The sequence below is a fragment of the Oncorhynchus keta genome, chromosome 19 (genome assembly GCF_023373465.1).
Source record: "Oncorhynchus keta strain PuntledgeMale-10-30-2019 chromosome 19, Oket_V2, whole genome shotgun sequence".
Taxonomy (NCBI): Eukaryota; Metazoa; Chordata; class Actinopteri; order Salmoniformes; family Salmonidae; genus Oncorhynchus; species Oncorhynchus keta.
In genome coordinates, this window is record NC_068439.1 from 43,599,813 (window position 1) to 43,663,071 (window position 63,259).

The following is a 63,259-nucleotide window of genomic DNA, read 5'->3' on the forward strand; positions in this document are numbered from 1 at the left end:
CACACAGGACTTTGGAGGCTGGGCACATGCCTGCAGAGAGTTGCACCACGTTCTTACCTGGTGGATGTTGGTGGCTCCCTCTATCGTCGCAATCGGGTGGATCTGCGTGTAGCAGAGCAGACAAACCAGAACACGCCATACACTCACCTAGATGAGCTGGATCACAGTCCCGGCCTAAGGGTAAGGGGTGCAGAATTGAGACATGGGCCAACTGAAGGTGAGGCTTCTACCCCACCAAGCTCTCCAGCTCGTGCGGGTGGGTCGGCTGTGCAAGCCACGGGACAGGCTTACTCTGTAAGCAAGGGACTGTTAACTTGCCCTCGGTTAATTAAAATCTATATTTGTTCTTAAATAATTAAATTGAAATTAAAAAAGGAAGATGACAACTGAAGTAAAAAAGAAAATGTAATGTTTTTTCTATTGTTATGACCTGACTGTTAAGAATTTAATGTTATGCCTTTATGTTTGCACTTTCTATTGAAAAGGATGATGTTACTGAGCCTAGTTGATAGGTAATCGACTAGCCGGACTGTTCCCCGGACTCCAGTTGTAGGGATTCGTACAATGCACAAACAAGGCTATTGAACCTGACATTGGTGTCTGTCGTTATTCCTTTATCTAAAATATCATACTGAAACAGTGGCCTCCCACACCCTCATAACCCACTTGGGGGTGGGCCTGTGCCAGGTGGAGGAGCCGTGAGATTAGGAGCTTTTGGAGGAGCTGCAGGAGGTGCTGGAGCGGAAAACAGAAAGCAACCAGCCAAGACAAGAACCAGAGCAAAGGAGCAGAGAGAAAAAGAGGAGAGAGAACGTGAAGAAGAGGAGCTAGAGGATCATAGAAAAGAGAGGAATTGGAAGACAAAAGCAGAAAACAGAGGATGGAGCAAAATGTGACACTGAAGCCGAACACAGAGTAAAAGTAGAAAGAATGATGCATGTGAACAGGAAGAATTTACAATTCAAGAAGAAGAGGAAAGAGAAGCAACGAGGACAGCAACGAAGGAAAAATAATTAAAGACAAGAAGGATAAAAAGAAAACCCCCAAAAAGAAGCCTGGAGGAATGTTACCAATAATACGCTACACGAAACCCAAGGGAGGTGGGATGTTGGAAATGGAGGGAATATGGGATTTTGACGAAGTAAAAGCGATTGTGGGCGATGTCACTGAACCAACAAAAGATGCTGTGAGTTTTAAGGAAGAGGTAAAAGCAATCATCTCCACGCACAACCCCACCATCAGAAAAATTGAAGAAATATTCCGCCGCTGTTTGAAATTTAAATGGAAGGACTATAAACACATGTGGGACCGCGATGTACTAGTGGTTAAGTAGCATTTTTTCCACCTGTGGGTTATGGGGATATTGTTTCTGTGTAGTTGCCTGTTAGCACTGCATTGTCGTCATGGTTCGTTTATTCTTTATTGTTTTGTCTTTGAAGTTTCTCTTCTTTAATAAATTATGTGGAACTCAATGTACGCTGCGCCTTGGTCCGTCTATATCTATACTAACGATCGTGACACATCAAGCTCATCACCTTGCACATTCACCATACTGTGACGTTCTTAATGTATTTAATCTGTAGTTTAATGAACTGCATGCTTTCCGGAGTCGTCGTGGAAGGACCACTCCGGAGAGGGGGAGCGGGAGTAGACGTGACAAATATTTGACAAAGGCCTTTCCACCGCCTTTTCTCGCATAATTAATTTTAACGATACAAAAATATAACACCATGTCAAACTAACAAATTGACTGTCCTATTATGTGTTTGATATCAGTTTTCCAACTGTGCCCCAGCATGGGAATTCCTACGGACCCCGACATATCAGCTGCCAGAAACAGAATATCCCGCAGTAAGACTGCATGCCTATTTCCCCACTAGTAGTGGATATAAGTATCTGATCTTGTATGTAGTGTGAGAAGTGAATTGATAGATCAATGGATGGATGTGCCATGAGTGTCTCATTCCAATGATAACATGCTATTAAGGCACTATTTACAAGTCTGTTAAATAAATATATATATTTTAAAATGGCCTACAGTACGGTATGTGGCTCATTTGGCCTTTAGTTCTACTACCGAAGTGTGTTAGTGAATGTGCATTTCTATTGGTTAGCACTGAGTCTGATAGACAGATATGTGTTAATACCACCGAAGACAGACAGTGTGGCATGCATCATTTGTTGTGTGCACATGAAGTTCATCTTGAGGCTTTAGTCTGATGTTTGGACTGTTAGGTTCATGAAGCAATACAAATGCATTTGAACAATCTATCCTATTTTATCTTGTGAAATAATATATATTTAGACAATAGGGCTTTGTTTCAATGAGCTATTTAATTTGTATATATATTTTACGTGTTCTTAAATGCCGCCAACAGAAATTCTTTATTCGAAATTCAACGTTGTATCTTGATTGTGTGTAGGAAAGGAAGAGGTTGGGATGGTCGAGAAGGCAAAAATATGCAAGCAAAAATGACACTGAAAATAACCCAAGGATTACATAAACTACATCACAACCCCTAATTTACCCAGCAGTCGGGTCAAGTGCTCAAACCAAGGTGCTGGGTTAGAAGCACAACCCAAACCCACTGGGTTGAATTAACCCAATGCTTTGTTTTGTCCAACATTGACCAAACAGACCGTCTGCCACAAGGTTCCCAGAAATGTTTGCCAGAAGTTTACAAGTTGATGCAGAAAATATGAGCTTGCCGCAAATTTGTGGCAAATTGGCAAAAGGTTTGACAGAAACCTGTTTTTTTTGGTAAATTTACGAGTCAACCCACACATAACTATAGTATGTGTGTGGAGTGGGGATTCATTGCAGAGTAAATTACTTCAGCACACACATCCTGCCAACTATATCCTGCAAGTACTGCTTGACTAGATATAAGTTGACCCAGATGTTTGACTTGGCCCAGCGGTGGATAAATTGCCTTAAAATAAGTTTGCGTGCGTGTCTGTGAGAATAAAAAGGTAAAAAATAGGCGTGCAAACTTCAGTGTATCAGTGAACTAAAATACAAACACAACATGCAAAGTGTTGGTCCCATGTTTCATGAGCTGAAATAACAGATCCCAGAAATGTTCCATATGCTTAAAAAACATATTTATTTCAAATTGTTTGCATCAATTTGTTTACATCCCTGTTAGTGAGCATTTCTAATTGGCCAAGATAATCCATCCATCTGATAGGTGTGGCATATCAAGAAGCATGATTATTACACAGGTGCACCTTATGCTGGGGACAAAAAAAGGCCACTCTAAAATGTGCATATCTTCTGAGACCAGCCACCTAGACAGCTGATGAATCTGAGGAGTATTTCTGTCTGTAATAAAGCCCTTTTGTGGGGAAAAACAAATCTGACTGGCTGGGCCTGGCTCCCCAGTGGGTGGGCCTGGCTGCCTATGCCCTCCGAGGCCCACCCATGGCTGCCTAGTCATGTGAAATCGATAGATTAGGGCCTAATGAATTTAATTAAATTGACCGATTTCCTTATGTGAACTATAACTCAGTAAAATCGTTGAAATTGTTGCATGTTGCGTTTATATTTTATGTTCAGTATATATTGTCTGGGAAGCTGTAGTATACACTGAATATACCAAACATTAGAAACACCTAAGTCGAGTAGGTGAGTCTTAAATAGCCGCCTGTCATTTTTAAAAGCCGGGCATCGGCACACATTTCAGCAAATAAATGCCTGTTTCAAATAAAAGCTGTGTTAATTGTTTACTGTTATGGATTTGTTATTATGTTTATACTGGTCATACTGGTCACAATAAACAGTGGGGGAGTCTTTTCAAGATTTTATTGAGCATAAGCTGTGTGCGTTAAGGCTCAAATAGAAGTCTGTCTCTAATAAGCGCTGGTTGTGTTCAATGATAGAAGCAAATAAATAGCAAATATTAAACGTTTTACGGTAAATCTCTTGGGGACACAGAACGATTACCTAACTATTTACAAACCAGAACAATTGAACCAGCACCTCATAAAAAATATTGATCAAATACACATTTGACCTTGACCAGTGAGTGACCTTTCACTCAGCTGCCTGTCTTTATGAGACAAACATGTCTGGGCCAGCCTGGGTAAAGTAAGAAGAAGTGGGACACAGATGCTGGTCGTGTCACTGGGGAAGCAGACACCACAGGCAGATAAGAAGGATGGGGACACTTCGGTTACCATAGGGCCAGGTCAAGCAACCACAAGATCTCAAACTGCCTCATCCATCAGAGTCACAGTCAGACGGTCCTGTCTGTCACGCAAGCCTGAGGAGCTGGAGGGCCTAAGGCAAAGGGGGGCCAGAAGGCAAAGATAATATCAAACACAGACAAAATAGATATTGTGTATCTCGTATATTCATCAAACTGCAGTCCAACTGCCGCTCTAGACTAGGACCACATCCTACTGTATATCTAACACTTATCTTACTGTATCACTCAGGTAGAACTTAAAAAGGCCCACCTTGAACACTTTTAAGTGGTCCATCTTGATAGAACACCTTGATGCCTCTTAAGGCCTTTTGACCAGGACAATTTAGGACCCTAACTTCTGTATTGAATTTTTGGTTGCTTTACCTTCTCTTTTAAGTTAAACTGAATGAAGTAGATGTAGGATTTTCTAAGAATTTGACCTCTGTTGCTCAGTTGGTGGAGCATGGCTCTTGCAACGGCAGGATAGTGGGTTTGATTTCCGGGACCGCCCATACCTATAAAATAATTTTTTATGCACGCATGACTAAGTTGCTTTGGATAAAAGTATCAGCTAAATGGCATTTATTATGAGATGGCAGACAATTGAGGTACCGGACAATTGAGGTACAAATACTGTACTGTATACCAGTGGTGTAAAGAGAGAGCTGAAGTAAAAATACTTTAAAGTACTATGTTTTTTTTTTGTATCTGTACTTTACTTAACTATTTACATGTACTTTTACTTCACTACATTCCTAAAAAATGATGTACAGTACCAGAATCTTAAATATAACATATAAAGTGCAAACACTTTTTTGGTTACTACTTCATTCCATATGTGCTATTTCATAGTTTTGATGTCTTCCCTATTAATCTAAAATGTAGAAAATAGTACAAATAAAGAAAAACCCTGGAATGAGTAGGTGTGTCCAAACTTTTGACTGGTACTGTACTTTTTACTCCATACATTTTCATTGACACCCAAAAGTACTCGTGACATTTGGAATGCTTAGCAGGACAGGAAAATGGTCCAATTCACACACTTACTAACAGAACATCCCTGGTCTCCCCTACTGCCTCTGATCTGGCGGACTCACTAAACACACATGCTTTGTTTGCAAATGATGTCTGAATTTTGGAGTGTGCCCCTGGATATCCGTCAATTTTAAAAACAAGAAAATTGTGCCGTCTGGTTTACAATAAGGAATTTGAAACTATTTATACTTTTACTTTTGATACTGAAGTATATTTTAGCAATTACATTTACTTATACTTAAATATATTTTAAACCAAATACTTTTAGACTTTTACACAAGTTGAATTTTACTGGGTGACCTTGACCTACTTGAGTCATTTTCTATTAAGGTATCTTTACTTTTACTCAAGTATGACAGTTGGGTACTTTTTCCTGTGGATCCTGTTGATAGGCAGATTATCAGACTCAGATATCACAGTAATGGAGTGATAAGGGAGAGGGGGAGAAACAGACATTCTAGGATTGAGGGCTGGAGAGATGGATGGTGTCATTTCTTTCCTTCACGTTAAGTGTCTCTGATACCACTGGGTGTAATAATGACACTCTTACACTTTGCCATTTTTTGTGATGCATTTACCTCAAGAGTACACAAAGTAACCTGCGTGCCTTTGCTGTTACCGTGTAGCTAAACTGTTTGTCCCAGGCCCCACTGTCACGTTCTGACCATAGTTCTGTTATTTTATTCTTTGTTTTAGTATGGTCAGGGCGTGAGTTGGGGTGTGCAGTCTATGTTTGTTTTTCTATATTGGTTTTTGTGTTCGGCCTAGTATGGTTCTCAATCAGAGACAGGTGTCGTTAGTTGCACGTTATTTTGTTTTGTTCCAGTGTTCTGTTGTTTTTATTAAACATTATCGACACTTGCCACGCTGCGTTTTGGTCCTCCGATCCTTCTCGCTACTCTTCCTCAGAAAAGGAGGACGAGATCCGTTACACCTACACCCGATCCTCACTCTGCTGAGTCAACTCTACATCCAATCTCTCCCCAGACCCTTTCCCTTTATACTCGGAACAACACATTTAAATATGGCAATAAAAACTTCTTGAAAACTGACAGATTTAAAGCACTCTGAATTTCCAGCCCACCTGATACTGACAAAGTAATACCATTTTTAACAACATTGACAGCAGCATTAATGAGGCAAGGGTAAACAAAGGCCTACAGAGAGTTGGTGTGGGCAATACAATACAGTCGCTGACTATAGGCAAATTGGCCATGGTCAGGGTTTTACAGTGACAGACCACAAAAATCTAACCAGTCAAATCAGTGCTCAATCAACAATCAACAATTCTATTAATGATGTAGAGATCATTTGAGGTAAAAACCAGCATACATGTGGGTACTTGATGACCAGGATGTGGAGCCTGTGGTTTAATGTAATAATCAAGGGATATTCAACCCCATAGGGGGACATTAGCCTAACCCATGGCACATTGCATTATGAATCACTCAATAGTTCACAGTGCAGGTAGAACACATAGTCACACAATTGTCACAGTTTACATTACAGTAGATAAGACGAGGAAAATTGGGTGAAGGGAAGATATTTCTCCTCTATATAAAAAATAAGGCTAAGAGCAACGACTTAAATGTTTACTGTGAGTGTAGACATGAAGTAGTCTTTGTCCTAGACAGCAGTTGTGGTTCTCCACAGGGATATGTCCAGTTGGTGCAGTGAGCCAGCACATCCACCAGAGGGTAAGGGAGTCCCTTTACTGTTTTTCTTATCAAACAGTACAAGCTTGATCCCTTTGCAGCTTGATCAATTTCATGACAAATTATGATGAATGATCTTGTATTCTCTACACAGCTTTGAATTGAGAGTAGAATGTAGTCTGAATTTCTAACTGGCCGGGCTTGACTAATTTGATAATTCATTTCTGTCCCGTTTGTACAGTCAAGGCATGGGTTGAGTTTCTCCCAAGCTCACATGCAAAACAGTAGCCTGGGCATTTTGAATTAATTGCATATGACAGGTGAGGGAATGATAGTACAGAGTGAGCAATTGCTCCTGGACCCAGGTCTCTGAACTTGTCTGCCTTCTGTTTATCCAGGAGAAAATAAGACTGAAAAGAAACTGGCAATGATATGGAGTAAAATAATATGAAAGAGGGAGGGGCAAAAGAGTGAATGGATAATAGATGAAGAGACACGTTTAGAGTTTTTGTAGGCCGGCATTTTGTTGGACATGTTCGTTAAGGATGATATCAGGCAGATACAGAGACATGGGGTTGTCGGGGTACACCGGAGTATGGTAGGGGGTGGAGTCAGTGAGGGCATGCAAGGGGTGTAGCAGGGTCATGTGCTCGGCCTCATTGAAAGGCAGCCGCTGAGTGAGGTAGAGGTGCACCCCCTCTGGAATGCTGGGTAACACACAGCTGCTCTGGTCCAGCGTGTAGCCATTCTCCTTAGTCTGGGTTACGATGATGTGAACACAGCCCTGGCTTGTCCCGAGACAGAAGGATTTAAAAAAGGTAGAACGGTGAAAAATGATTAATCAAATAAAACTTTATTTGTCATATATGCCGAATACAACATGTTTAGACCTTAACCAACAGTGCAGTTCAAGAAAGACAATAACAAGGCTATATACAAGGGGTACCGGTACTGAGTCAATGTGCAGGGGTACAGGTTAGTAGAGGCAATTTATTCATGTAGGTAGGGGTGAAGTGACTATGCATAGATAATAAACAGTGAGTAGCAGCAGTCTACAAAACCAATGGAGGTGGGGGGGGGGGGCATTTGATCAATTGTTCAGCAGTCTTATGACTTAGGGGGTAGCAGCTGTTGAGGAGCCTTTTGGTCCTAGATTCCAGTACCGCTTACCATGCGGCAGCAGAGAAAATAGTCTTTGACTTGAGTGACTGGAGTATCTTACAATTTTGGGGATTTCCTCTGACATCGCCTAGTATATAGCTCCTGGATGGAAGGAAGCTTGACCCAGCACCTTATGGTCAGATGCCGAGCAGTTCTCATACCAGGTGGTAATGCAACCGCCGGTCAGGATGCTCTCGATGGTGCAGCTGTAGAACTTTCTGGGAGGATCTGGGGACCCATGCCAAATATTTTCAGTCTCCTGAGGGGGAAAAGGTGTTGTTGTGCCCTCTTGATGACTGTCTTGGTATGTTTGGATCATGATAGTTCCTTGGTGATGTGGACACCAAGGAACTTGAAACTCCCGACCTGCTCCACTACAGCCCATGTAACTGTTAATGTGGGCCTGTTCGGCCTGCCTTTTCCTGTAGTCCACGATCAGCTCCTTTGTCTTGCTCACATTGTTGGAGAGTTTGTTCTCTGACCTCCTCCCTATAGGCTGTCTCATTGTTGTCGGTGATCAGGCCCACTGTTGTGTCGTCAGCAAACTTAATGATGGAGTTGGAGTTGTGTTTGGCCACGCAGCCGTAGGTAAACAGGGAGTACAGGAGGGGACTAAGTACACACCCCTGAGGGGCCCCAGTGTTGAGGATCAGCATGGCAGGGCGTGTTGTTGCCTACCCTTACCACCTGGGGACGGCCTGTCAGGAAGTCCAGGATCCAGTTGCAGAGGGAGGTGTTTAGTCCCAGGGTCCATAGCTTAGTAAGGAGCTTTGTGGGCTACGCTGAGCTGTAGTCAACGAACAGCATTCTCACATACAGTGAGGCAAAAAAGTATTTAGTCAGCCACCAATTGTGCAAGTTCTCCCACTTAAAAATATGAGAGAGGCCTGTAATTTTCATCATAGGTACACTTCAATTATGACAGACAAAATGAGAAAAAGAATCCAGAAAATCACATTGTAGGATTTTTTATGAATTTATTTGCAAATTATGGTGGAAAATAAGTATTTGGTCATCTACAAAAAAGCAGGATTTCTGGCTCTCACAGACCTGTAACTTCTTCTTTAAGAGGCTCCTCTGTCCTCCACTCGTTACCTGTATTAATGGCACCTGTTTGAACTTGTTATCAGTATAAAAGACACCTATCCACAACCTCAAACAGTCACACTCCAAACTCCACTATGGCCAAGACCAAAGAGCTGTCAAAGGACACCAGAAACAAAATTGTAGACCTGCACCAGGCTGGGAAGACTGAATCTGCAATAGGTAAGCAGCTTGGTTTGAAGAAATCAACTGTGGGAGCAATTATTAGGAAATGGAAGACATACAAGATCACTGATAATCTCCCTCGATCTGGGACTCCACGCAAGATCTCACCCTGTGGGGTCAAAATGATCACAAGAACTGTGAGCAAAAATCCCAGAACCACACGGGGGGACCTAGTGAATGACCTGCAGAGAGCTGGGACCAAAGTAACAAAGCCTACTATCAGTAACACACTACGCCGCCAGTGACTCAAATCCTGCAGTGCCAGACGTGTCCCCCTGCTTAAGCCAGTACATGTTCAGGCCCGTCTGAAGTTTGCTAGAGAGCATTTGGATGATCCAGAAGAAGATTGGGAGAATGTCATATGGTCAGATGAAACCAAAATAGAACTTTTTGGTAAAAACTCAACTCGTCGTGTTTGGAGGACAAAGAATGCTGAGTTGCATCCAAAGAACACCATACCTACTGTGAAGCATGGGGGTGGAAACATCATGCTTTGGGGCTGTTTTTCTGCAAAGGGACCAGGACAACTGATCTGTGTAAAGGAAAGAATGAATGGGGCCATGTATCGTGAGATTTTGAGTGAAAACCTCCTTCCATCAGCAAGGGCATTGAAGATGAAACGTGGCTGGGTCTTTCAGCATGACAATGATCCCAAACACACCACCCGGGCAACGAAGGAGTGGCTTCGTAAGAAGCATTTCAAGGTCCTGGAGAAAATATGATTTTCTGTTTTTTTTCCCGCATTTTGTCTGTCATAGTTGAAGTGTACCTATGATGAAAATTACAGGCCTCTCTCATCTTTTTAAGTGGGAGAACTAGCACAATTGGTGGCTGACTAAATACTTTTTTGCCCCACTGTAGATGTTCTTTTTGTCCAGGTGGGAAAGGGCAGTGTGGAGTGCGATTGAGATTGCGTCATCTGTGGATCTGTTGGGGCGGTATGCGAATTGGAGTGCGTCTAGGGTATCCGGGAGGATGCTGTTGATGTGAGCCATGACCAGTCTTTCAAAGCACTTCATGGCTACCACACAGTCATCCAGAATAGCTGGTGCTCTCATGCTTCAGAGTTGCTTACCTCGAAGCGAGCATAAAATACATTTAGCTCGTCTGGTCACTGGGCAGCTCGCATCTGGGTTTCCCTTTGTAGTCCGTAATAGTTTTCAAGCCCTGCCACATCCGACGAGGGTCAGAGCCGGTATAGTAGGATTCAATCTTCATCCTGTATTTGCTTGTTTGGTGATTCATCTGAGGGCATAGCAGGATTATAAGCATAAGAAAGTGTCCTTTTACACTAAGGTTACATATTATGAATTGTGTGGAATAGCAAGCCAAATTAGCATAAAGAGGTCCTATGCAAGGCAATGTACTTTTCTTTTTCTTTTTTTCACATTATGTATGGTATCAGCTCTAAAGAGAATGAACAGGTGTACTAGTGATGAGTATACTCACCTGAGAGCAATGGAGTGTTTGCTGGTTCCTGATACACTGTTCCTCACCAGGAAACTGGTCTCTTTGCAGGACTGGAGCTGAGACTCTGCCTCCTGACGTGTTACACATCCATGGTACCAGTTAGAGCAACCGAGGAACAGAGGCAAGGGGTCTGAAATTAGAGGACTGGAGGATAGTCTCATGAGTACATGAAGCTAACAAAGTACAAAGACCTTACAAAATAGTAGATGAAGTGGTTCACTAATATCAACAGAATATCTGAAAAACAATTGGTAAATTTGCAAGGAATAGGGGAGAGTGGGGTAAGTTGAGCCAAAGGTTTGGTTGAGCTCAATGACTGTATATATGAATGGACAAAGCCATCAATCAAGTGACACCATTCATTCCAATGTGAAGACTGAAATACAGCATATGAATTTGGTTAAGATGGCGTCTCATGGAGACATAACATGAGCACTTTAAGCTACTCCAAGAAGTAATGTTACAGGCTAGCTCAGTGCTGCCCCTTTCTCATTGAGTAACTCAAGTTGAAGGCCGACCGGGGTACTGCAGGCTGCCATGAGCAACTAAATGATCCTAATTAAAACTTCTTCTGTGTGCATTTTTTAAACATGGGCTCCCTGCCTGTGCCATTAAACCCCTACAACTCATCCAGAACGCCGCAGCCCGTCTGGTGTTCAACCTTCCCAAGTTCTCTCACGTCACCCCGCTCCTCCGCTCTCTCCACTGGCTTCCAGTTGAAGCTCGCATCCGCTACAAGACCATGGTGCTTGCCTACGGAGCTGTGAGGGGAACGGCACCTCAGTACCTCCAGGCTCTGATCAGGCCCTACACCCAAACAAGGGCACTGCGTTCATCCACCTCTGGCCTGCTCGCCTCCCTACCACTGAGGAAGTACAGTTCCCGCTCAGCCCAGTCAAAACTGTTCGCTGCTCTGGCCCCCAATGGTGGAACAAACTCCCCACGACGCCAGGACAGCGGAGTCAATCACCACCTTCCGGAGACACCTGAAACCCCACCTCCTTTAAGGAATACCTAGGATAGGATAAAGTAATCCTTCTCACCCCCCTTAAAAGATTTAGATGCACTATTGTAAAGTGGCTGTTCCACTGGATGTCATAAGGTGAATGCACCAATTTGTAAGTCGCTCTGGATAAGAGCGTCTGCTAAATGACTTAAATGTAATGTAAATGTACATCTGGTTTATTAGAAGCAATTATTGGTACCATGATTGTCTTCAAATTTTTTTTAGAAGATTGACCACGAAGATTGCAATTTTTCCATTCACTATGTTTGGGGAATCCTGTTTTCTGGCAGCAATGCCTGCAGTACCTCGGCATTGCTTAACTTTTTGTGTCACCAGTTGTTTCTAGGAAAACATACACAAAATGTATCATGTGACCAAATATTTAGGAAGAGGTCATCATTTCATGTAGTCTTTGAAGGAAGAAGCGACATGGAAAAAAATGGTTAAGTAAGTCATCCCAAAAAATATTTTCACAAAGTAGAAAGAATTGTCTTATAAGTTTGATGATGCTTGTATCTAAACCAAAATATATAGTTTAAAGATTGTTTTATACATCACTTGGGGTCTCTATAAGCTACAATATCAAGTTTTAAACCTATCATTAAAGTACATAATTGTAGTTGTGTGTGCTAATATAGTCAAAATGCCTTGGGGTAAGTTTAGCCAATGGCCACTATACCCCATACAAATTATGATTACATTCTGTTATGTTTATGCATAATACGTATAGCATTTTTGCAATGTGTCATGCATATGAACTGAAAACTGTTATCTCCCATTGAGGTTCATGAGAGAGGAGTCAAGGAAGTGAGAGAAGGGATGAAGTCCATTTGAGCAGTAATAAGGGATGACATTTCTTTTACTGAATGACACTGAAGAGATACAATGACAAAGAAGAAAATTGGCATGTACCTGTGCGAAAGAAAAGCTATGATAGAGTTGCAGAGGCACAGAAGGTCTTATCTGATGACATGAAGTCTGAACTTGCTAAAGATATCAAGAATCTCGCAGACCAGTTTCCTTAGTAGCCTAAAATGCAGAGAATTTGCCTACGAATTGGCACATCGAAACAACATCCCTGTCTCAGACAAATGGTCAAGAAATGGAAGGGTAAGTGATATTGAACAGAGAGATTATGTCTGAGGCATACATTAAAGTTATACAATATACCGCAACCCCATTCCATTAATTAAACTTTAATATTGCAGCACTATCACTCACTGTCACAGGACACCATCACCCACTTATCCCAAAGCAGCTCAATTTACCTTGCGCCTATGCTCAACTTACCCCGGGGCAAGTTGTGCCAAGAGACCACTTTTTTTGGACAAGCTATGTTTTCCTAACTGTTATGTTTACATTAATTCTGATTATTTCCAGGGATACACAACATCTTGAAATACAGTACCAGTCAAAAGTTTGGACACAACTACTCATTCAAGGATTTTTCTTTATTTTTACTATTTTCTACATTGTAGAATAATAGTGAAGACATCAAAACTATGAAATAACACATATGGAATCATGCAGTAACCAAAAAACAAATCAAAATATTTGTTGTATTTGAGATTCTTCAGTAGCCACCCTTTGTCTTGATGACAGCTTTGCACACTCTTGGCACACCTCAGGAGTGATGTTGGGCGTGTAGGAGAGGGAGGGCGAGAGGGTGGGAGAGGATTTCAGGATCTTCTTGTTTGGTAGGTCATGTCTCTTGTCTAGACTATAGTACCAGGCAGAGCCTTGACAATCTGTTCCTTCTTCCACTCCCAGGGCAGCTTGTACTCACCAGGGGGCCCGGGGGTCTAACTCTGGCCTGGTGACCAGCGTCTTCATGCTCCCTTCATCATGAAGACTCTGGCCATGCTCCCTTCTGGCCATGCTCCCTTCTGGCCATGCTCCCTTCTGGCCATGCTCCCTTCTGGCCATGCTCCCTTCGTCGCCCTCATAGGACACATTGTAGATCTTCAGTAGGTCCTTGGAACCTCTCCGTCTGATCTCTGTGAAAAAAAGCAGTGACTCCTGTTAAGGCTTCTGCCTGCTTCGATGGTGCCGAGCCAAACTCCCTTAAAAGACCTTCACTTGGCCTCCCGGGTGGCACAGTGGTCTAAGGCTCTGCATCGCAGTGCTAGTTGTGCCACCAGAGATTCTGGGTTCGAGCCCAGGCTCTGTCACAGCCGGCTGCAACCGGGAGGCCCATGGGGCGGTGCACAATTGTCCCAGCGTCGTCCGGGTTAGGGAGGGTTTGGCTGGCATATCCTTGTCTCATCGCGCACTAGCGACTCCTGTGGCGGGCTGGGTGCAGTGCACGCTGACCAGGTCGCCAGGTGTACGGTGTTTCCTCCGACACATTGGTGCGGCTGGCTTCTGGGTTGGATGTGCATTGTTTCAAGAAGCAGTGCGGCTTGGTTGGGTTGTGTTTCGGAGGACGCATGGCTCTCGACCTTTGGCTTTCCCGAGTTTGTACGGGAGTTGCAGTGATGAGACAAGACTGTAACTACTAGCAATTGGATACCACAAAGGGGTAAAATAAAAGACCTTCACTTAAAAACATTTAAAAAGCAGCAATAGTTTGTATGGGAGTTGCAGTGATGAGACAAGACTGTAACTACTAGCAATTACTAGCAATTGGATACCACAAAGGGGTAAAATAAAAGACCTTCACTTAAAGAAATTGAAAAAGCAGCAATAGTACTGTTTGTCCATCTTGAGACATCGTAGCCAGTATATACTTAGTCAGAAGGTAGCCTAGTGGTTAGAGCATTGGGCCAGTAACCTGAAAGGTTGCTAGATCGAATCCCCGTAAAAATCTGTCATTCTGCCGCTGAACAAGGCAGTTAACCCACTGTTCCTAGGCTGTCATTGTAAATAAGAATTTGTTCTTAACTGACCTAGTTCAATAAAAGTTCAGAATAAAAAAAAATAAGGGGTCATTCTGGTAACTTCTGCTCCGAACTTCGGGTTGACTAGAGAAAAAATGTTTTGTGCACCAACAACTGAAAGAAAACCTCGCCTGAGACCAAGACGAACAAAAACATTGTCATAATATATGCATAAACTGTTCCCAGCTGTTTCAGATAAGCATGTGGGAATACACCAGAATGATAGATGGCAGAGTGCCTCTGACCAGAATATTGGCCACCATTTTCTGTTAATTGTCAGACGATTCTACATGTTGAATCAGTCCAAAGAGACACCCTTTACCGGCACCCAGCAGATGGTGGATGTAACACACTGCAGCGATAGGACGGCCACCTGCTGCTTTTAGTCATTCATCATCGCGGTGTGTCTGACCCACCATTTCAGGCAACAGTTATAGCTACCATTCCCAGACAACTGATCCTAGGCCCGCATAGTCCTCAAGAATGGTCACCTGAAGCAAAGGAGCATAGCAAAATGAATAGGCATGATGATTACTACAAGATTCTGGGCTGGTTTCCTGGACACAGATTAAGCCTAGTCCTAGATTTAAAAACGATTTCAATGGAGATTCTCGATTGAGCGTGCTTTTAAGTCCAAGACTAGTCTTAATCTGTGCCCCACAAAGTAGAATTATGATTCACTAGAGGGAAATCCTCTGAAATATTCACAGCGTTTCCAAGACTCCAAGACATAGCAGGAATGGTATGTGGCTCTTCGACTGCCTTGCCTTGAAACTGTAAGGATGATTGTTTTATTTTGTTGTTTTATTTTCTACAACAGTCTGATTAGGACTGTGATATATTACATGACGATAGTGCCACACCATAATCTTTACTGTTGGGTCTTGACTTATTCCATCTTGTCTGCAGATTGAGCAAGATTTTAGTCTGATGTTTGGTGATGCAACCTCTGCAAAGCTCCTGGAGAAGTGTCCTACTCTCTACAAGCAGAAAGTCATTGACCAAAACCGTGGCCTCACACAGACAGGCAACCTGCAAGACCTGGTTCAAAATGCTGGATCCGCAACAGAAGTGGAAAATGGTATGCTGGAATAAAAGTATTATACTAATGGAAGGGAGCATTGTTTTTGAACACAAAATGGAATGATGTAACTTTCAGTGAAAATTTCTACTGTCACGTTTTATCAAGGTGGGTGGAATCAGGCGCGGAGAGCAGGTTTCAGATATTTGACAGTTTATTCTCCAGCGCACAAAAAACATGGTCAACCCAACACACAGGGTGAATAATCCAACACAGGATCAAAAATAGACCGGAGAATAAAACACAAGCACTACACCAAATGACATGAATACAAAAACAATCCCGCACAAAACAAGGGCGGGACAACCTACTACATAGGACGTTAATTAAACTAAAATACACACAGGTGAAACTAATAAGACAAAACCAATAGACAAACGAAAAAGGGATCGGTAGTGGCTAGTAGGACGGTGACGACGACCTCCGAGCACCGCCCGAACAGGCAGGAGAGCCAACTTCGGCGGAAGTCGTGACAGTACCCCCCCTCTGACACGCGGCCCCCGCAGCGCGCCGCCACCGTCCTCGAGGACGACCCGGAGAACGAGGTGCTGGGCGATCCGGGTGGAGGCGGTGGAAATCTCTCAGGTGAGAAGGGTCCAAAATGTCCCCCACTGGAACCCAGCATCTCTCCTCCGGACCGTGACCCTCCCAGTCCACAAGGTACTGTAGGCCCCCCACCCGGCGTCTCGAATCCAGAATGCCCCGAACTGTGTACGCCGGGGACCCCTCGATGTCCAGAGGGGGCGGAGGGACCTCAGGCACCTCACCTTCTTGCAGGGGACCAGCCACCACCGGCCTGAGGAGAGACACATGAAACGAGGGGTTAATACGGTAATACCTAGGAAGTTGTAACCTGTAACACACCTCGTTTATTCTCCTCGGGACTTTGAACGGCCCCACACACTGCGGCCCCAGCTTCCGACAGGGCAGGCGGAGGGGCAGGTTTTGGGTCGAGAGCCAGACCCTGTCCCCCGGTGCAAACACGGGGGCCTCACTGCGGTGCTGGTCAGCGCTCCTCTTCTGCCGTTCTCCCGCTAACCGTAGTGAGTCCTGAACGGCTTTCCAGGTGTCCTTGGAGCGCTGTACCCATTCCTCCACCGCAGGAGCCTCGGTCTGGCTCTGATGCCATGGGGCCAGGACCGGCTGGTAACCTAACACACACTCAAAAGGGGACACGTTAGTTGAGGAGTGGCGTAGGGAGTTCTGAGCTAGTTCAGCCCAGGGAACATACCTTGCCCACTCACCAGGCCGGTCCCGGCAATAGGACTGCAGAAACCTGCCCACATCCTGGTTTACGCGCTCCACCTGCCCATTACTCTCGGGGTGAAAACCTGAGGTTAAGCTGACCGAGACCCCCAGTCTCTCCATAAACACCCTCCACACTCTGGATGTGAATTGGGGACCCCGATCAGAAACTATGTCCTCAGGCACCCCATAGTGCCGGAAGACATGGGTAAACAAGGCCTCCGCAGTCTGCAGGGCCGTAGGGAGACCGGGCAACAGGATGAGACGACAGGACTTAGAAAACCGATCCACAACGACCAGGATCGTAGTACTTCCCTGGGACGGGGGAAGGTCGGTAAGAAAGTCCACCGATAAGTGTGTCCACGGCCGTTGTGAAACGGGGAGGGATTGTATTTTCCCTCTAGGCAGGTGCCGAGGAGCCTTGCTCTGAGCACACACTGAGCAGGAGGAGACATAAAATCTCACGTCTTTAGCCAGCGTGGGCCACCAGTATCTCCCTCTCAGACTCCGCACTGTCCTCTCGATGCCAGGATGACCCGAGGAGGGGAGAGTATGAGCCCACCGGATCAGCTTGTCCCGAGCCTCGGACGTATCATCCACGCTCCACTATGAACGCTAAAGAGGGGGGCCGGATGCGCCAACACGGGTGCATTGGTGAACAGCTCCTTCAAACGACTGAAGGCTCTGCCCGCCTCTGCTGACCAGCGCAAGCTCACCGGTCCTCCCTTCAGCAGTGAGGTGATGGGAGCAGCCCCCTGACCAAAACCCCGGATAAACCTCTGGTAGTAATTGGCAAACCCTAAAAACCGCTGCACTTCTTTCACCGTGGTCGGAGTCGGCCAATTACGCACGGCTGTAACACAGTCATCCTCCATCACCACCCCGGAGGTGGAAATACGATACCCCAGGAAGAAAACGGACTGTTTGAAAAACATTTCTCCGCCTTGCAATACAGGTCATGCTCCAGCAGTCGCCTAAGTACCTTACGCACCAGAGACACATGCGCCGCGCGTGTGGTAGAATAGATCAAGATGTCATCGATGTACACTACCACTCCCTGCCCGAGCAGGTCTCTGAGAATCTCATCTACGAAGGATTGGAAGACGGCTGGAGCATTCTTCAACCCGTATGGCATGACGCGGTACTCATAATGACCAAATGCGGTTTTCCACTCATCTCCTCCCCGGATACGCACCAGATTATACCCTCAGGTCCAGTTTTGTGAAGAAGCGCGCTGGTAGTGGGTAACTAAACCCCACTGTGATGGAATTTAGACCTCTATAATCAATGCACGGACGCAGACCTCCATCCTTCTTCTTCACAAAAAAGAAGCTCGAGGAGACAGGTGATGCGGAGGGCTGAATGTACCCCTGTCCCAGCGATTCAGCAACATATGTCTCCATAGCTACTGTCTTTTCCTGGGACAATGGATACACGTGACTCCTAGGAAGTGCAGCGTTCTCCAGAAGGTTTATCGCGCAGTCCTCTCGACGATGAGGTGGTAATTGGTTTCGCCTTCTTTTTACTGAAGGCGATAGCCAAATCGGCATATTCAGAGGGAATGCGCGCGGTGGAAACTTGGTCTGGACTCTCCACCGTAGTCGCACCAACGGCAACTCCTATACACCTACCTGAACACTCCTCTGACCACCCCTTAAGAGCCCCCTGTCGCCAGGAAATCACCGGGTTGTGTTGAGCGACCCAGTGAACCCCCAACACCACTGGAAACGCAGGTGAATCTATAAGGAACAGACTAATCTGCTCCTTATGATCCCCCTGCGTTACCATGTCCAGCGGCACCGTATCCTCCCTAATTACTCCTGACCCTAATGGTCGGCTATCTAAGGAGTGCACGGGGAAAGGTAGGTCTAACGACACCAGGGGAATCCCTAGCCTTAACGCAAGCCTTAACATCTACTTTCAGGATGGGACAGTGACATGTCTCGATCAGCCTTTACCTCGGGTTTCCACCCCGAGAGTAACGGGCAGGTGGAGAGAGTTAACCAAGATGTGGGTAGGTTTCTGAGGTCTTATTGCCAGGACCGGCCGGGAGAGTGGGCGGCGTTCGTGCCCTAGGTAGAAATGGCCCAGAACTCGCTCCTCCATTCCTCCACTAACCTCTCCCCCTTCCAGTGCGTACTGGGGTAACAGCCGGTTCTGGCACCTTGGCATCAGAGCCAGATTGAGGCTCCTGCGGTGGACGACTGATTCAGGCGCGCGGTGGAGACATGGGACGCCGCTCATATTTACCTTCAGCGGGCCGTGCTGCACCAGAAAGCCAGCGCAGACATTCACCGCAGTGATGCCCCGGTGTTCGCCCTCTGGACATTGAGGGGGCCCCGGCGTATTCCGTCCGCTCTATACTGGATTCGAGGCGTCGGGCAAGGGGACTTCTGTACCTCATGGAGTGGGAGGGGTACGGTCCGGAAGTGAAGGACGTGTTGGACCCTTCAATGCTGCAGGAGTTCCAACGTCTCCGTCCGGATTGCCCTACACCTTGCCCTGCGGGTTGTCCCCGAGGCCAGTGTCGGTGCCGCTGGAGTCGCGCATCAAGGGGGTACTATCACGACTTCCGCCGAAGTCGGTTCCTCTCCTTGTTCGGGCGGCGTTCGGCGGTCGCCGTCACAGGTCTTCTAGCCATCCCCGATCCACCTTTGATTTTCCATTTGTTTTGTCTTGTTTTTTCCACACACCTGGTTCACATTTCCCTCATTACTTGTCATGTATTTAAACCCTCTGTTCCCCCCATGTCTGTGTGTGAAATTGTTTGTTGTAAGTGGTTGTGCACACTGTGACTGGTGCGCGACGGGTTTTGTACCCATATTTTGTGATTCTGGATGCCGTTGGTTTTGTTAATTAAACTGCTCCGGTTATTACCCAGTTCTGCTCTCTTGCATCTGACTTCCCTGCCACCAGTTACGCACCCCTTACAATATGAGATGCCAGTTTCCCAAAATACTCCATGTCATTGTTAGATGTATTGAATTGCAATATTGAGCTTTTTTATGTACATGTATTAAAGTGAACAGAGGCCAACATTTCATTTTAGTCTACAATTGTATTTTATTTATCAGTATTTTGATGTATGTATTGCAATTGTCTTACATTTAAGAATAAAGTGCTTTGTTCAATACTGACTTCTGATTTATTGACGTTAAGTTTAGTTGTACAAATGCTTCTCTTGACTGATAATATTCAATTCTATATTGAGTGAATTGGCAGTAGAGTTGTTTCCATGTTAAGCTAAATAGAGTAAATTACAGTTTGTATAGTTAAATATAAACACCGAAGAGAGTAGAAATAACTCTGAAAATTGAACTCTGTAACAAGAGACATTTTTACTCTATTTAGACTGGGACCAAATGTTATCTTTTGTAGAGTATAATTGTATTCAATTTGAGTAAAATTTACGCAGATAAATTTACTGTGTACAGCGGTATCACTGTGGCACCATCTTTGTCCTGTATCCATTATCCAAACAACAACACCTATCTGCTAAATTCCGCCATGGTAAAAGGAATTAATTCACACCTGATTCCTCTGCTCTGTCTTTTTATCAGTGCCAATGCCTCAAGTTTATCTCATTGTCTGATACTAAATACCAGATCAGTAACTGTACAGGGGGTCGTTTGGATGTAGTAAATGTTCTTGTTCAGTCATCTCTAACCCCGTCCCCAGGCTCAATTGCTACAGCATATAGAGATCCGGCTGGTAGACGAAATAAAGTCATCTCTAGTTATATTGCCTTGCAAGCAGGATGATGGTTAATTAAATAATGAGTGATACAGAGGTAGGATCTTCATTTGAGCCAGGTCTATACAAAAGGAAAATAATCCTTTAACAACAGGAAATTGTAATTATTATGTGGATTTACATTTACATTTAAGTCATTTAGCAGACGCTCTTATCCAGAGCGACTTACAAATTGGTGCATTCACCTTATGACATCCAGTGGAACAGCCACTTTACAATAGTGCATCTAAATCTTTTAAGGGGGGTGAGAAGGATTACTTTATCCTATCCTAGGTATTCCTTAAAGAGGTGGGGTTTCAGGTGTCTCCGGAAGGTGGTGATTGACTCCGCTGTCCTGGCGTCGTGAGGGAGTTTGTTCCACCATTGGGGGCCAGAGCAGCGAACAGTTTTGACTGGGCTGAGCGGGAACTGTACTTCCTCAGTGGTAGGGAGGCGAGCAGGCCAGAGGTGGATGAACGCAGTGCCCTTGTTTGGGTGTAGGGCCTGATCAGAGCCTGGAGGTACTGAGGTGCCGTTCCCCTCACAGCTCCGTAGGCAAGCACCATGGTCTTGTAGCGGATGCAAGCTTCAACTGGAAGCCAGTGGAGAGAGCGGAGGAGCGGGGTGACGTGAGAGAACTTGGGAAGGTTGAACACCAGACGGGCTGCGGCGTTCTGGATGAGTTGTAGGGGTTTAATGGCACAGGCAGGGAGCCCAGCCAACAGCGAGTTGCAGTAATCCAGACGGGAGATGACAAGTGCCTGGATTAAGACCTGCGCCGCTTCCTGTGTGAGGCAGGGTCGTACTCTGCGGATGTTGTAGAGCATGAACCTACAGGAACGGGCCACCGCCTTGATGTTAGTTGAGAACGACAGGGTGTTGTCCAGGATCACGCCAAGGTTCTTAGCGCTCTGGGAGGAGGACACAATGGAGTTGTCAACCGTGATGGCGAGATCATGGAACGGGCAGTCCTTCCCCGGGAGGAAGAGCAGCTCCGTCTTGCCGAGGTTCAGCTTGAGGTGGTGATCCGTCATCCACACTGATATGTCTGCCAGACATGCAGAGATGCGATTCGCCACCTGGTCATCAGAAGGGGGAAAGGAGAAGATTAATTGTGTGTCGTCTGCATAGCAATGATAGGAGAGACCATGTGAGGTTATGACAGAGCCAAGTGACTTGGTGTATAGCGAGAATAGGAGAGGGCCTAGAACAGAGCCCTGGGGGACACCAGTGGTGAGAGCGAGTGGTGAGGAGACAGATTCTCGCCACGCCACCTGGTAGACCTGTCAGGTAGGACGCAATCCAAGCGTGGGCCGCGCCGGAGATGCCCAACTCGGAGAGGGTGGAGAGGAGGATCTGATGGTTCACAGTATCGAAGGCAGCCGATAGGTCTAGAAGGATGAGAGCAGAGGAGAGAGAGTTAGCTTTAGCAGTGCGGAGCGCCTCCGTGATACAGAGAAGAGCAGTCTCAGTTGAATGAATAGTCTTGAAACCTGACTGATTTGGATCAAGAAGGTCATTCTGAGAGAGATAGCGGGAGAGCTGGCCAAGGACGGCACGTTCAAGAGTTTTGGAGAGAAAAGAAAGAAGGGATACTGGTCTGTAGTTGTTGACATCGGAGGGATCGAGTGTAGGTTTTTTCAGAAGGGGTGCAACTCTCGCTCTCTTGAAGACGGAAGGGACGTAGCCAGCGGTCAGGGATGAGTTGATGAGCGAGGTGAGGTAAGGGAGAAGGTCTCCGGAAATGGTCTGGAGAAGAGAGGAGGGGATAGGGTCAAGCGGGCAGGTTGTTGGGCGGCCGGCGGTCACAAGACGCGAGATTTCATCTGGAGAGAGAGGGGAGAAAGAGGTCAGAGCACAGGGTAGGGCAGTGTGATCAGAACCAGCGGTGTCGTTTGACTTAGCAAACGAGGATCGGATGTCGTCGACCTTCTTTTCAAAATGGTTGACGAAGTCATCTGCAGAGAGGGAGGAGGGGGGGAGGGGGATTCAGGAGGGAGGAGAAGGTGGCAAAGAGCTTCCTAGGGTTAGAGGCAGATGCTTGGAATTTAGAGTGGTAGAAAGTGGCTTTAGCAGCAGAGACAGAGGAGGAAAATGTAGAGAGGAGGGAGTGAAAGGATGCCAGGTCCGCAGGGAGGCGAGTTTTCCTCCATTTCCGCTCGGCTGCCCGGAGCCCTGTTCTGTGAGCTCGCAATGAGTCGTCGAGCCACGGAGCGGGAGGGGAGGACCGAGCCGGCCTGGAGGATAGGGGACATAGAGAGTCAAAGGATGCAGAAAGGGAGGAGAGGAGGGTTGAGGAGGCAGAATCAGGAGATTGTTGGAGAAGGTTTGAGCAGAGGGAAGAGATGATAGGATGGAAGAGGAGAGAGTAGCGGGGGAGAGAGAGCGAAGGTTGGGACGGCGCGATACCATCCGAGTAGGGGCAGTGTGGGAAGTGTTGGATTATAGTTAATTCATTTTTTTGTTAGGGATTGATACATTTTACAGTAGGGAAAATCAAGGCTGACATTTTAAAGTGGAAATTACAATGCAGGAAAATTCTCATAAACAAATGAGTGATCAAATTAAGATCCTACATCTGTAGGCCCCAGTGTGTCCACCCCTCCCCTTAACCAGGATCTAATAGCACAGAGTATGCAATTGGTGATGGCTTTAGCACTTCCAAGGACAGTTTTAGGGACAACTCCTATGACAAACACACAGACACAATCTCTGTATCTCTCTTTCTCATGCACACATGTGCACACACACTTTAGCATTTCCAGTGACCTGACCACAATATAGTGTGTAGGATAAGCAAAGTGATATATAGGCTACACACTGATCAGGCCATGAGTTGCTCAGAAAATACCTCAGTCGGCCCCATGTTAAATTAGGTATTTTTTGGGTCAGAGTATACTTTTTGGGGCCAGGCCTCATACGTGGAAACACAAAAGTCTGCGTCTTTAGGGCAAACACTGGGGTAAAGTCTTATAATGGAAATGATGCAAAACTGTAGCTTCCTCTGAGGCCCCTGACAGATATTCCCTTTTTCATAGCCAAACAAAGACAGGCAGATTGAGAACAGAATTGAGAACAGCAAACAGGAGTCAAAGGGATTTACCCCTCAAAACATAAAACTATATCTCACCTATTTTTCCTCCCTCCTTTAACTATCTTTATTTCACACCATCTCGCCACATTTTTTTCTCTTGATTTTAAATTTTCGAAGCCTAACCAGACCTGGGTTAGCGCCTGAGTGTCAGATGCTTTTTTAATAAAATGATAGCCTTCACCGGGGGCTTGAAAGAGAGAAAAGAGAAGGATGATGTGGAGGGGTGAAGATGGGGAACACTGAACCAGGAACATTGGCGCTGGGGGGGGTACCTTGCATCCACTGGGGGTGAAAATGGGGGGGTTGAGAGGGAGATGGAAAGGAAGATAAAGAGACAGACAAGGAGTGGATACAATGAGATTCAGGAGTGGATTCACAGCTTCAACCATTCCTTTGCTTTTCAGTGTCAACAGTAAGAATGACACCACATGAATGACACCACCACTTTTTTGGTAGGATTCCTGTTGCAACCTACTATTAAATCATGGCTTGCCTTAATGTATAAAAAATCTGTTAATATAATACAATAATACAATAGTTATGCTTCATTTATTGAGTGATACTCATCAAAATTAAGTTTAGGTTCATACTTATACACCTCGGCCCTCATACAATAACTGCTATATAGGCCTATACCCCCATAATAAAACATAATGCAAGCTAAACAAACAAACAAATAAAAATGTATTATCAAATGTATAATTAGCATTTATAATTAGCCTCATATTGCCTCTATAAATCAATTCTGGTCTCATAGACTAGACGTAACATAGTAAATGTACATCTGGGACACTAATTAGTATTATATGTTACGTTTGGTTAGTATTATATGTTACGTTTGGTATGGTTACAAAAGACAGAAAGTTACTTAAGGCAAAAATGAAAGGAGGGTGGTTGGTCAGGGTTTTGATCACACAGACTGAGATATGTTCCGGGTTGCCTCTGAGAATAACATTGATGTATACAGGGACTAGTTGACTGGCTTAATTAGAAAGTGCATAGAGGATGTTGTTCTCACTGTGATGATTAAAACCGTGGATAGATGGCAGCAAAATGTTTCTGGCAGGGACTCCAGACAATCAAAGATTATAAAGGGATAACCAGCCACGTCGCAGACACCGACGCCTTGCTCCCGGAAAAGCTAAACACCTTCGAAAACATAGTGCCGCCAATGCGGGCCACCTCCACTCATGAGGACTGTGAGCTCTCGTTCTTCGTGGCCAACGTAAGTAAGAAATTTAAGCGTGTTAATCCCCTCAAGACTGTCGGCCCAGACAGCATTCCTAGCCGTGTCGTCAGAGCATGTGCAGACCAACTGGCTGGAGTGTTTACGGACATACAGTATCCAATCTCTCCCTATCCCAGTCTGTTGTCCCCACTTGCTTCAAGATGTCCACCATTGTTCCTGTACTCAAGAAAGCGAAGGTAACTGAACTAAATGACTATCGCCCCATAGCACTCACTTCTGTCATTATGAAGTGCTTTGAGACTCGTCAAGGATCATATCACCTCCACCTTACCTGACACCCTAGACCCACTTTAATTTGCACACCACCCCAATAGGTCCACAGACGGGGTCCACAGACGAGAGGCTAGTTAAGGATCATATTACCTCCACCTTACCTGACACACTAGACTCAATACAAATTGCATACCGCCCCAACAGATCCACGGATGACGCAGTCACCATCGCACTGCACACTGCCCTATCCCATCTGGACAAGAGGAATACCTATGTAAGAATGCTGTTCATCGACTACAGCTCAACCTTCAACACCATAGTGCCATCCAAGCTCATCACAAAGCTCGGGGCCCCGGGTCTGAACCTCGCCCTGTGCAACTGGGTCCTGGACTTCCTGATGGGCCAAGTGAAAGTAGGCAACAACACTCCCTGTCCACCCATGACTACGTAGCCAAGTTGCAGACAACACAACAGTCGTAGACCTGACTACCAACAACGACAAGAGGGTCCTGTAGAGTGTTGCCAGGAAAATAAACTCTTCCTCAACGTCAACAAAGCGAAAGAGCTGATCGTAGACTTCAGGAGACAGTAGATGGAGCATGCCCCCATCCATATAAATGGGGCTGCAGTGGAGAGGGTGAAAAGCTTCATGCACATCAATGACAACCTGAAATGGTCCATCCACACAGACAGTGTGGTGAAGAAGGCACAAAAGCGCCTCTTAAACCTCAGGAGGCTGAAGAAATTTGACTTGGCCCCTAAGACCCTCACAAACTGCTACATATGCACCATTGAGAGCATTCTGTCGAGCTGTATGACCGCTTGGGATGACAACTGCACCGTCCGCAACCACAGGGCTCTCCAGAAGGTGGTGCGGTCAGCCCAACGCATCACCGGGGGCACACTGCCTGCCCTCCAGCACATCTACAGCACCCAGTGTCACAAGAAGGCCAAGAAGATCATCAACGCCCTCATCCATCTGAGCCACGGCCTGTTCACCCCTCTACCATCTCGAAGGCGGAGACAGTACAGGTGCATCAAAGCTGGGACCGTGAGACTGAAAAACAGCTTCTATCTCCAGGCCATCAGGCTGTTAAATAGTCACTACTAGCTGGCCTGCGCCCAGTACCCTGCCCTGAACTTTAGTCACTGTTACTAGCCTTTACTCAACTCTGCACCTTAGAGACTGCTGCACTATGTACATAGCCATTGAATACTGGGTTCTTGAATAATGTTTACAACTGTTTTACCCATTTCATATGTATATACTGTATTCTAGTCAAGGCTCATCCTATATAACTACTGCTGTATACACATATATGGTCCATAATGTCTATAAACATCATTATTATATATTTCTATTCCTGCCTCTGACATAGTATTATTTAGACATTTCTTAATTCCTTTATTTTTATTTGTTGGATCTGCGTGTATTGTTTTGTATTGTTAGGCATTACTGCACTGTTAGAGCAAGGAACATAAGCATTTCACTCCACCCGCGATAACATCTGCAAAATATGTGTACGCGACCAATACAATTTTATTTGATGGAAGAGCATATAACGCGTATGTCTTGCAACCCTAAGGTTGCGTGTTCGAATCTCATTACGGACAACTTTATCATTTTAGCTAACTTTACAACTACTTACTATTTTGTAGCTAATTTGCAACTACTTGGCATGTTAGCTAACCCTTCCCCTGACCTTAACCTTAACCTTAACCTTAACTCCTAGCCATAAACCTAATCCCTAACCCAACCCCTAGCCACCTAGCTAATGTTAGCCACAACAAATTGGAATCTGTGACATGTCCACGTATTGCAAATGTGTAACATGTTATACGTATTGCAATTCGTTACATGTTATTATTGGCGTGTATTCATGGATGCCAATGGAAGCCAGAGTTCCCCAGAAAATGTACAACAACAAAAAAAATACAGATACCTGTATATCTTTCTTCTCTGTGTTTCATAATTTTCTGAACATATCCCACCAGAAAAAGCTAAACTGGAATTGTTCCATCTCATTGTGTTGTTGTCCTAAATTAGCCATGGATGGAGATAGGGATTTGGACTTGTGGTTTTATTTCATTCTCAGTACTTGTCAATGATTATAATGACAATTCTGATCCAACCCTAAATTAATTCATTGTGCCTCTGGCCTGAGAGGATGGAAGTTCAATATGTAGCTAGATGTAGTAAGCTAATGTTAACTAGCTGGCTAATTGTTGCCCATGAAAGGAAGTTAGTCTAGCGAGCAAGCATTTTAGCCAGGTAGCCTAGGACAACAAAAACTAAAAGTGTATACTATATGGCACAGACATAGACCGTAATGGCAACATGAAAGAGAGGTGGATGGTATTGGTGTTTCTCTACAAGTAGGATCCCATTGTTGTTTATCTTTAAGTCAGGTCCTACCTCAGCCTCTTCCATTCAGCTGCATGTAACAGTTATTCCTTTTGGGTGAAGAGAAGTCTTTGAAGTGGGAAAACTTGAAAGAATCAAAAGTATTTCTTAGTTCTTATTTGTGATCCCATTCCCAGACTGTCCAATCTTCTTGGCTGTCTATTCTTGTGATGTGGCTTGATGATCTTTATGGCCTCCTGTGACATCGGGCGCGGTAGGTACCCTGGAGGGCAGGTAGTCTGCTCCCGGTGATGCGTTGTGCAGACCGTACCACCCTCTGGGAGCCCTGCGGTTGTGGGCGGTGCAGTTTCTGTACCAGGCGGTGGCACAGCCCAACAGGATGCTCTCAATTGGGAATCTGTAAAGGTTTGTGAGGGTTTTAGGTGACAAGCCAAATTTATTCAGACTCCTGAGGTTGAAGAAGGCGAAGGGTGCCTAATCAACCTCAGGAGTCTGAAGAGATTTGTACCATTTCAGTTTGTCCGTGATGTGTACGCCGAGGAAATTAAAGCTTTCCACATTCTCCACTGCTGTCCCGTCGATGTGGATAGGGGGGTGCTCCCTCTGCTGTTTTCTGAAGTCCACGATCATCTCCTTTGCTTTGTTGACGTTGAATGAGAGGTTATTTTCCTGACACCACACTCAGAGTGCCCTCACCTCCTCCCTATAGGCTGTGTCATCGTTGTTGGTGATCCAGCCTACTACTGTCGTGTCATCTGCAAACTTGATGATTGAGTTGGAGGCGTGCATGGCCACGTAGTCATGGGTGAACAGGGAGTACGGGAGGGGGGGCAGTGTTGAGGATCAAGTGGAAATGTTTCCTACCTTCACCACCTGGGGGAGGCCCATCAGGAAGTCCAGAACCCAATTTCACAGGGTGGGGTCGAGACCCAGGGCCTCAAGCTTAATGATGAGCTTGGAGGGTACTATGGTGTTGAATGCTGACCTGTAGTCAATGAACAGCATTCTTACATAGGTATTCCTCTTGTCCAGATTGGATAGGGCAGTGTGCAGTGCGATGGCATCGTCTGTGGACCTATTGGGGTAGTGTGCAAATTAAAGTGGGTCTAGGGTGTCAGGTAAGGTGGAAGTGATATGATCCTTGACTAGTCTCTCAAAGCACTTAATGATGACAGAAGTGAGTGCTACGGGGCAATAGTAATTTAGTTCAGTTACCTTTGCCTTCTTGGGTACAGGAACAATGGTGGCCATCTTGAAGCATGTGGGGACAGCAGACTGGGATAGGGAGAGATTGGATACTGTATGTCCGTTAACACACCAGCCAGCTGGTCTGCCATGCTCTGAGGATGTGGCTAGGGATGCCGTCTGGGCCAGCAGCCTTGTGAAGGTTAACACGGTTAAATGTCTTTGTGCTTGCACTTGAAATTTTCTGGATTGACTGACCTTCATGTCTTAAAGCCATGATGGACTGTCATTTCTCTTTGCTTATTTGAGCTGTTCTTGCCATAATATGGACTTGGTCTTTTACCAAATAGGGCTGTCTTCTGTATACCACCCCTACCTTGTCAAAACACAACTGATTGGCTGAAACGCATTAAGAAGGAAAGATATTCCACAAATTAACTTTTAACAAGGCACACCTGTTAATTTAAATGCATTCTAGGTGACTACCTCATGAAGCTGGTTGAGAGAATGCCAAGAGTGTGCAAAGCTGTCGTCAAGTCAGAGAGTGGCTACTTTGAAGAATCTGAAATATAAAATCTATTTTGATAAGTTTAACACTTTTTTGGTTACTACATGATTCCATATGTGTTATTTTATAGTTTTGTTGTCTTCACTATTATTCTACCATGTAGAAAATAGTAAAAATAAAGAAAAACCCTTGGATGAGTAGGTGTGTCCACACTTTTGACTGGTAGTGTACATCAAATGATAAATCTCAGTTTCTTTTCTATACACCTCAGTGTGCAAGCCATTGCCAACTTTCCAAAAAGGAAACATGTCCTTTATAGGACAGCCTACTAACATAAATTTAATGGACGGCATCCTGGAATTCATGTAGCCTATGTAAAGAATTACTGCGATTTAAGATCATCACCTGACCAAATGAAAAAAATGTAATCAATATATCTCATAAACAATTTAATAAACTTAGAATAGGGATTATTATCACACACGATGTCCAACTCAAATTTCTCTATAAATATATTTGCATAATTGGGCGATCCCATGGCATTTAGGTAATGACATCATAATGTATTTGTAACGCTTGTGTTTATCTTTATTGGATTTTCATGTTTCCCCCACAGCTCCCTCTGCTGGGATCTCTTGATTGAGCCAATACTGACTGTGAATGTATAATTAACTACGCCCAAGAGGTATTGTTGTTGTGACATTGATTGACATTGCCCTTAAACGCTTAAAAAGGGCTAATACCCAAAACGTTCATGCGGATGTATTTACCGGAGTGCTGTCCTATTTCTGTTCTTTTGATTTTATATGAGGATACAGCACCCGATTTAAGTTTATATAAAGTGGAGTCGAGCATGTTGTGTATCTTTTCAAACACTATTATTACACACAGAGGGAGTCCATGCAACTAATTATGTCACTTGATAAGCACAGTTTTACTCCTGAATTTATTTAGGTTTGCTATAACAAAGGGGTTGAATACTTGACTCAAGAAAGACATTTAAGCTTTACATTTTTTATTGATTTGTAAAAAGGTCTAAAAACCTAATTTCACTTTGACATTATGGGGTATTGTGTGTAGGCCAGTGACACAAAATTTCAATTTAATCCATTTGAAATACAAACACAAAATTAGGAAAAGGTAATGGGATGTGATTCATTTTTGTGTCCATCCCTACTTCAGCGTTGAAAGTGGTCCGTTCTAGACTGCTCCATAACCTGCTGTTTAAAGGTGAGCTAATTCACAAATTAAGTAAACAATGTGTGCCATTTCTTGCACAAAATGAATCGGTAAAACTACAGCTAGAAGTATTATGAAGTGTAATAACGTTTATTATCAACCTAGATGCAGAGTGTGCCTGATTTCGAAATCTCGTTTTAGGACACCCCTACTTTCCCTCTGAGTTGTAATGTTCCCGGGTGCGCGTCTCCTGCCTGGCCCTCTTTGTCCGGCGGCGACAGTAGAGGCCGTGATTAATATGGCAAAATTTGCGTTTTTGTATGAATTATTGTTTTAAGCTGTATCACAACATAAAGCATATACCATGTGAGGACTGGTATATCGGCAATGACACACCGGAGATGTTCATATTAACGGACTGCAGAGCAAGCAACGCCGGAGAAAGGGTATAGTTTGCTTCCCAATAATGCTAGCAAGCTAGCTGGCTTTTCGTAGCTAACTAACTCAAGTAGCTAACATTTTACTAGAGACCGGTTATTTTGTACCGCTTGCTATGAAGGCGAAACTGGTCAATTAACCAAATTGAATGTAGATGATGAATTATTATAAATCATAATCTACATGTTATCTATCTCATAGTAACTAGCTAGCGACTAACGTTATCCAAATGTGATAGCTAACTTTGCTATCCGGCTAGCTAGCCAACTATCTTAATTGCTAACTTTACTCATCTGTAACTAAGTTGTATTATTTTTAGAGCGAGGAAGTTAGCGTTATGCAACTTGCATTCTGGCAAACATTATCCACAGTTTCATTCAGCCCGGCTCTTCATCTTTTGCAAGGTGGCTGCTGAAACTAACCCTGGCTAGCCACAGTTGTTGGCCACCGAACTCCGTGACAGTCAAAGCGTTGTGCGCAAGATATCTAGCTGGAAAACGAGTTGGGAATTTCTAGGGGATACACACTACCTATCTATCTATAGAAACCGTCCTCATATCCAAAGACCGTGTATGACTCGACTTGCGAGTATTGCTCAGGTACAAATTATCAAGCGTTTTCGTCATTTAAAAAAATTCTTACATGATATGAACGGTGAAATGTCACCGCACCGACAGTCATATTAATGGCTGCCGAATCGGGGAGACTACTGGCGGGACAAGGCCAAGGAAAGCGAGGCAAAGGTAGGTATATGATAATTCATTCATCCACCCCCGTCTGTCTCAGATCAGAACTAACCATTAGTTACCACTGCTGCAAATCCACGTGTCTACAGGACTGTAGACAGTTGTTCTGTCATGTAGTTTGTCTGACCTGCTATTCATATTAGCCTGCCTTGTATTAATTTCATTTCTACGTTCTCATGATTTGTCCATTATGTCCCTCTGTGTCTCATAATCAACCAAACCTGTCCCCCTGCTTGGTGATTTGTTGTGGCTGTCCAACACTCAAATTAAATGTAAGTTTATAGGTACATACACAGTTCAGATATTATAGCGGGTGTAGCTCTTGAAAATCCATATATATATATATATGTAGTGTTTTCAACCATCAAATTCGCCTCCATGTAAACTACAATTTAGTCATTTAGCAGACGCTCTTATCCAGAGGGACTTAGAGTTGTGAGTGCATACATATTCCTTCGTACTGGTTCCCCGTGGGAATCAAATCCACAACCCTGGCATTGCATGTACCATGCTCTACCAACTGAGCCACATGGGACCAATTGTGATGCTGTGTTTTTTAAAGGTCCCAAACAGTCATTCAGATTCCCATGTATAATAGCCTTTTGAGTGACTGAAATATCACCAATAATATTTTTGAGAGGTAGAAATTTTCAACATTTTAAAAATGACTTTCTCTCATGGCTTACTAGCAGGAAGTTTGAAAGTACAGGCTGAGTAGGCAGGGAGCTTATATATATATATGAGGTCACCTTTACTGACATGTCTTTGAAATGCATATGTCAATAAACTTGGATGCAGTGTTGCAGTAAAATCATCTCAAGCAAATTTGGTGATACACAAAGCTACTCAAACAATATTGAAGTTCCATCAATGGTGTAATTTTTATTTTTTATTCATCTTCCGATTGGCATGTCTCTTGTGATGCAGTTCACAGCAGCACTGATGAATGTGTTGACATGACAACTGTCAGTTTTGACCCCCCCCACATCTTCTTGTTCCATGCTGGCTCAAGAACTAACTAGCCAATAACTAGCTAACACCAGACGCAGATGAAAGGGAAGACATGTAAGTATCTTTGCCATAGATGAATTGTAAACTTTTAATTGTGTTTGCTGACAGCCTACAGTCCCAATTTGGGCTCTAGTAGAGTTGCCATCTAGCTATATAAATCACGCCCCTCCGCAAACACGCCTTCTCCCCGATGTTGGTTATAAGGTGGTACTTATTTCAATTGGGTAAGAGAATATGTTACCATTGGTGTATTAAAATGAGTTAGGGTGACATCCCCCTATCCCCTCAATAATCCCGCCCTGTGAATCCATGTGGGAGGGGACCAACAATTTATGATCAAACTTTATCAATGTAGCTGCAAAAGTCATGTTTCATACTTTGGTCATATACTTTGATCTGGTTTCATCCGAATATCATCACATTTAATGAGAAACATAATTTTGACTGTTCATGACCTTTAGAGATGTCAGTCATCGTTTTCTAAACATATTTATCTTTCATGTCACCGAGAAATAATAAAAGACACTTACTGTAGCAGTTTTGCACAAATCTGCACTTCCTCCCCAATTAGCTTACACACAGGTGTTTGGAGCATGCTAGATGGCTAATTAGCACAAGTGACGGCCTATGTCTTCCATAAACAAGCGCTGTAACATGGAGATATGTGACTCGTTTCAGGAAACTAGATTTATGTCATTACTTCACAGAAGAGCCATTTGAACGTACATTTTTTAAAATCTAAATGTTTTTTTGGGGGGCAGAAATGCCTTCTTGGAAATTTCATGTGCCTTAATTAACACTTGTATGCCATCTGTAAATATGAATCAAATTGTTAAATGACGAGCCTAGTTGGTTTAGCCACAGAAAAAGCTAGCACCCTTCCTGCTAGCCATGATTGGCTGAGATAGTCAGTGGGTTGGACATGCGGAGAGATGAGTTTGGATTTGTCTGCCATGTAGCACGCTTCTGTCTATAACGTGAGCTGGTCAGTATGTGTAGGTAATCCTTACTAACGCGGCTTTTTTGAAAGATATCACGTATTAGAACCGTGTTGCTCTCCAGTTTCTGGAGGACCGAGTTTTGAAATCAGTGGAATTAGTGTAGGATAGCTAAGGAGATGGAGAGAATTCAGGCGTTTGATTGCAAATATGCAGACTGAGTCGAAAAGAGAACATTTATACAACAGAAGGCTGTTGTATAAAACACCTGTCTCCAGATAACATCTTCAAACTAAGGGAAACCATGGTATCCATGACAGAGAGGGTGAAGCGTCCATCCATGTATACAGGTAGTCTAGCTAGCTACATTTTCAGATATTACACGTTTCACATTTTGTCAGTCGTTTTCATTTGAAGTTGGTGTACTGTTAGCTAGCTAGTGTATGATCTGTGTAGTTATTTGTATCTCAGAGCCATTTGCGTAAAGTTATCCGTTGGGATGATGTCACTGCGACAACTGTCGATAGACGTAGCTGGCAAATACGGTCTGCTCAACACCAGTTGAATATGGCCGGTGTCAGTTAAAGTTGGCAAAAAAGCGTAACTAAATTGTTGCCAGCAGCACAGTTGCAGTCACAAATGCCCTGAATAACATAAAAACAGCCTAACCAGCTCTGCTAGGGTGAGTAAAATGGTCAATGAGCTGTTCTCTCATTTGTGTCGAAATAGCTAGCCAACGTTAGCCAGTTAGCTTGGGTGCTTGACTGCTGCTGTTAGGTTGGGTCGCTCGGATCAACCCTACTCCCCGGCCAGAGCGTCCAGTGTGCACTCAACACTCATAGAGCAAACCACTGAGTTTACGAACGAACAATCTGACAACGCTCTGAGTTTATGAACGCCCAGAGTGCACTCTGAGCACACTCTGACACTCCAGATTAAATTTACAAACACACCCATAGTATAAATCAGCCTTTAGTCTTGAAATCTTTGGTTGTTTAGTACAAGGCCTCACGTGAATCCTTAAAGAGATGGGTGGGGCTAAGGCTTTAGATGGTGTGAACGATGCTGAATGGGTGTAGATAAAGAAGGGCTGTTGAGTAGTGTTGCACATTTTGGGGAATATAGGGGAATTATCGGTAATATATGGGAATTAATGGAAATGTATGCAAATTAATATTAATACCATTTAAATGTAAATGTTTTTTGCATTGGATATATTTATCATATGGAGACATAATTGCAATGTTATTAAATCCTTCCAATAGAAAAAAAAAACTATTTCGTTACGAATTGAACTCTAATAAAATGAGTTGACTCTTCACGTGGGATGATTTTACTGAACAACAACAAAGGGAATATTGAATGATCCCCAATGATCCATCGCATCTCTAAAATGATAGTCTAGAAACCTAAAGCTTTAGTTGTCTTCCTCTCAGGCTTCCATGTCTTCTCCCTGGACCTCATCAATGTCCACCACTTGAACATCAGACTTAGTCCTCATCTTCACTGTCACTTTCCAACCGTGTTGAGGATGGTTCATTGTCAGACTCAAAAAGCGCCAAATTTGCCCGGATGGCCACCAATTTTTCAACCCTTGTATTGGTCAGCCTGTTGTATGCTTTGGTGTGTGTGTTCCCAAACAATGACAAGTTGCGCTCTGAGGCGGCTGGTGTTGGTGGGATTTGGAGGATGATGGAGCCTCAGATCCACAAAGTCCCTTCCACCAGGTGGCTGATGAGATGTTGGCACGACTGCCATATTGCATCTCCATCCCAAAGCCCTTGCTTGGAAGTGTACTTCGCTAGACTGCCAAGAACCTTGCCCTCACCCAGGCCAAGGTGGCGAGACACAATAGTGGTGACACCATAGGCCTTATTGATCTCTGCAACAGACAGGATTCTCTTTCCAGCATTCTTGGGGTCCAACATGTACGCTGCGGCGTGTATGGGCTTCAGGCTGAAGTCGTCAGGCTTTGATGTATTTCAGAACTGCAGTTTCCTCTGTTTTGGAGCAACAGTGAAGTGGGTAGGGCAGTTGTTACTGTAATTTAATTATGCCAATGTGCTTTCATTAATTGAAAACCCTTAATCTATTTTATGAGAATTTGTAAGATTCTTGTTTGCATAAAATAGACGGAGACCAGTCTTCAATAATAGGTAACAGAATTTATTCTCGGAGCGCGCTCCCACTTCACCACGAGCAACAGTTTATATACAAATCATGATGTAATTTCATTGCTTTAACCTCTTAAGCGCACCCGACATGCAGGCGTCCCATCTAGCCATCTGGAAATGCAAATGAGCTACGCTAAATGCTAATAGCACTCGTTAAAACTCAAACGTTCATTAAAACACACATGCAGGGTACTGAATTAAAGCCACACTCGTTGTGAATCCAGCCAATAAGTCAGATTTTTAAAATGCTTTTCGGCGAAAGCATGAGAAGCTATTATCTGATAGCATGCAACACCTCGAAATACCTGAAGGGGACGTAAAACAAAATAATTAGCATAGCCGGCGCTACACAAAACGCAGAAATAAAATGTAAAACATTCATTACCTTCGAGCTTCTTTGTTGGCACTCCTAGATGTCCCATAAACATCACTATTGGGTTTTTTTTTTCCGATTAAATCGGTCCATATATACCCTAAATATCGATCTATGAAAAGTGTGTGATCCAGAAAAAAACTGCGTTTCAAAACGCAACTATAAACTTTCACAAAACACTTCGAAATACTTTTGTAATCCAACTTTAGGTATCAGTAAACGTTAATACTCTATCAAATTGATCACAGGGCGATGTGTATTGAATAGCTCCACGTCTTCAAATCATGTTCTGAAATGTCTCCTCCAAAACATCCTGTCGGAGACCGGAAGGAATGGGCTGTCTCTTACTCGTTTGACCAAGAAACAAAGCCCAGGCAATTGACAAGACTGGCGACATTGTGTGGAAGCTGTAGGACTTGCAATCTCAGCCCCATGTAATTTGGTTTCCCATAGACAATACATGCAAGTGGAGCATGGATATTTTTGCCCAGTTTTCGGTGATCAGTTTTCTTGCGCTTTTCGATAAAACACACGCTCTGTTATAGTCACAGCCGTGATTTAACCGGTTTTAGAAACGTCAGAGTGTTTTCTATCCACACATACTAATCATATGCATATACTATATTCCTGGCATGAGTAGCAGGACGCTGAAATGTTTTGCGCGATTTTTAACAGAATGTTCGAAAAAGTAAGGAGTAGGCTTAACTTAACAGAATCTCCTCCTCTCGACCGGGATGAAGTGAGGTGAAAAGTTAATTCTAACTTACTAACACACTCCCAGGTAACTTTTGACCCCTCAACATTATCGATCACCACTGAGCTGACAGTTCTAATTAACAGAAAAGACAGTGAGTGCATTCCTAAGTTATCTAAAAAACCCAGAGCTCAGTTCTGTAGGTTCAACCATAGGTTAACGACCTTATGTGTTTACACAGTCCACAACCCATTCGTTTCTTCCTAGTTGGAATGGTGTTCATTAACTTCAATTACTCCTTGTCCGTGTCACACAATCCCATCGTATGAACTCATATTGTTAAATAAGATATAATAAAACAGAGTATAAGTTTACTTTGTTACAGTTCCATTTAAAATGATTTGTTCAGTCATTTAATCATAATTTTACCAACAGCAGTATAGATTTCTTAACCTGTTACTCCTACCCCCTACTTTTTAGAACATTCTGTTAAAAATCGCGCAACATTTCAGCGCCCTGCTACTCATGCCAGGAATATAGTATATGCATATGATTAGTATGTGTGGATAGAAAACACTCAGATGTTTATAAAACTGGTTAAATCACGGCTGTGACTATAACAGAACGTGCGTTTCATCGAAAAGTGCAGGAAAATCTGATCACTGAAAATGCGAAAATATATCCATGCCCAACTAGAACCCATTGTTGAATGTGAACCACATTAAATGGGGCCGAGGTTGCAATACCTACAGCTTCCACACGATGTCAACAGTCTTGTCAATTGCCTACAATTTGTTTCTTGGTCAAACGGGCACAAGGTAGCGCCTTTCTTCCGGTCTCCGACCGGATATTTTGGTTGAGATTTACCCGGACATTATTTCCAGACGTACAGCTATAGAATATACATCGCCTCGTGATCAATTTGATCGCTTATTAATGTTTACTAATACCTAAAGTTGCATTACAAAAGTTGCATTACAAAAGTATTTCGAAGTGTTTTGTGAAAGTTTATCGTCAACTTTTTTAATAAAAAAAATGACGTTACGTTATAAAACGCAATTTTTTTCCGTTGTTCACACAGTGTTCATAGATCGATATCTAGGCTATATATGGACTGATTTAATCGAGAAAAAAAATACCCAATAGTGATGTTTATGGGACATCTAGGAGTGCCAACAAAGAAGATGGTCAAAGGTAATGAATGTTTTATAATTTATTTCTGCATTTTGTGTAGCGCCGACTATGCTAATTATTTTGTTTACGTCCCCAGCGGGTCTTTAGGGGTGTTGCATGCTATCAGATAATAGCTTCTCATGCTTTCGCCGAAAAGCATTTTAAACATCTGACTTGTTGGCTGGATTCACAACAAGTGTAGCTTTAATTCAGTACCCTGCATGTGTGTTTTAATGAACGTTTGAGTTATAACGAGTGCTATTAGCATTTAGCGTAGCGCATTTGCATTTCCAGATGTCTAGATGGGACGCCTGCGTGTCGGGTGGAGGTAAGAGGTTAACCAAGTAGGCTAGTTAAGAACAAGTTCTCATTTGCAACTGCGACCTGGCCAAGATAAAGCATGGCAATTCGACACATACAACAACAGTTGGACATGGAATAAACAAAACACAGTCAATAATACAGTAGAAAAAGGAAACAAAGTCTATATACAGTGAGTGCAAATGAGGTAAGATTAGGGAGTTAAGGCAATTAATAGGCCATGGTGGCGAAGTAATTACAATATAGCAAATTAAACACTGGAATGGTTGATGTGCATAGGATGAATGTGCAAGTAGAGATACTGGGGTGCAAAGGAGCAAGATGAATACAATATGGGGATGAGGTAGAGAGCTCATCAATGTACAGGTGCAGTGATCTGTGAGCTGCTCAAAGCTAGTGAGGGAGATATGAGTCTCCAACTTCAGTGATTTTTGCAGTTCGTTCCAGTCATTGGCAGCAAAGAACTGGAAGGAAAGGCGACCAAAGGAAGAATTGGCTTTGGGGGTGACCAGTGAAATATACATGCTGGAGCGCGTGCTACGAGTGGGTGGTGCTATGGTGAACAGTGAGCTGGGATAAGGCGGGGCTTTTACCTAGCAGAGACTTGTAGATGACCTGGAGCCAATGGGTTTGGCGACTAGTATGAAGCAAGGGCCAACCAACGAGATCATACAGGTCGCAGTGGTGGGTAGTATATGGGGCTTTGGTGACCAAACGGATGGTACTGTGATAGACTGCATCCAATTTGTTGAGTAGAGTGTTGGAGGCTGTTTTATAGATGACATTGCCAAAGTCGAGGATCGGTAGGATGGTCAGTTTTACGAGGGTATGTTTGGCAGCATGAGTGAAGGATGCTTTGTTGCGATATAGGAAGCCAATTCTAGATTTAATTTTGGATTGGAGATGCTTAACCTCTAGTGACTCCCCATCCCGCATGAGGGAGCATAATCATCGACTGACACTAATTAGCATAACTATATAAGCATACTATACTAACATAAATATTCCTATTCATGAAAATCACAAGTGAAATATATTGAGACACAGCTTTTAGCCTTTTCATCTCAGATTTTCAAAATATGCTTTACAGGCAAAGCTAGACAAGCATTTGTATAAGTTTATCGATAGCCTAGCATAGCATTTTGTCCAGCTAGCAGCAGGTAACTTGGTCACGTAAATCAGAAAAGCAATCAAATGAAATCATTTACCTTTGATGAGCTTCGGATGTTTTCACTCACGAGACTCTCAGTTAGATAGCCAATGTTCCTTTTTTCCCAAAATATTATTTTTGTAGGCGAAATGGTGCCATTTGTTCTTCACGTTTGGCTGAGAAATCGCCAGGAAATTGCACTCACGAAAACGCCGAAAAATATTCCAAATTAGCTCCAAAATATCGACAGAAACATGGCAAACGTTGTTGATAATCAATCCTCAAGGTGTTTTTCAAATATCTATTCGATAATATATCCACCGGGACAATTGGTTTTTCACTAGGACCGATTGGAATAATGGCTACCTCCTGTATTTTACGCAAGAATCACTCTGACAGCATCAGGTGACTACTTGCGCAAATGTAGCCGCTTACGGTTATTCTTCAACATAAATGCGTAAAACTCTGTGGACACCTTGGGGAATACGGAGAAAAAGTAATCTGGTTGATAGCCCATTCACTGATCAATAGGGACACATTGGAACGCAGCGCTTTCAAAACATGAGGCACTTCTGGATTGGATTTTTCCTCAGGCTTTCGCCTGCAATATCAGTTTTGTTATACTCAAAGACAATATTTTTACAGTTTTGAAAACTTTAGTGTTTTCTATCCTAAGCTGTCAATTATATGCATATATTAGCATCTTGTCCTGACAAAATATCCCGTTTGCTATGGGAAAGTTTTCCAAAAATGAAGAGAGAGAGAGTTTACAGTCTAATCAGACACCTAGGTATTTGAGGTAGTCCACGTATTCTAAGTCAGAGCCGTCCAGAGTAGAGATGCTGGACAGGCGGGCAGGTATCGGTTGAATAGCATGCATTTAGTTTTACTTGTATTTAAGAGCAATTGGAGGCCACAGAAGGAGAGTTGTAATGGCATTGAAGCTCGTCTGGAGGTTAGTTAACACAGTGTCCAAAGAGGGGCCAGAAGTATACAGAATGGTGTTGTCTGCGTAGCGGTGGACCAGAGAATCACCAGCAGCAAGAATGACATCATTGATGTATACAGAGAAGACAGTCGGCCTGAGAATTGAACCCTGTGGCACCCCCATAGATACCCCCATAGATACTGCCAGACGTTCGGACAACAGGCCCTCCGATTTGACACACCGAACTCTATCAGAGAAGTAGTTGGTAAACCAGGCGAGGCAATCATTTGAGAAACCAAGGCTGTCTTGACTGCCAATAAGAATGTGGTGATTGACAGAGTCGAAAGCCTTGGCCAGGTCGATGAATATAGCTGCACAGTAGTGTCTCTTATCGATGGCGATTATGATATCGTTTAGGACAGTGAGGTGCAAACTTGACCAGCTCTGAATCCAGATTGCATTGCGGAGAAGGTACGGTGGGATTTGAAATGGTTGGTTAACTTGGCTTTCGAAGACCTTAGAAAGACAGGGTAGGCTAGATATAGGTCTGTAGTAGTTTGGGTCTGGAGTGTCACCCCCTTTGAAGAGGAGGTTGACCTCTGCAGCTTTCCGATCTATGGGAATCTCAGACTATAAGAAAGAGAGGTTGAATAGGCTAGTAATAGGGGTTGCAACAATTTTGGCAGATCATTTTAGAAGGAGATGGTCCAGATTGTCTAGTCCGGCTGATTTGTAGGGGTCCAGATTTTGCAGCTCTTTCAGAACATCAGCTATCTGGATTTGGGTGAAGAAGTGGTGGGGGCTTGGGCGGGTTGCTGAGGAGGGTGCCGGGCAGTTGACCAGGGAAGGGGTAGCATTTGCACTGCTCTGGCTTCTCTCTCTCAATCTCTCGGTCAGTCTTCCACTCTCTTCCCACCTCTCTCCCTCTCATATTCATCCTTTTTTTTTCTCACATCCTTTTTCACTCTGTCTATCAAAGACACCTAGTTAAGGGCATTTGGAATTACCATAATTGCTTACACCTATCCAGTTGATTGATCAGGTTTCATTTATAGCTAGTGTCATGACGTTGCCCTCTTTGGGTACAGTGAGCACCATCTCCCACTCTGTTTCTACAACCAGACTGCTGTGGTCAGTGAGGTCGTAAATTCATAGGGAAGACCCTGCCTCATGGCAACACAGTATAGAGAGAGAGTGAAGTTTCAGAGAGAACAAAGGAATTTCTTCCACCTCACAGAACTTGAGGTCCGAACAACGTTTACGCTCCGGAGAAGGTATAAAAGATCGGTGAAGAATCCAGCTACGAACTGGTCCGTTTGTTACAACTTGGGGAAGCTCATGGGAGACGGTGCAGCCACATTACCATAACGCTGTTTATATAATAGCCTCAGATATGAGGTTTACATCTAATTGTTGTATAAGATGAATGAGTGAGGATGATACTGTTTGTAAAATTGTGTAATGTGATTTTGGACTGTTTAATGAAGGAAACTCTAATTCCCTTTTGAGTTGAACTAAGTCAGAGGACCGCCCATGAGCCCAGTTAGGGTCAGGCATCCTGGGAAAGCCCCCTTTCTGCAATTCCGAATAAAACCCAACTTTGAGATTCTCAGTAGACCATGTTTCTCTCAATCACTGGAGGACAAAGGTTGAATATTTTAACCTTAATCTTTTAACGTGGCTAAACTCAGACTATCGATACCGACAGAATAAGAACAAGTCTTTGCAATTAATTACTAGTCTGCAGCTAGGAATTCGGTATCATTGAACGCGAAGAACAACAACCACCGAAACATCCATTCAACAACAACATGAATGAATGTTGCAATATATATATATATATATTGTGAAATTCTCTGAATGTTGCGCCTCTTGTCAAGATCAATGGTGCCTTCGTAGTACTTCGCCTGGAGGGATGCCATTGAAGTGCCAGCAACATACAAACAGAAAGATACAAAAGTTACAGTAGGTTGCTTGATAGCTAGCTAACGTTTGCTAAGTAAAACTGGCTGGCTGGCTAGCCAGCAAGATACTGTAGCTGGCTAGGCAGGCTGAGGTAAATATGTACATTAGCTAGCAACGTCAATCTAAAAATTATTTCTTCCGATTTAACAAAATGTACGTATAAAGACAAATGTATGGTAAAGAAAGTGTTCTTTTCAGTCCTCTGAAGCAGCAGGTTGTCACCATCAACACCATCCTTGGAAAGCAATTCTGAGCTAATAATTTTGCATGGACAGAGCGAACGCTTATGCAGTGAAATAGAACTACAACTGCCTGCATCCTTCCTTTGTGACTGCTACGCGGTAAAATAGAACCAGCATAGCAATGGACACTTTGGTTCATTATGTAATCCGGTCAGATTTTGCAAGTTCCAGCAACAGCCCGGGGGGGCACTTTTTTTGCCAGGGGGACACTATTTGGCATGACAGGCATCCCATGTTGAGAATTTTGTGTCGAGTAGGTAATGTTTCCTACATTCACCAACTGGGGGTGGACTGTCAGGAACTCCAGGACCCAGTTGCATAGGGAGGAGTTCAGAGCTGTGAGCTTTGTCATGTGCTTATTGGGTACTATGATGTTGAAGGCCGAGCTGTAGGCAATGAACAGCATCCTCACATGTATTCCTTTTATCCAGGTGGGTAAGGGCAGTGCAATGGCAAATACATGGTCCGTGGATCTGTCAGGGCGGTAGGCAAATTGGAGAGGGTCAAGGTTGTCGGTGAGGGAGGAGGTGATATGGTCTTTGACTAGCCTCCCGAAGCACTTTATGATGAAGTAAATGAGTGCTACTGGTTGGTAGTCATTCAGTTCAGTAACTTTCCCTTTCTTGGGCACGGGGATGATAGTAGACATCTTTAAGCAGGTGGCTATAGTGGCACTGAGGCTTGGCCTCTAAGTTCCAGTAAAGGGAAATGTTAACGCTACACCATATGACAATGACATTCTAGATGATTCTGTGCTTACAACTTTGTGGCAACAGTTTGGGGAAGGCCCTTTCCTGTTTCAGCATGATAATGCCGCCATGCACAAAACGAGGTCCATACAGAAATGGTTTGTCAAGATCGGTGTGGAAGAACTTGACTGGCCTGCACTGATCTCAACCCCATCAAACGCCTTTGGGATGAATTGGAATGCCGACTGTAAGCCATGCCTAATTGCCCAAAATCAGTGCCCGACCTCACTAATGCTCTTGTGGCTGAATGGAAGCAAGTCCCTGCAGAAATGTTCCAATATCTAGTGGAAAGCCTTCCCAGAAGAATGGAGGCTGTAATAGCAGCAAAGGGTCGACCAACTCCATATTAAGGCCCATGATTTTGGAAAAAGATGTTCATTGAGCAGGTGCCCACGTACATTTGGTCATGTAGTGTCTATAAAATCAAATTTTATTTGTCACATACACATGGTTAGCAGATGTTAATGCGAGTGTAGCGAAATGCTTGTGCTTCTAGTTCTGACAATGCAGTAATAACCAGCAAGTAATCTAACTAACAATTCCAAAACTACTGTCTTATACACAGTGTAAGGGGATAAAGAATATGTACATAAAGATATATGAATGAGTGATGGTACAGAGCAGCATAGGCAAGATATAGAGTACAGTATATACATATGAGATGAGTATGTAAACAAAGTGGCATAGTTAAAGTGGCTAGTGTATTACATAAGGATGCAGTAGATGATATAGAGTACAGTATATACTTATGCATATGAGATGAATAATGTAGGGTATGTAACATTATATTAGGTAGCATTGTTTAATGTGGCTAGTGATATATTTTACATTTCCCATCAATTCCCATTATTAAAGTGGCTGGAGTTGTGTCAGTGTGTTGGCAGCAGCCACTCAATGTTAGTGGTGGCTGTTTAACAGTCTGATGGCCTTGAGATAGAAGCTGTTTTTCAGTCTCTCGGTCCCAGCTTTGATGCACCTGTACTGACCTCGCCTTCTGGATGATAGCGGGGTGAACAGGCAGTGGCTCGGGTGGTTGTTGTCCTTGATGATCTTTATGGCCTTCCTGTAACATCGGGTGGTGTAGGTGTCCTGGAGGGCAGGTAGTTTGCCCCCGGTGATGCGTTGTGCAGACCTCACTACCCTCTGGAGAGCCTTACGGTTGTGGGCGGAGCAGTTGCCGTACCAGGCGGTGATACAGCCCGACAGGATGCTCTCGATTGTGCATCTGTAGAAGTTTGTGAGTGACAAGCCAAATTTCATCAGCCTCCTGAGGTTGAAGAGGCGCTGCTGCGCCTTCTTCACAATGCTGTCTGTGTGAGTGGACCAATTCAGTTTGTCTGTGATGTGTATGCCGAGGAATTTAAAACTTACTACCCTCTCCACTACTGTTCCATCGATGTGGATAGGGGGGTGTTCCCTCTGCTGTTTCCTGAAGTCCACAATCATCTCCTTAGTTTTGTTGACGTTGAGTGTGAGGTTATTTTCCTGACACCACACTCCGAGGGCCCTCACCTCCTCCCTGTAGGCCGTCTCATTGTTGTTGGTAATCAAGCCTACCACTGTTGTCGTCCACAAACTTGATGATTGAGTTGGAGGCGTGCGTGGCCACGCAGTCGTGGGTGAACAGGGAGTACAGGAGTTGGCTCAGAACGCACCCTTGTGGGGCCCCAGTGTTGAGGATCAGCGGGGTGGAGATGTTGTTGCCTACCCTCACCACCTGGGGGCGCCCGTCAGGAATTTCAGTATCCAGTTGCACAGGGCGGGGTCGAGACCCAGGGTCTCGAGCTTGATGACGAGCTTGGAGGGTACTATGGTGTTGAATGCCGAGCTGTAGTCGATGAACAGCATTCTCACATAGGTATTCCTCTTGTCCAGATGGGTTAGGGCAGTGTGGTTGAGATTGCATCGTCTGTGGACCTATTTGGGCGGTAAGCAAATTGGAGTGGGTCAGGTAGGGTGGAGGTGATATGGTCCATGACTAGTCTCTCAAAGCACTTCATGATGACGGAAGTGAGTGCTACGGGGCGGTAGTCGTTTAGCTCAGTTACCTTCGCTTTCTTGGGAACAGGAACAATGGTGGCCCTCTTGAAGCATGTGGGAACAGCAGACTGGTATAGGGATTGATTGAATATGTCCGTAAACACACCGGCCAGCTGGTCTGCGCATGCTCTGAGGGCGCGGCTGGGGATGCCGTCTGGGCCTGCAGCCTTGCGAGGGTTAACACGTTTAATTGTCTTACTCACCTCTGCTGCAGTGAAGGAGAGTCCGCATGTTTTCGTTGCAGGCCGTGTCAGTGGCACTGTATTGTCCTCAAAGCGGGCAAAAAAATTATTTAGTCTGCCTGGGAGCAAGACATCCTGGTCCGTGACTGGGCTGGTTTTCTTCTTGTAGTCCGTGATTGACTGTAGACCCTGCCACATACCTCTTGTGTCTGAGCCGTTGAATTGAGATTCTACTTTGTCTCTATACTGACGCTTAGCTTGTTTGATAGCCTTGCGGAGGGAATAGCTGCACTGTTTGTATTCGGTCATGTTACCAGTCACCTTGCCCTGATTAATAGCAGTGGTTCGCGCTTTCAGTTTCACGCGAATGCTGCCATCAATCCACGGTTTCTGGTTTGGGAATGTTTTAATCGTTGCTATGGGAACGACATCTTCAACGCACGTTCTAATGAACTCGCACACCGAATCAGCGTATTCATCAATGTTGTTATCTGACGCAATACGAAACATATCCCAGTCCACGTGATGGAAGCAGTCTTGGAGTGTGGAATCAGCTTGGTCGGACCAGCGTTGGACAGACCTCAGCGTGGGAGCTTCTTGTTTTAGTTTCTGTCTGTAGGCAGGGATCAACAAAATGGAGTCGTGGTCAGTTTTTCTGAAAGGAGGGAGGGGCAGGGCCTTATATGCGTCGCGGAAGTTAGAGTAACAATGATCCAAGGTTTTTCCACCCCTGGTTGCGCAATCGATATGCTGATAAAATTTAGGGAGTCTTGTTTTCAGATTAGCCTTGTTAAAATCCCCAGCTACAATGAATGCAGCCTCCGGATAAATGGATTCCAGTTTGCAAAGAGTCAAATAAAGTTTGTTCAGAGCCATCGATGTGTCTGCTTGGGGGGGAATATATACAGCTGTGATTATAATCGAAGAGAATTCTCTTGGTAGATAATGCGGTCGACATTTGATTGTGAGGAATTCTAAATCGGGTGAACAGAAGGATTTGAGTTCCTGTATGTTTCTTTGATCACACCATGTCTCGTTAGCCATAAGGCATACGCCCCCGCCCCTCTTCTTACCAGAAAGATGTTTGTTTCTGTTGGCGCGATGCGTGGAGAAACCCGCTGGCTGCACCGTCTCCGATAGCGTCTCTCCAGTGAGCCATGTTTCCGTGAAGCAAAGAACGTTAGTCTCTGATGTCCCTCTGGAATGCTACCCTTGCTCGGATTTCATCAACCTTGTTGTCAAGAGACTGGACATTGGCGAGAAGAATGCTAGGGAGTGGTGCACGATGTGCTCGTCTCCGGAGTCTGACCAGAAGACCGCCTCGTTTCCCTCTTTTACGGAGTCGTTTTTTTGGGTCGCCGCATGGGATCCATTCCGTTGTCCTGGTTGAAAGGCAGAACACAGGATCCGCGTCGCGAAAATCCTATTCTTGGTCGTACTGATGGTGAGTTGACGCTGATCTTATCAGCGGGTAAGTTTTGAAAGCTACTATATTACGTCACCTTTGCATTTTTTAAATAAATCCAGAGGTGACCCAGAACTTATTACAGTCCAATTGATCAAAACAGTGGAGTGTGAATTCTGATTCTGATTGGATCTGACCTCTGGAACTTCTCTCTTGCGTCTTTGTTTGTAGGCGAAAGGAGGGTGGAGAGGGCCATATCCATGTGGAAAAGGCAAGTAGGCAGTGGTTAAGTAGAATTTACTTGAGGTAGATAGTCAATGTGTTGGTAATAACTTGGTAGTATGCTTCTCAAATTACTTTTGTGAAAGTACCCCACAACAATGAATGCTGCGTCTGGGAATGCGGTCTCCAGTTTCTTCAGTGTCCAATGAGATCTTTGATAGCCCTTTTGGTGTCTGCTTGGGGCGGGATGTACACAGCCATGACGATAATCCCTGAGAACTCTCTTGGAAGGTAAAAAGTGTGACATTTGATTACCAAGTATTCCAAATCGGGGGAGCAGAAGCTTGCAAGTTCCTGTACGTTTCCCCTGTCGCACCATATGTTGGTCATAAAGCAGAGCCCACCACCCTTCCTCTTGTCAGAGATCCCAACTCCTCTCACTTAAACTGTAAAACCCACTGGTTGGATGTATATCCATTTGGATGTCGGAGAAAAGCTTCAGAAAAACAGTATGTTGCAAGATCTGATGTCCCTTCTGGAAGGAGATCCTCGCTCAAGTTTGTTCATTAGTGATTGAACATTGGTGAGTAGCATGCTTGATAATGGAGGACGGATTGCTTGGCATCTTAATCTCACTAAGACCCTGCCACGTCTGCCTCCCCGTCAGCGTCTTCGCTTCCTGCTCATCGGTAGGGCTCCCAAGCAGCTCAGCGCCTCGCCAAGTAGGAATCCATTGTTCTTCCGTTTTCAGGGAATTTGGAGAGGTCGGGTGGATGGAGAGTACCCAGCAATTCGTATTCCAAAAGTTTTAACCGGGTGTGTGTAGTAATGCACGAAACAAACTGATAAAGAAAATCGGAGGGAAGCACTAGTAGAAACCTGCAGTGTTTTATCTGGGCTCAAGGTGAGGCGCCATATAGATAATTCTTAGAGCAAGCGTAGAGGCTCTCAAAACTCCCCCATTGAGATGATACTAAAGTAGTTAGCATCTATGAATGGGTGTAGCGGGTGCAGCAAAATGCTTATGTTATTAGCTCTTAACAATGCAGTAAAATATCAATCATGAATACAAGTTAAATAAAATGTTGTAACCAATCTAACCCAAATAGCACTATAACAGTAATCCAAATGCAATCTTTATGTATGTACACAAATATATAAATTTATGAGATAAAAAGTATGGTATGTACAGCAGTAGATAGTGCCTTCAGAAAGTATTCATACCCTTTGACTTAGTCCACAGCCTGATTTGAACATGAAATGCTGAAATATATAATTTACATAAGTATTCACAACCCTGAGTGAATACTTTGTAGAAGTCGACGATAAACTTTCACAAAACACTTCGAAATACTTTTGTAATGCAACTTTAGGTATTAGTACACGTTAATAAGTGATACAATTGATCACGGGGCGATGTCAATTCTATAGGTGTCCTTCATGAAATACTGTCGGAAGAAATCTCAACCAAAACATCCGGTCGGAGACCGGAGGGAATCGGTTCCCTTGATTCGGTTTGACCAAGAAACAAATCCTAGGCAAATGACAAGACTCTAGACAACATGTGGAAGCTGTAGGTATTGCAACCTCAGCCCCATTAAATGTGGTTCACCTTTATCAATGGGTTCAAGTCGCGCATGGATATATATTTCCATTTTCAGTGATCAGATTTTCCTGCACTTTTCGATGAAACGCACGTTCTGTTATAGTCACAGCCGTGATTTAACCAGTTTTAGTAACGTCTGAGTGTTTTCTATCCACACATACTAATCATGTGCATATACTATATTCCTGGCATGAATAGCAGGGCGCTGAAATGTTGCGCGATTTTTAACAAAAAGCTGCTTAGATTCTCGACATCCCTAACAGGTTTTAAGTCCAAACTGTAACTCTGCCACTCAGGAATACTGTCTTCTTGGTAAGCAACTCCAGTATAGATTTGGTTTTGAGGTTATTGTCCTGCTGAATAGTAAATGCATCTCCCAGTGTCTGGTGGAAAGAAGACAGAACCATGTTTTCCTCAAGGATTTTGCCTGTGCTTAGCTCCATTTTTATTTTTTTCATCCTGAAAAACTTCTGTCCTTAATCGATTTACAAGCATACCCATAACATGATGCAGCCACCACTATGCTTCAGAATATGCAGATTGGTACTCAGTAATGTGTTATATTTGGATTTGCCCCAAACAACATAACACTATGTATTCAGGAAAAAAGTTAATTGCTTTGCAGTATTACTTTAGTGCTGTGTTGCGAACAGGATGTATGTTTTGGAATATTTATATTATGTACAGGCTTCCTTTTCACTCTGTCAGATTAGTATTGTGGAGTAACTACAGTGTTGATCCATCCTCAGTTTTCTCCCATCACAGCCATTAAACTTCCTTAGGAAGGACGCCTGTCTCATTGTAGTGACTGGGTATATTGATACATCATCCAAAGTTGAATTAATTACTTCACCATGCTCAAAGGAATATTCAATGTCTGCTTTTATGTTATTTTTTACCATCTACCAATAGGTGCCCTTTGCGAGGCATTGGAAAACCTCTCTGGTCTTTGTGGTTGAATCTGTGTTTGAAATTCACTGTTGGACTGAGGGACCTTTTCAATTCTGTATATGTGTGTGGTACAGAGATTGTGTAGTCATTCAAAAATCATGTTAAACACTATTAGGCCATGTGACTTGTTAAGCATATTTTTACTCCTGTAATTATTTTAGGCTTGCCATAACAAAGGGGCGGAATACTTATTCACGAAAGACATTTCAGCTTTACATTTTTATTAGTTCCACGTTGACCAATATTGGGTATTGTGTGTAAACCAGTGACAAAATCTCAATTTAATCCATTTTAAATTGAGTCTTTTCCAACAACAGTGGAAAAAGTCAAGGGGTGTGAATACTTTCTGAAGGCACTTTAATATTAGAGTTGGCTACGTCAAGAATCCAGCATATATACAGTACATTAAGAAAGTATTCAGACCCCTTTTTGTTACGTTATAGCCTTAATCTAAACAGGATTAAATAAAAAATCTTCAATCTACACACAATACCCTATAATGACAAAGCGAATACAGGTTTAGACATGTTTGCAAATGTATAATAAAATAAATATAGTATTCATACCTTTTGCTATGAGACTCGAAATTGAGCTCCGGTGCATCCTGGTTCCATTCATCATCCTTGAGATGTTTCTAAAACATGATTGGAGTCGACCTGTGGTAAATTCAATCATTTGGAAAGGTACACACCTGTCTATATAAGGTCCCACCGTTGACAGTAAATGTCCGAGCAAAATCCAAGCCATGAGGTCGAAGGAATTGTCCGTAGAGCTCAGAGACAGCATTGTGTCGAGGCACAGATCTGGGGAAGGGTACCAACAAATGTCTGCAGCATTGAAGGTCCCCAAGAACACCGTGGCCTCCAGAAGTTTAGAACCACCAAGACTCTTCCTAGAGCTGGCTGCCTGGCCAAACTGAGCAATCGGGGGAGAAGGGCCTTTGCAGGGAGGTGACCAAGAACCCTATGGTCACTCTGACACAGCTGTGGAGATGGAAGAACCTTCCAGAAGGACAACCATCTCTGCAGCACTCCACCAAACAGGCATTTTATGGTAGATGGAAGCCTCTCAGTAAAAGGCACAACAACCCACTTGGAGTTTGTCAAAAGGCACCTAAAGTACTCAGACCATGAGAAACAAGATTATCTGGTCTGATGAAACCAATATTGAACGATTTGGCCTGAATACCAAGCATCACATTTGGAGGACACCTGGCACCACCCCTACAGTGAATTATGGTGGCGGCAGCGTCTTGCTGTGGGGATATTTTTCAGCAGCAGGGACTGGGGGACTTGTCCGTATCGAGGGAAAGAGAATGGAGCAAAGTACAGAGATCCTTGACGAAAACCTGCTCCAGAGTGCGCAGGATCTCAAACTGGGGTATAGGTTCCCCTTCCAACAGGACAATGACCCTAAGCAAACAAGACAGCGCAGGAGTGGCTTTGGGACAAGTCTCCGAAGGTCCTTGAGTGGCCCAGCTAGAGCCCGGACTTGAACCCGATCGAACATCTCTGGAGAAACCTGAAAATAGCTGTGCAGCAACGCTCCCCATCCAACCTGATAGGATCTGCAGAGAAGAATGGGAGAAACTCCCCAAATACAGGTGTGCCAAGCTTGTAGCATCATATCCAAGAAGACTCGAGGCTGTAATCGCTGCCAAAGGTGCTTCAACAAAGTACTGAGTAAAGGGTCTGAATACTTATGTGATATTTCAGTTTATTTTTAATAATAAATGTGCAAACATTTCAAAAAAAAAAACTATTTTTGCTTTGTCCTATTGGGGGATTGTGTATAGAATGATTTTAATTATTATAATTTTTCATTTTAGGATAGGGCTGAAACAATGTGGAAACGGTGAAGGGGTTTGAATACTTTGAATGCACTCTAAATATGCGGCGTGTATAAACAGTAACTAAAATGTAATGTACAATAGAATTATTAGCATGAGCTATGTGGGTTACAGGTTTGGTATAAAAATAGATAATGTATGTTCATCTGTAAACTGGAAAGATAAGGCTAGAATGTCTCATGTCCCTGCTCCTCTCCCTCTTCCACTCTTTAGGTGGACAGATGAAGAGTCCAGAAAAGAGGAAGAGAAAATCCAACGCTCAGGTAACTACTGCCTTCAACACATTGCTCCATAATGTAAACATTTTCGACGTGTTTGACTGGTGGCCTCTTCTGCGAGAAGGTTTTACTTGTCCTTTTACTGGTCTTGTTATGTTGGTTGCCCATTTAAGCATGGTCTAAACACCTCAAGTTAACATTTTACGTTGTAACATAGTTGACGACTTGTTACATCGATCAGTGGTTTCACTAGTTGACTATTCAATCATTCTATACTACCTGTAGCTTCTCTGCTCTTATCAAACTCATGTTGTTCAATCTCAAAAATCCATTATCTCCTCTCTCTCCTGATCGTGTGTTTCAGGGGGCCGGTGCCGCGTTCTCCCACCTCTCTGAGTTTGCGCCCCCTCCTACCCCCATGGTGGACCACCTGGTTGCCTCCAACCCTTTTGATGATGACTTTGGCCCCCCATCGCTGCCGTCCCGACCTGGTGGGGCTGGAGTTCCAGGAGGGGGTCCATTCCTCCCGAGCCCCGGGGCAGGTGGAGGAGGGGGGCCTTATGGAGGCAGGATAGGCCCCGGGGGCATGGGCTTCATGGGGGGCCCTGGGGGAGGCCCTGGAGGACCAGGACGGAGACCGCCCTTTGGCCCAGGACCACCCAATGCAGGACCGCACCACCAGCTGGGCTTTGGGGGAATGCCTGGCTTTGGGGGTGGAGGTGGCGGAGGAGGTTTCCCAGGACCCGGGGGTCCTTCGCAATTTAACATGCCCCCCAATTTCAGTCCGCCCATGCACCCGGGACCGGGGTTCAACCCTATGCTGTCCCCTGGTGGTATGGGGGGTCCTGGAGGAGGGCCACCGCACCCTCGGTTTGGGATGCCCCCGCAGCAACAGCACGGACAGGGTGGGCACCCCTTCAACAGCCCCCCTTTGCCCGGTGGCGGAGGACCTAGGGGACCCCCCCATGGCCCCATGAACCCCATGGGGGGCATGCCTGGTGGGATGAACATGATGGGGGGCATGGGCGTTGGCCCAGGAGGAAACATGGGAGGGATTCCAGGTTTACCCCCTCAAGGACAGTTCCCTCCCTCACAGGATGGCCCATACCCAGGCCTCAGCCCCCCGGGCCCAGGGAACGATGAGGGGAAGAACTTTGGCGGAGGTGGGCCCCAGACTGGGCCTCCGCAGCAGCAGCCTAACTTAAACACATCTGGTCCACCGGGTCCCAACAACACTCCCCCCGGGCCCCCCAACTCTGGCCCTTCCCAGCCTGGAGGAGGCTTCCCTGATCAGCAGCCCAACACGCCTGGCCAGCCCCCCTCAGCTCCGCCCCAGTCCAACCCCAACTCCTCCCCGACCGGCCCACTCAACGGCTCCCAGCCCCTGCAGCCGCCACCCAATCAGCTGCAGGGGCCCAACTCTGCTAACGCCCCCTCCTCCAATAACCCATCCCAACAGCAGTCAACTCCGCCGAATTCTTCCCTTGGATCCACCCTTTACAACCAGCAGAACAACACCCCTGGTGGAGGCTCCATGCCAAACGCTACCCCCAACTCTGCCCAAAACAACATGACCAACAACAGCAGTGGGGGTAACACCCCTGGCAGCAACCCCAACCCCCCTTCCAACTCTACCCCCAACACTCAGTCTCCGCTGCCCCCCGGCCCCGCTAACCCCTCCACCGGCCCAGGCTCCGGTCCAGGGAAGCTGGGCGGCCCGGGCATGGTGTTCCCCTGCGGCTTCTGCCTGTCGGAGGTGCACGACGACCAGGATGCCATCTTGTGTGAGGCGTCGTGCCAGCGCTGGTTCCACCGTGACTGCACGGGCCTGACGGAGCCAGCCTATGGTCTGCTGACCCGAGAGAGCTCTGCTGTCTGGGCCTGCGACTTCTGCCTCAAGACCAAGGAGATCCAAGCAGTGTATGTCCGCCAGGGCTTGGGCCAGCTGGTGGCTGCAAACGAGGGCTGAGGAATGGAAGGCGGAGGAGAATAGACTGGGAGGGAGGAAGGGGTGCAGGGGAAGAGGCATTGACTGCTCTGATCTCTCTCGGAATGGCTTTGGGCTGGGTTTCCCAAAAGAATCGTAGCGCTAAGATCATCTTAATTCCATTGAAACTCAATGGACAAAATATGATGGAAGTGGGAAAGCCAAATGCTTTTGGGAAACCCAGCCCTTGTCTACCCACCAGCTACTCACCCAACCTTATCTGACAAGCTTTTTACAATGCCTAATTAAATCTCTTTATTAAATACATAAACACACACTTACATGAAGCACTTTTAGTGACTCTTTTGGACTGAAAAACTGATTTCCCCCTACATGACAAATGTCCACTCCACATGAACCCCCCCAGACATCTGGCCTGCCGACCAGCAAAGCACTGACACCAACACACTACCTCATACTTTGTGACTGACCGGCAAGGGCCCCTCGCACTGACACACTGACTGACTGACCCCTGGTGAGAGCGTGGTCACCACACATACCCCTGGTTCTGACCCAGAGCAGATGAATCCAAAGGTGATCCAAACCGCCCCTCAATGTACTTGACTGTCCTCCCTCCGACACCTCTAGAGAGCAAATTAATGGCGCCACAGAAAAGTGTAGATATACAGCCTGAACATTTGCCCAAAACACGCGTCTGTCGATCTTGGAATGCAGGAGAATCAACCAATGAACGGAAATAACTATATTATGTCTAGGTTCTGTCAATGGACTTTTTGTTTTTATACATTGAATCAACCATTTTTTTTATATATATTTTTTTCACTGGACATGGAAGTTGTGATATCAGTGCTGTTTGGATGGTGTTGGCATAGCTACAAGTAGTGACGACATGGTCATATCCGATGTGTGTACTAGTCTTTGGGGTTGCATGTGAACCAATGCAGTAACTTCGTCCGATCTGTTTTTATTTGTAATTTGGTCTCTGCTAGAGGCCTCAAAGTAGACCAAATAACGGCGCGAAAAATATCAGTTTTCATATTACTGTCATGGCAGGTGTTTCTAATTTTTCTTAAAAATAAAAGATCTGTTCAATTTGCCTTTTTCTCAACTTTTCCCTTTGCACTGATATGTGCTCTGTAATAATGTGCTCTATGCTGGCGCCCTCTGGCTGGAACCTGGGGGACTGACCAGCAGCCCACACAGAGTGGGGGAAGGCACTAAACTCTGAAGTAGTAAATTTAATTGTTTTTGTACTCGTCCTCTTCAAAAAAATAAAAATATTTGTGGCTTTTTTGGAATTAAACATGGGGGTATGCTAAACCCACTAAAAACAGATATGGTGCTATCCTAGTCCAGTTTGTTCAAATTGTCTAATGACCGGAGCAGAGTTGTTTCTTACATTGTTAGCCCAGAAAATCTTAAGCATTATTACATACAGCCAGGAAGAACTATTGGATATCAGAGCGACATCAACTTACCAGCACTATGACTTTCCCGAAGCAGATCCTTTGTCCGAAACACCCAGGATATTTGAACGGATTCCAGAGGCTGACCCAAATGTGTTAAAGGTTAAATAGATTTGTTTAAATTATTTAACCTTTATTTAACGAGGCAAGTCCGTTAAGAACAAATTATTATTTACAATGATGGCCTAGAAACAGTGGGTTAACTGCCTTGTTCAGTGGTAGAACGGCAGATTTTTATCTTGTCAGCTTGGGGATTCGATCTAGCAACCCTTCGGTTACTGGCCCAATGCTCTAACCACTAGGCTACCTGCCACCGGAAAGAGGAAGACAGAGCGGCCTTCTAGTCAGACTTCAGAGGAGCGCACACCACCCATCACTTCCGAGTATTTTACTTGCTAATGTCCAGTCTCTAGATAACAAGGTAGACAAAATTAGGGCAATGGTTGCTTTCCAGAGACATCAGGGATTGTAACAAACTCTGTTTCATGGAAACATGGCTCTCTCAGGATATGCTGTCAGTCGGTACAGCTACCTGGATTCTTTGTGCGTTGCGACGACAGGTATAAACATCTCTCCGGGAAGAAAAAGGGCGTGGGGGTATGTTCCATGATTAATGACTCATAGTGTAATTGTAACGACATACAGGAACTTGAGTCCTTTTGTTCACCTGATCTAGAGTTCCTCACAATCAAATGCCGACCTTATAATCTCCCAAAGGACTTCTCGGTTATTGTCACAGCCGTGTATATCCCCCTTCAAGCCGATACCACGACGGCCCTCAATGAACTTTATGCAAACTGGAAACCGTATATCTGGAGGCTGCATTTATTGTAGCTGGGGATATTAACAAAGCAAATTTGCGAACAGGGCTACGTACATTTTTATCAGCATAATGACTGTACCACTTGCTCTGGAAAAACACTGGATCACCGCTACTCTAAATTCTGCGATGCATACAAGGCCCTCCCCTTGACCTCCTCTCGTCAAATCTGACAACAACTCCATTTTGCTGCTCCCTTCCTAAAGGCAGAAACTCAAACAAGATGTACACGTGACAAGGACTATTCAACGCTGGTCTGTCCAATCGGAATCCACGCTTCAAGATAGTTTTTATCATGAGGACTGGGACATGTTCCGGGTAGCTTCAGAATAATATACACGTCTACGCTGATTCGGTGAGTGAGTTTATAAGGAAGTGTATAGATGTACCTACTGTGACTATTAACCTACCCTAACCAGAAACCGTGGAGAGATGGCGGCATTCACTCAGAACTGAAAGTGCAAACCCCGCATTTAACCATGGAGAATTGACTTTGAATATTGCCTAATACAAACAATGTAGTTATTCCCTCTGCAAGGCAATCAAACAAGCAAAATGTCAGTATAGAGACAGCGGAGCCGCAATTCAACGGCTCAGACACGAGGCGCATGTGGCAGGGTCTACAGACCATCACGGACTACAAAAGAAAAACCAGCCACATCACGGACACAGGAGTCTTGCTTCCAGACAATCGAAACACCTCTGCCCGCTTTGAGGATAATACAGTGCCACCAACGCGGCCCACGATCAAGGACTGTGGTCTCTCCTTCTCTGTGGCTGATGTAAGACATTTAAACGTGTTAAACCTCGCTAGTCTGCCAGCCCAGACGGCATCCCTAGCCGCATCCTCAGAGCATGCACAGACCAGCTGGCTGGTGTGTTTAAGGACATTATCTCTCCCTATCCCAGTCTGATGTCCCCACATGCTTCAAGATGGCCACCATTGTACCCAAGAAGGCAAAGGTAACCGAACTAAACGACTATCGCCCGTAGCACTCACTTTTGTCATCATGAAGTGCTTTGAGAGACTAGTCAAGGATCATATCACCTCCACCTTACCTGTCACCCTAGACCCACTTCAATTTGCGTACTGACCTAATAGGTCCACAGACGATGCAACGCCAACCCACTGCACACTGCCCTGGACAAGAGGAATACCTACAGTTGAAGTCAGAAGTTTACATACACTTAGGTTGGAGTCATTAAAACTCATTTTTCAACCACTCCACAAATTTCTTGTTAACAAACTAGTTTTGGAAAGTCTGTTAGGACACCTAATTTATGCATGACACAAGTAACTCTAGCAGCAATTGTTTACAGACAGATTATTTGACTTATAATTCACTGTATCACAACTCCAGTGGGTCAGAGGTTTACATATACTAAGTTGAATGTGCCTTTAAACAGCTTGGAAAATTCCAGAAAATGATGTCATGATTTTAAGAAGTTTCTGATAGGCAAATTGACATTTGAGTCAATTGGAGGTGTACCTGTCGATGTATTTCAAGGCCTACCTTCAAACTCAGTGCCTCTTTTGCTTTTACTCAAGTATGATTTTACTGGGTGACTAACTTTTACTTGAGTAATTTTCTATTAAGGTATTTTTTACTTTTGCTCGAGTATGACAATTGGTTTCTTTTTCCACCACTGGGAATTTGTCTATTTCCTGAATTGAGTCTCCCTAGGCCAGGGGTCATCAACTTCATTCAACCAGGGCCCTGGAACATAATTACAAATAATTTGTAGACTGCAAATTGACCGCAAGAAGCCGAAACTGATATATTTTACTAAAACACAACCATTTCAAACCTTGCTTACACTTGTATACAATCACATATCTCCATGTGGGAATACTTTGGAAATGTATTTGGAGCTGATTTACTGGTGTTTTAACAGTCTTATGTCCATCAACTAAAAAGTATTTTGATCAGAGAACTTGGGTGGCCAAATAATATCCCCCATGGGCCAAATTCGTGCCGCCAGTTGGGGAACCCTGCCCTATGCAGGCAGGTTGCCTCCCACATTAACATTCTGACATACACTGAGTGTACAAAACATTACGAACACCTGCTTTTTTTCCATGACATAGACTGACCAGGTGAAAGCAATGATCCCTTATTGATGTCACTTATTAAATCAATTTCAATCAGTTTAGATGAAGGGGAGGAGACCGGTTAAAAGGATTTTTCAGCCTTGAGACAATTGAGAGATTGATTGGATATGTGTACCATTCAGAGGGCAAATGGGCAAGACAATATTAAAGTGCCTTTAAACGGGGTATGGTAGTAGGTGCCAGTTGCTTCGGTTTGTGTCAAGAACTGCAACATTGCTGTGTTTTTCACACAACAGTTTCTTGTGTGTATCAAGAATGGTCCACCACCTTAAGGACATCCAGCGAACTTGACACAACTGTGGGAAGCAATGGAGTCAACATGGCCCGGCATCCATGTGGAATGCTTTTGACACCTTGTAGAGTCCGTGCCCTTACAAATTCAGGTTGTTCTGAGGGCACAAGGGGGAGGGTGGGGTGCAACTCAATATGAGAAAGGTATTCTTAATGTTTTGTACACTGTATAGCGCTGTTGCCCTAGGTTTGGGATTTCCGAGACTGATTTGAGTGAATTGAAATGATTTTGACCCAAATCCCGAATGGTACTGACATGAGCATTGATAACCATTATGCCAATTCCATCTTTCAGTGTCTGTCATGGGGATTATATCCATCTAAATGCATTGTTGATGTCTGAGAAACAGAATTTTGTTCTGCTCTGTAAAAATGTACTGTTGGGGTCCTCATCAAGACTTTCCACTGATACACTGTAACAATCCAACATAACTTGTTTTTGGTCATAGATGAGCAGTGAGCTATGAAGAAAATGTATCTTGTTAAAGAAAATGAGTTATTACCATGACTTGATGCAAGTAGTCTTTCTATGGGCCAGGAGAAACTGCACTCCAACCACTGTATTACCATTCATGACCAAAAACCGAATGGATCCTTGGTTGCATTAATTCACAAATCACCTCAAACCAGTCATCAAACAACATGATCAATCTTATGTAGTCACACAGTGGAACTGCAAACTTATATAATTGTGTAGTGTAAACCTATATGTTAGGCTGCCAGATTTCTCTTGTGGTAGTCAACTGTGATATTTAATTACGATATTCATTGTGATCAATCCATGATCATTGGTGATCAATCCATGATAATTTATCTCGACTATTATTTTATTATTTTGAGAATAGCCCTAAATTCTATTGAAGAGAAACTGGGTTAATGTACTCAGGTAGCCTATAGCAAACAGCTATGAAGCGCAAATAATCGTAATCGCTAGACCATTGATTGGCAGCAATGTCCCGCAAATATCGAAAAGACCGTGCGTTCAATAGGTGCCGCCTTCCCCGGTATCCTGCGCCAATTAGCTTGTTTCGAGGGCGGGACGATAGTTATCTGACGTACCCGCTGTCAACAGGTTGCTCTTGTAGCAGTAGTGGGAATTTGTTTGTCTATACTGTAGACGTATAATGTGAAACAATTCAATTCAAGGGGCTTTATTGGCATGGGAAACATATGTTAACATTGCCAAAGCAAGTGAGGTAGATCATTTGTATTGTTTATTTCACTTTGGTATATTAACAGTAAACATTTAGAAGTTTCAAAAGAATAAAGACATTACAAATGTCATATTATGTATATATACAGTGTTGTAACGATGTACAAATGGTTCATGTACAAAAGAGAAAATAAATAAGCATAAATATGTGTTGTATTTACAATGGTGTTTGTTCTTCACTGGTTGACCTTTTCTTGTGGCAACAGGTCACAAATCTTGCTGCGGTGATGACACGCTGTGGTTATCTTAATCGGGGTTGTTTTCGAATTCTTTGTGGATCTGTGTAATCTGAGGGAAATGTATCTCTAATATAGTTAGTTACACATTGAGGCAGGAGGTTAGGAAGTGCAGCCCAGTTTCCACCTCATTTTGTGGGAAGTGTGCACATAGCCTGTCTTCTCCATCAGTGTTTTATTCTAGGCTACTACACTGCGAGAGCAAACACACCTCTCGAAAATCAAAGGAGACTTGATACGGCACTTCTGATATCTCGCCTGGAACTTCCTCTTTTATAGCAGGTAGACTACAGTAGGCCATTAACGCGCCTGTATATGTCGTTACCAGCTACTTATTTGCCCCAGTATCTGTGCGCTAGAGATGTCGACGATACACGTTATACTCATCGTCGACATCTCTAACGCACAGATACTGGCGCACTATCCGAGTTATTATTTGCTTATGCTACTGTCTATTTGTTCTTGCCGTTGGTCGGTGTCAGTAAATGATTGCCAAAGGGAATTGTTGAATCGTATTAAATAGCTTCTGCATTTCGCTGAGCCAGCGTTTTTTGGGGGATATGCTACCTGTGGCTTTGTGGTACGTTGGCAGCAGTTTTACTTATACTCTGCTTTTCCTGGCCACAGTAATAACCTACAGCGTGGTGATATAAAATGTATTATAGCGCTGTAATTGTATGGATATTAACATGTAGCCTTTCAGCGTACCCTGGACATGTTGTATAATATAATAGTAAACACGGGATATCTCATAGTGTCGGTTTATAGATAGAGAAGTAGATTGCAGATCTGCAGACAGCATTTCGCAGAGGCAGACTTCGCGATGAAGGACATTTCGAGGGTTAGGGTGTAGGGGTTACCGACCGACCATCATCAAAAGCGACTGAACGAAGGCCACGCGAGTCAATGCAATGGAGCCCCAGAGGTAACGTTAACCGGTCATAACTGTGGTTGATTAGGCTAGCGTTAGACACTGGACAACTTTGTTGCAACTCCAGTCGAAGGTAACTAGCTAATTGCATCTGAAGTGTTTTGTGTAACACCCCCCAGCAAATAAGGTTAGCAAGCAACTCAACTGCAGCTAAAATTGCAACACAGTTTATCCGTGTACCCCTGTTATTAGGTATCGTTAGTTACTGTAGTTAGCTCCCACTTCAGACAAGTACTGTAATACATTTTGTTAACAGATTTGTTTGTGTAATGTTTTGTTAGCTCCACCTCATTTAGCTAGACTGAAGTTGACATAGCTAATATTTGCTGATAAATACATTTCCCTGTGTGTGTGTGTGTGTGTGTTGATAAAGCATACAACAGGTAGATTGTTAATGCCAACTGATATATGTGGGTTCAGTTGTCTTAACAAAACGTTTGCTTGTTTTCAGAATGACATCTTCTTCCCTGAAAATGTTTTCATCTTGGAGGAGGAGACTGCAGGAGGCAGGTGGTACATGCAAATCCATGTTATTTCTAAGGCTATTGTTTATGTCAAGTATATGCAGTGATTCTTGAATATAACTATAGCCAAATAGATTCCTTAATTGTTTTCTACCAAAAGGAAAGAACGGTTAGTACAGCATGCTGAACTGACCCCTGGGTGCCAGAGTGTTCCTGTGCTGTGGTGGAGGTGAGATCCACCGGGACCATCACTAAAAGAGCTCAGGGCCCAGCTAGATTGCGCTCACGACCATCAGTATACAATCGAGTCCTGCCCCTAGTCGCCACAGATGGAGCTGACGGAGAGTGAGATCAGTGAAGACCATAACTCGCTACATCAACCTGAGAGCTCAGAAACACACTCATCACAGTGCGAGCTAAAATATACTATCGGTCACTCTGGGGGAGCGGGATGGTGTTCCGAAAATGGAGAATGAGCAGGTCATTCAACAGCGAATTCAAAGATACACCCATCCATAAAGGGAATTGGAGTGGAATTGTTTTTCCAAAGATTTTTTTTACCAGTTTCAATGGATGTGCTTCCTTGTCCTGGTTCTGCTGTTTCCACTCTCTCTTTCAACCTATTATTGCTCAGCTATGAAAAGCCAATTGACATTTGCTCATGAGCTGTTGAACTGTTGCACCCTCTATAACCACTGTGGTTATTATTTTGATGTAAAAAGGGCTTTTGTCTATATATTTGATGTGCTGGATGCTGTGTATTCACTAACTGTCTGAGTGATGGGAAATGTTTATAGTATCTGTAACATATTTTGGTGTGTATATAATGCATTTTAACTTCTTTCACAATGTTATATTATTTATTAACTGGCTATGGCTTTCCAGATTGCCCAACACTGCTATTTGTAAGGTTAATTTTAAGTGCATGTTGTGATTTCTTTAACCATTCCTGAACCTGTGACCAGAAACAAGCTACATAGGGGCAATACCAGAATAAGTAATCTACTGATTCAGTCTCTTCACAACCAAATCTACAGAGCTGAGATTGTTGTATGCCCCATACATATAGCATTCTGTTGATGGCAATAATTGTATATAATAATTTTAATTGATAAAAAGTGTCGTCAAGTGTGGTTGTTTGTACCAGTTCATAAACCATGTGCCATGGAATTGGTACATTGAAAATCTCCTCCAGTTTTTTTGTGCCAGCATCGGTTTGTGATGGTAAATTGACGGCTACAAAAAATATAGATGAAAATGCTCTTGGTAGATAGTGTGGTCTACAGCTTATCATGAGATACTCTAGCTTAGGCAAGTAATATCTCAAGACTACCTTAATATTAGACATCGCTCACCCCGACCCCTCGTCTTACCGGACGAACCTGTTTTGTCCTGCAGATGCACGGAAAACCCAGCCAACTGTATATTATCCGTGTCGTCGTTCTGCCATGATTCATGAAACACAAGATATTAAAGTTTTAATGTCCCGTTGGTAGGACAGTCTTGAATGGAGCTCATCTAGTTTATTCTCCAGTGATTGCACATTGGCCAAAATAATGAATGGTTGAGGCGGGTCACCTACTTGCCGACACATTCTCACATTTTCCACCCCTGTATTTCCATATTTTCTTCATGTGAATGACAGGGAATTGGACCTTGTTTGGGACCAGCATTATATTCCTCGCTTTAGACTCATTAAAGAAAAATTATTTGTCCAGTTCGAGGTGAGTATTCACTATTCTGATATCCAGAAGCTATTTTAGGTCATAAGAGGCGGTAGCATCAACATTATGAACAAAATAAGTTACAAACAATGCAAAAAAAGGAGCCCGTAAATCGGCAGCCGTTTCCTCCAATTCCATTCCAATCTAAGTATTTCTAGTGTG

The 63,259-nt window shown here is 44.1% G+C and overlaps 1 protein-coding gene across 4 annotated transcripts; it reads left to right on the forward strand.

Annotated features, from left to right (window-relative positions):
• The first annotated feature begins 30,721 nt into the window (after positions 1 to 30,721).
• Positions 30,722 to 54,935, forward strand: pygo2 (pygopus homolog 2 (Drosophila)). 4 transcript variants are annotated; one of them, XM_035793604.2, is made up of 4 exons: positions 30,722 to 30,962; positions 47,277 to 47,316; positions 51,887 to 51,936; positions 52,256 to 54,935. In XM_035793604.2, exons 1-4 carry the CDS (start codon positions 30,837 to 30,839, stop codon positions 53,858 to 53,860), a joined length of 1,821 nt encoding a protein of 606 aa, XP_035649497.1. In that variant the 5' UTR covers positions 30,722 to 30,836; the 3' UTR covers positions 53,861 to 54,935. The 4 variants fall into 4 exon arrangements, with proteins under 4 accessions (XP_035649497.1, XP_035649499.1, XP_035649498.1 ...); XM_035793606.2 differs by having other exon boundaries at positions 30,723 to 31,697; XM_035793605.2 differs by lacking the exon at positions 47,277 to 47,316 and having other exon boundaries at positions 30,723 to 31,697.
• The last annotated feature ends 8,324 nt before the right edge of the window (positions 54,936 to 63,259 follow it).

Excerpts from the sequence above, each read along its gene's own strand:
- pygo2 (XM_035793604.2), top strand. The coding sequence starts at position 30,837 with ATGAATTATTGTTTTAAGCTGTATCACAACATAAAGCATATACCATGT. Across the intron at positions 47,317-51,886 it reads GCCATATCCATGTGGAAAAG|GTGGACAGATGAAGAGTCCA; the intron begins GCAAGTAGGCAG and ends TCCACTCTTTAG. Across the intron at positions 51,937-52,255 it reads AGAGAAAATCCAACGCTCAG|GGGGCCGGTGCCGCGTTCTC; the intron begins GTAACTACTGCC and ends CGTGTGTTTCAG.